The sequence below is a fragment of the Lytechinus pictus genome, chromosome 3 (genome assembly GCF_037042905.1).
Source record: "Lytechinus pictus isolate F3 Inbred chromosome 3, Lp3.0, whole genome shotgun sequence".
Taxonomy (NCBI): domain Eukaryota; kingdom Metazoa; phylum Echinodermata; class Echinoidea; order Temnopleuroida; family Toxopneustidae; genus Lytechinus; species Lytechinus pictus.
The window spans coordinates 37780986-37853074 of NC_087247.1; the positions used below are offsets into that span (position 1 = coordinate 37780986).

General features: G+C 35.4%; 1 protein-coding gene across 1 annotated transcript; it reads right to left on the reverse strand.

Annotated features, from left to right (window-relative positions):
- Positions 1-28289: 28289 nt before the first annotated feature.
- Positions 28290-53150, reverse strand: LOC129257305 (metabotropic glutamate receptor 3-like). The gene is made up of 4 exons (XM_064096971.1): positions 51655-53150; positions 50272-51344; positions 33843-34044; positions 28290-32008 (listed from the first exon to the last, which is right to left on the reverse strand). The coding sequence occupies exons 1-4, from the start codon at positions 53048-53050 to the stop codon at positions 31905-31907; spliced, it is 2775 nt and encodes a 924-aa protein (XP_063953041.1). The 5' UTR covers positions 53051-53150; the 3' UTR covers positions 28290-31904.
- Between the last annotated feature and the right edge of the window lie 18939 nt (positions 53151-72089).

The following is a 72089-nucleotide window of genomic DNA, read 5'->3' on the forward strand; positions in this document are numbered from 1 at the left end:
GAGTTTTTAATTTGTGGATAACTTAATTGGAGTCAAGACGGTTAGACGTAACTCAAGCAGCATGATTAAGTTATGTGATCACTTATTACAAATTATATATCCTAGACTAGATCTAGAATTTAGATCAAATATAGTATTCGGATTCGGGGCAACTCAGTATAAACATGGGGGTATAAAACAAACAATGCACTCATTCTTGTGCATAGAGGACCTAAATAATGAACTCTGTGCTCGACTGACCAAATGGATATACCGCACTCGGTCCTGTGGACCAGGCCTGCTGTGGACCTCGGTGGGGTATATCCATTGGCTCTTCTCACACATCGTTCATTATTTGGACCTTCATGCACGCGCTTACATGAACGTGCGTAAGGGACAGGTTAATGAATCTGACTCAAGTGCTTCCCTCTGTCCAACAAACGACGGAGTGATGCATCCTCAAGAATGACAAAGTCTTCACCTTTTTTAAATCATAACGGCCAAAATCATGAGAGACGCTCGATAAATAAACCTGAAAATTTCAAATCTTACTGTGTTTGTTTTTAGAAATACATATCATGCCAAATTTAATATATCAGGACTAAAAAAAACATACTCGATGCGTAAAAAAAGTCAAGTCATCGGCAGATGTAAGACTGTCAGATTTAATTTTACGTTTGCTTTCAGTTTGCTAGATGGCCTGGTAAGTACAGTCCACTTGTATTTCTTTCTTCTTTTGCTAGAAATTAAAATCGATTCCTTACTATTCTACATAGCTCGATATATCGAGTCAGGGGTCAGTTTCATAAAACTTGTTATAATGAAAAAAATTACAATAACAGTTAAAAGCTACTGAAATCCTTCAATCTAATTGGTTGATAGTAAATTTGTTACAGAAATTGTGCGTGCTATAACAAATCTTTATGAAATGGGACGCAGATCTCATTCCTCTATAATCATGATAATCATGGATCTATTCTTGCCTGTAATTTAACTATGAAGTCATTTGATTCATGAAGGCCTTTGCTTTCGCCTACTCCTAACTATGAAATTTGAACTTTCAATCTTTCTTGTAGCAGATCTGCTCGTATTACTTGGAAAAAATCAAGGTCTTAATAAAACAAATTAATCCTGTAATGATGTGAATTTCCACTGTCGTAGTGCATATTGGTGTTAATGAAATAGATAGACAAGATTTCATTACCTCCTCGTAATTATCTTCGTGGTTTGAAACAAATTTTAATTTACGAATTTCAGTCATGCCTTTAAAAAATATCTGTATCCATCACACTTAGATGATGATGTCACAGTCGCTCATAGACATGAATACAGTCAACACGCGTTAGATCTATAACTATGTTGGTGCTCTCATTTTTAATGCCTAGGGATTATTTTCACTCTGTCTAAAGTTCTTGGATGTTAAGGACATTTAAAAGCCAAATACAGGCCTACACTCTTGTGCCAAAATAACGATTAGACATTAACTTAACAAGTCAGAGGAATTACCCCTAAAACGCACCTGCAAATTCGTGCATGACACTGATGTTCAACGCCTGCAAAACACTCTGCCATTACTATCATATTCTCCATTAACAATAACAATATAAAAGAAATGATACCCCATCCATGCTTTAGTGACTTGTAGTTTTGTTAAACTACCAAGCCTTGCATACAGCCTACTCAGTCGTATAGGGATTTTCATTATTTGATTGTATAATGACGTTAGCCAGATCACAGGGGATGGCCATGAAAGATTATAAGTGTTGTTGAAATTTCATCCTACCGTTGCTCTATCATTTCTTGTATTACAGACCAAGGAGGTGAAAGTTTAAGTCGAGATGCCGTTGACCAGGGGAAGCTAGCAAAAAGGTTAATTCAATTGATGATGGTTTAATGTGACGGTAGATGGTGGAATAGTGTCCAAGCAATGTTTCTCACCCGCTTTGGCCTTTCTCACACCCCGGTCCGAGTGAAAATAGTAAAAGTAGCACTAAAGGATTTTAAAGGGAAATACCAACATTCCGCCATGCCATGTAGTCATTGCAAGAAAGCTATTCATTGACGTGTGTTCTATGATGATTCTTACCTTTAATGTTTCAAATATAGAAACATTACAGATTCAGGCTTTCATTATGCTTATACTTTTGAAATAACCGAGTATATATCTGTTTCAAAGAATTCAATAATTCACACGACACACCCGGCTTTACAAATCGTGATACTGATCTTTGATTTTGATCGCAATTGAATGGTTTTCAGCAATTCATATATAAAAGTAGTTTAGTTTTATGACCGTTGAAAATCGCTTAATCCCAACCGTATTTGTCTTTGGAAAACATTAATTTCGAAATTAAAAAGTGTGGATTACGAAATCACAACCCCGCAGAAGCTGCCTATTTCCCTCTTACCTTTCTTTCTCTTTCTCTCACTTTCTCTTTATCATTGGTCATCTATTTTTGTTATGCCATTCTTCATATTTAAAACGTTTCAATTAATCTTGGAACGGGATAATATGTGTATATTACTTCTATCACCAGTTGCAACCATTCTAAACTAAACCACTTAAACCGCACAAAAAGAAAAAATAAAAAATACTACTTATTCGGGACTTGTACGTATTAATATTTCAGATAATTTTTGTGTTTTGAATTCTCAATCCGTGTTGGACCGAGTTATTACAAGACGATCGATTTGTGGGAGAAATGATGTCAATGTTTTGCGTCGATGGAGGGATAGAAACAGCCAAGGTTTATTAGGTATTGATTTTATACCAACATGCTCCTTCTAATTTACAGACCCTTCGAGCTCTGAAACAATATTATATGGATATGACTGAAGCTGTATCCGGGTACATGTACGAGTTTAATGTAAGAAGTTATTTTTACAATCATGACAACTGTAATCATCTCACAGCTATGACATTAAATAAATTCAAAATAAAAATGACCCAAATTATTTTCATATTATCTATCACGTACTGTGAACCCGGAAATGTAACATGTAGTTCTGTCTGAATCGCATTAATATGGACTTTGCGCATTTATTACGGGAAAATTCTATACAACGCGCCAATTCCTTCGAAAATACAAGTCAAATCACAATGGAGAGCTGAAAGGCTTTTGTCGACAGTTCGGAACAGCATCAGAATCTCTTGACTCTGGACAACGACATATATGAAATTGTTCGTCCAGTACAAATCTTCGGATGATCTGCTGTAATAGTCCACCAACTTTCAGCAAAAGCCTCTCAGTTCTCCATTGTGATTTTAATTGCATTTTCAAAGGAATAGATGCGTTGTAGAGAGTATCCCCGCAGTAAATGCGAAAACTACCTATTCTCTTAGTTGACCTGGCTTTGCCCCAATATTCAATAAAAAATTCAGTTCCTGACAACAGTATAGATACAGTTACATTTCCCTTGAAAGAGATGTGACATAATATTGCCCAAAGCAAGTTATATCGCCTAATGTTTCGTTCGAGGGTAATAATAATAATAATAATATGTCCATTTATATAGCGCAGTTACTATGTGCATTTACTCAACTGCGCTTTTGATACTTGGCATCATATTATTACCCCGGCTGTAGCTAAGCCGCCATATTAATAGGCGCTAAAGCGTTCAAGGAAAAATCCTACCGGGTACCCATTCACCTCACCTGGGTCGAGTGCAGCACAATGTGGATAAAATTCTTGCCGAATGAAATTACGACATGGCTGGGATTCGAACCCACGACCCTCTGTTTCAAAGTCCGAAGACTAATCCACTGGGCCACAACGGGTAATGAGTATGATACATCTATGATTGCCTATCAAAAATATAAAAAAGTAGTTGCAGCTAACAATTTTTTCATGAGAAAGTCTTTTAAATCAAAGTTAATTGTCACAATATTATCATACTAGTATCTAGATCTGGTACATTAATGGAAACTCATCTTTGTAAAATCATGAAATCTTAGCCCAAAACCGATAATTCTGATGATCGCTAACACAGAAAAGTATACATGGGACAGTGTGTTGATATTGCTAGGAAAAATACCCGACATTGATTTAATGGAATTGAGTGCATATTTTGCTAATTTCTCAAGGCCTGGTCTCACTGGCCGACGGATACAAAACGTATTCATAAAGGACACAGCAGACAAGCAACATTTTGCGGGTGGCTCCGTCCGTTTTCACCCGCTCCAGAAATAGACCAAATTGGCGAAAAAAATTGCGAAAACATAACGGAAAAGAATGGACGTGAGTAGTATGTAGCGCGGATGTTAAACGGTTGCTCAGCGGAAACCTTGTGGATGAAAACGGATGGAAGTGGATGACAGCTCCGAAGGGTTTACCGGGGGTTTTGAATACTTTATTTATGAGATGCATACGCTTACATTCTTCCTATTTCCGTGCTACTAACGATGTACAGACGTCCCATGTACCTTACCTTTCCTCTCTTTTTCCGGTGTTCAGCTACAGTAGATCTGAGTTGCGAGGATGCAGAGAAGATACAGCGGACGTTAAACAGATGATAATGGACATGGAACGTTTGTTGCTCGTATATGTTGCGGATTAATTGTTTGCACGGATGAAATTACAGTGGACGGATGCTCGATGGAGTGTATGCAACACGTATGCAACACGTATGCAATGAGTACACAACGGATGCATAGCGTTTTCCAACGGATGGCAAGATTTTTTTTTTACGTTTTACATCCGCTTTGCATCCGTTAGTGCAGTGGGACCGGGCCTTCAGCAATTGCGCATTTCTCCCAGAGCCATTTGGCACACATTATTTTATTTATACATAAAAACGAGTGGGAATTTTATTTGATTCTGTTCGAGCTCATTTTGAGATCGTTACCAGTACTGGTATTTATCTGTATAGTCGATTTGACATTTTCTGAACCTAGAAATGTCCTTTCCGATGAAGTTTTTTTCTTAATTCGTGTTCCTTTGGGGTCCAAGAACAAATTCAGCTTGGTTGCCCAAAGTTGCCGGTTGGGCAATTTTGCTAATTTGCATAAATCCAAAATGGCCGCCACATGCCATCTTTAAAACCTAACTTTTGAACCCCTTGTCCCAAATGATGAGGAATAACTCATTTTATGGGTTTAAGGGTGTGTAGAATCTATTTCTAGTATTATTTTTGCAATATAAGTTCATCTTCAGGTCGAATCCAAGATGGCCGCCAGATGCCATCTTGAAAAATTGGATTTGAAACCCTTGCCCCAGAATGATGAGTAATACCTCTGTTTAGGGGTTTAGGGGTGTCTCTTTCTGCTATCTATTGTGCATTATAAGGTCATCTTCAGGTCAAATTTTCGAGAGTCGCTGTAGAGCTCCGCTCTAGAGTGGCAATCTCTAAAGCAAATTTTGTACAGATGAGGGAGGATGGCGCTGAGACAGGTTCAGATAGAGATGCTGCCCTTGCCTTTCTGTTTGGTCTTTGGCCTGCCAATGTAGCATTCCGATTATTTTCTGATGTCTTGACCCCTGTACTTAGTTGCTCTCCATAGATGGCGACTATCATCTACATATTCACAAGTGTTAGTGTTTATGCCGGCAACTTTTATGTCACATTTACAGGTGTGTTTATAACAGAGGTGTGATCTATCTAGGGACCAATCACACAGCTCACCTTACTGTACATTGGCGAATCCCTTCTAGAATTTGCCAAAGTTTCATGCGGCGAACATGAGGCACCTTTCACTAAGGAGCGAGAATAAGCTGGGGATGCCAGCATGCACGTACGCTGAAGGGCCTTATATTTTTCACCATGTCCTGCCATTTAATGTGCAGGATACGTCCGAGGCAGCTGACATGGAAGGTGTTTAGTCGCTTTACTTCATCGGCGTACGTTTTCCAGGACTTATTTCCGTTCAGGAGCTTGGCCATGGCTGTGACAGATTTTCCTATCGAGTGCGTGCTGTTGATAGAGATATCTGGAGGACAGTCGAGTGTCTTGAGTCGATCAGGATTTCTGTCTTACAAGCTGATGGGTGATCCAAACTCCTTACATCATGTACATGCAAAAAACAGGCGGCTGTATGACCTTGTAGGCCTACTTCCGCTTCTTTATCAAAGGCAGGGGCGACGTCGTTACCGTACAAGATCTCACGAATGAGAACCATCGTGACCATTGTTTTGGCACGTAGCCGGTCGATGTTGAAGAGTTTCCCATCCGCTCTGGTACGGATATTTAGATGCCTTCTGTGCATTCGCCAAGTGCATACTTGGGAAGCATGGAGAAGAAGATCCCAACTAGTGTCAGGGCCAGGTGCAGCCTAATTGCTTCACGCCACTGCTCACATGATCTGAGGGAAGCTACCAGATATTCCAGCATTGTAGAAAACTGTGCTCATGGAATGATATGACCATGGATCAGTCTTGGGGAGCCTATCTTCTACAGGCTATAAAAAGCACTCGTGCTGACCAAGTCAAAGGCTTTTGTCAGGACGAAAAGTCCAATTATAATTACAAAGGAAGGCAATAAGTTAACAAATTTTTTGAAAAATACGGATAAATCACTTTTTAATTTAAAAATAATACTTTGAAGTCCTTTCACTAGAAGAGTATGGCTGGGCATTAAAAAAAAGATGATGAGAACTCCCGAAATAGGTCATAGCCCAAACCTTGAATGGTTTCATTCTAAGGTGAGCGGTTAATGACGAAACATATTAACCATCTGACCATGTGAGACCTGACTTGGCCACTAAAAATGGAGAAATAAAAAATGAATCATTGTTACTGAAATATCCTTACATGAGCTCCTACACATAATATTAACCCTCTTTAGGACAACGTGTTTTGGGAAAGTACTTCCTCAAGGTTCAAGGTTCAATATTCTCGGGAGGTATTTTTTTATCTAATATGGCGTTTACCGGCCATCTTTGTTTTTATCTGAATGATCCTTTATTGCAAAGTTATGAACAGAAATGGAATCAACATATCAAATATCTCACGAAAAGAGGTATTATTCATGATTCTTGGACAAAGGGTTCAGAAGTAAATGGCATCATCTGGCGGCCATCTTGGATTTGACCTGAAGATGACATTATATTGCAAAAATAGATAGCAGAAAGAGATTCTACACACTCCAAAACCCCTAAACAGAGGTATTACTTGCCATTCTGAGGCAAGGGGATCAAAAGTAAAATTGTCAAGATGGCATCTAGTGGCCATCTTGGATTTGACCTAAAGTTGACCTTATATTGCAAAAATGATAATAGAAATCGATTCTACACACCCCTAAAAAGAGTCATTACTCATCATTTTGGGGCAAGGGGTTCACAATTTAAGTTTCTTAAGATGGCATCTGGCGGCCGTTTTGGATTTATGCAAATTAGCAAAATTTCCCAAACGGCAACTTTGTCCAACCAAGCTGAATTTGTTCTAGGACCCCATAGGAACACGAATCAAGAAAAACCTTTTTCAAGTCATTCTATAAGAAAAGCTGAAAAGAAACTATGACAGTCGTGAAACCGTGTACATGTTAAACCAATTACAGAAAGCCGGGTGCATTGTAACTGACGCGAAGGAATTTATTACTATATCATTTATGCATATACATACAAGGGTGTGTCATTAATTCACACTTCGATTAATTTCTCTTTTTAAAATATTTGTAACTCGAAAAATGCTTTCTCGATTCTCATAAAAGGTTGATACATAGAACGTGAAATATAGGACTATACAAACTTTGGCCCCTAGAAGCTTTAGTCACGTAAAGTGTGTCCTGAGGTATATTTTGCCAGCTTTATTTGAAGTTGTAATGAACTTATCACGTTTTCAAGGAGAGGGGAATGCAATTTTGTCCGGCGCTGAATCCAATATCGTCCTAAAGTCCTACAAATTTGTAACTAAACACATCTCTTTCTTTGAATTTTAGTTCATAGATATCACATAATTATGATCGCTTTACGTCCAGCAATATGAATGTGTTATCTATCACCTGTTTCGAATTCCATTTGCTTCTAACTTATTTAATATCTTTACATATATACCGAACAATTTATTGAAATGGTCCATTATATATTTCTTATGCAGTATATCTTAAACAAACTTAAAGACCATCGTTCTAAATGAATGAAGGTTAATTGTGTTTTTATACTTATTTCTCCTCCTTGTACATTAAGGTACTGTTTATCCTTGTTCGATACTACATTCCCCACGAACCTATATACGTATGAATATAATCAATACTTGTCTAATTTTTTCAAAATATCTTTGGCGATTGGGAAAAAAGATTATCAGCAAAATACCTTAAATGATTTTGAAAAAAAAATGATACAATGCATTAATTCTTATTTGTTGAAATATTATGTCTTCACTTTTGAAATAGACGAGATTTAGAGAATATTTTACACATTTATGTTGGCATATACTTATTTGCGTAGTTTACGTATGTTGTATAATGCAGACCTAATACACATCCATGAAGACTAACGACGTAAAGAGCCATTTTAACCAATGATACACATATACACCTCCATATATTCTGTCGATTCCCACAAAATAGATATGGCATTGGTCATCTCCCTTGCACACCTAACATTGCATACTTTGATTCAGATTTGCCCTAGTTTTCAAGGCGTTTCTTTTTCCTGTTGTTTGTACACGTGTTTCAACAAACGTTGAATCCCTTCGGGTTAGTTCTTTCCTTTCTACCAAGCAGATTCCTTGATTGTTTCTAAATATTTAGATAGATCCTAAAGCTGTACGCATATAACAATGCTTTGGGCTATTAGCAGACTTAGCTAGACATCTAAATATATTTGGCTTGGTGTTGAAAACATGACTGACCGATCCCGTACATTCAATTTGGCGCCCGATCCTACTGCTGGTGTTGGCCCATAGGTGAATAAATCATGAATGGAAAACTTTATTCAGAAATAATGGGTACCCAATCACACACCCACTCTCTTCCCATAAATGTTACTTAATTTTTCAGGATGTTGAAATAAGATAACACTGATCAGAATGCTAGTAATGATATGACAACTTTACTTCTACTTCTTGTCGAATAATACTGTTGCACATTGCCCTTGATCCTTTATCTGTTTCACAAATTCCATATTCGTATAGACTTGAATTAGGATTTTTAATGATGTAAATATCAGTACAAATGCATCATCTTATGTGCCAGAGAGAAGGAGATTAGCCTGGTAACGCTATAAATACCGTTAAGTATATGCATTGATGTACTCTGAGCAAGCATTCATTTCCGAACTCGTGGTCATTGTTTGAAGAAAAATACACCTAGCACTCCAAAAACCTGGAGGTAGACATTTTTCCACAGTGGAAGTATAAATATGTTCAAGGGGTTGCATTGTACCCGTGACACAAATTACCGGATTTCAAGGCAAATACTATTCTGTGAATCATCGTGACCTGATTTCTGGAAGTCAGTCACTATTCACAAGCTGTACGCTATTTGTCTGATTTCATCTCGAGTATTTCTTTTTCATATATGATGCTTATCTGATGTTGAGGTTCAAATATGTATCATCTTATTTCTATCTGCATTTTTATTTTATATGATTCCTTTGTATATTCGTAGAATAGCAACGCCAATTTAATTAATAAGGAGTCAAGCAAAGGGAATGATGTTACAACCTTCGTCATATGGCCGTTGATTGTATTGTGCGTGGTCTAATATTATTGTCTACGTCTAATTACGGCCTACAATACTCCTTAATAACCATCAGTCATGAGGGTGATTTTAAAAAGGGGAAACGATTCAAATATCACGATTAGAGATAAAAATTACTACGTACATTCGGATTTTCAAAATCAATTTAATTGTTTTCATTGATATTCTAGCTATTCATTACCCAGCCACTGATAACTCATTTAGTGCATTTGATATTCATTGCTGTAACTTATTTCATATTGAGGGAGACATATCGTGTACATATACATGACAAAAATAAACAATTATGATTTCATGTAATAACATATTATAAAAAAAGGTAAGTAGGGATGTGACACCATCAGTCACCTCATTTATATCCATGACGACGTGCAAATAATTATTTTCACAATATTGTAAGACTTTGAAATTTCAATAACTTCGCTATTTATATTCAGATTTTGATAAAATTTTCGCCATTTTGCTCCATAAATTTTACTCTATATTGTATAAATATTTTCAGCCCGGAGTACCCATTTAAAGCCTTTCATATCAAATATGGTCATAGTCCGCGTCATTTCCCATATACAACTTTCAAAGCGTTTGTACACTACAGTACTACACAACACGAAAAGATACCAAGATGAAGAAAACAACAGAACCGACATTGTGCCAAGAAGAGGCCAGCCCGAAATACAAGGGCAAGGACAAAGGCTGCATCGGCTGTACCGCTGAGGACCTCCTGAGCTCTCGACCGGAGAAATAGCCGTCGGCCAATACACTGGCTGACAATGCCCAGGCATCGTATGATGTTCGTAGCATTTTTTACCAATAATCGTACGATGTCCGGTTCATCGTTCGGTCATCGCTTGAGCACCGTTGGATTAATCAGGGATTAGTATCAGATTTCCGGTCGATGTCGGGCCGAAAATTCTGCTTCCCCGGCCTCCGTAAAAATTATTTGAAGACAGACGCCGTGCATTCATCGGGCGGTGTATGGGCGGCCTCCTTACGATGGCATTTGTGTCGGCGATGTGCTAAGAATAATTTGGCCGGTGAGGGCCGATGTTTAAAAAAAAATCGCTCAACCAAACGTCTACCCCCATTTTTGGCCTGATGTCCTGCCACCGGCTGGCGAATGTGACTGAGGCATTAGCAAGTGCTTTGATACTGCAAGGGACAGTGAGATGTCGACCGGATATATTGTGACGAGGTTTTCTTCGCAGTGTGGATTGACCTGTTATTTCACGATAGTGTGAAAGGCGGCCTATAATTCAGCCATCCCGCCTATATGTCTTCAATATGTCCATAGCTAACACCCACCCGTCTGGGAGCAATCAGTGATATAGATCCTTGATTACCAACACATGAAAGACCCTTTCCTGTTTCTTCCATTACATCCCTTTTACGGAATCATTACACCTTATAGGTATGGTTAGTCACCATTTACTAAAATGATCAATATTCTTAAAATCACGGTTTTATCTTTCATTCATTTCTAATCATCAATTAAATCTTTTAATACTTCATTTTTTTTACAGAATATGTTTATCCTTTGTCATAGTTTAATGTGTTAGATATTAACTTTGCACTCACTGTCTATCTTAAGCTTCGACTGATGAAGAAAGACATGATAATGAAAAATAAAAAATATCGTTTTTTTTTATAATGATAGTTAATTATTTAAGAGTTAGACTTAATAGATAAAGGGTTAAACAAAAAATACATATCTAGTTATAAAAGTATAAAAAAAGAGTCCTATATGTTTTACTCGCTGTTGCACTGTAGAAGCTGTAGTAGTATTAGGATTAACTGTGGCAGCAGCAGCAATGGCAGTGCTAGATGTCATTTGTAGTTGCTATTTATGTTGTATAAGTTGTAGTATTAATAATAATAAAGATGATAATAATGGTACAAAAAGTAGTAGAAAATAGAACGGCAGTAGTACAACAGCAAAGTATGTAAGTAAGAAAGTAAGTAAGTAAAACGTAATAGTAGTCGTATTACGAGTACATCTATCTGAGCTATGGTTGGCTTAAAAAGCTGTGATGTAAGCTAATACTATGTAGAATTATTACACGAGAATACGGCATCTCCCGTCTTCTATCCACCTATCCTACTAGTTCAGATTCTCATTCTACATTTTCAAATTTCTCTCTTCATACCCCCTTTCTCTCTCTTTACCATTTCCTTAACCCTACTCTATTTACAAAATTCTGACGATTCAGGGGGTTGACCTTGGTTTTTAATTCATCCCTTTGCAGTTTCCATTTTCTTTGTTCACTAAGAAAGATGGCAAATATATAAAAAGATGACATGTTTGCTCATCATTATTCCAATTTGGTAAATGATGAGCGCAAATAGCAGGTCGATAGTGAGTACAAATCTATTAAAAGTAAAAACAACTAGTTAATGATAGAAAATCGAGTTGACATTGAATATGAATATACTGCATATGAATAGCACCAATGTATATATTTCCAGTCATCGTGAGAAGGGGGTTCAATATGCATTCAACCATTCAACCTAACTCAAAAGGCCTGATATTTGTCATGACGACAACAAAGTCCAGCAGTATATATTTGCCCATAGCAGCGACGGTTCTCAGTCTCATCTGCAACTGAGAGACTATAACAAACAAGAGGTGGAAAAAGTCTAGCGGTACAGATGTCACACTACTTATAGTGTTTTTCATGTGCAAGTCTCTAAAAGTAGATTATTTTATTATAACTCGAAATATTGAATATATGTTTATTCCACGTGCAAACGTAATCACTGTTTTACTCCCTTGTATGACGACATTGAAACCCAATTTCGTTTCAAATTCATTGGTTTATTGCTTCTAAACTTACCATTTTCAATGTAAATAGTATATAATTCCTAATTCTCTTCGGATAAGGTCTTTAATTCTTTTAGTGATAAACCATAGTCAGTTGGATATGCATGAAAGACCGCAGCCGGGATGAGTGCTGGTCTTGCCTCCTTTCAAACATACATGTTTGACGCTGACAAGGGCAGACAAACCCTGACAATTGCATCCCTTTCAACTCTTTATTTGTCTACACATTATGTTGTACGATGAGTTCATATCTACTTGAGATTAGATTGTGGATAGCCAGACTTTGACTTATCTATAGCAAATTTTAACTATTCAAAATTGACATCTATCGAAGTTTTTGTATTGGTGTTTATGTTAACAAATTCACAGATTGATTCAAAAAAAATAAATAGTAATCAATGTGCAGTGATTAGTATTCAGATTGTATTACCAAACAAGAATATATCAAGTGTTCTCTATAAAACCACAGTCTGTATGGGATGAAGATCTACATTAATTAAGTTGATTTCTGTGGTTTCTTGGTTTCATCTATCATATACCGACAATCATGATGCGAGACCCATGCTTTTTGCATCTACTTGCGTTTGGAAATAATCTGATTAATAATATAGATTTATTTTTCCAAGGCTTATTTGCAAATCGAATAATTGAAACAATACAGGCAAAAACCTGCAATTTCTTAAAGGCATCGGTTGAGATGAATAATAAAACTCCTCGGATTGCAAGCATGCTTGATTAAAAACCTTTAAAAATCTTTCTGAGACAAGATGTTACACTGTTAAATTCACGACCAGAATTTAGCTTGATCTTTAAACTGACGTCATATCGAATCAATCCCTCCCGACACTTAAACTCGATCGGATCCTCTTGACCCCATTAGGATAAAATCAAATAGGTCTCATTATGGTGTCCCATACATGAATGTACCTCTCCAATCGACCAATCCGCAGCGCACAGCGAGCTTTTATGAATGGGAATGTATACGACAGGTGACTATTTAGTTTCATCACATATTAAAGAAGGTTCCATACCTCAGGATGGTTTTAAAGGTTTAAAAAATGGTGGAAGAGAGGGAGTGGAATAAAAATAAAGCATACAGAAATGATATGGGGAGCAAAATGATTTTGTTAGGCTATAGTACAATAATTTCATTTTTAAATCAGATAATATACAGTATAGAACTCACCTTGGGTCATCTGCCCCATCCCTCCTCGTAAAGTATCTTGGAATCACCCTTATGACAAACTATAATAAATTTGGATGGATCAGAAAGATTATATCCATAATCCATAAATCCATATTTTATTGTTCAAAATAGAGATGAAATACTCCGAAAATTTGCTTTGCCCAATTGATCGTGGGCCCGGCAGCCGCTGTGCAGCGCCAGATCGACGAGACTCTATCCCTTTAATCGTTGAACGCCAAACAGGGAAGCAGCAACTCCCATCTTTTAACGTCTTTTGGTCTGACGCGGCCGGGGATTGAACCCCCGACCTCCCGGTTGTGAGACGGACGCTCTAACAACTGAGCCAACACACCGGTGTCTATGTGTACTTGTCTTTGAGCTTGATTTTTTTTGTAGGGAAGAATGACAGAGTGTTTGTTGTAATGACAAAACATCCTGAAGGGACACGTAGGTGGACTCATCCATATCGCATAAATACGATTTAATGTGATTAAGTCTTGTTGACATCGTAGTATATAAACGTATTTGTACATTATTTTAACCCACAATCTAGGCACCGTCAGAGCCAGACACATACTCACGCATAATTTCACTCTTATTAAATCATAATCCAGAATAAGAACATGAAAAAAATACGATTTCATCACAAATATGTAGGCGTTATTTGTAACTGTTATCCTTCCTTAATTTCAAATACCAATAATCTAGCTTACTCTAACATCTCTCAATATTCAATTATCAGTTAATTTAGGTTTTAGTATGCAACAAGTATAGGCCCTAATACCACTTAATCTACTCAACAACGATCAGTTCTAACATAATTTGATATATCTTTTATTTTGATATTAATACATTGCTGGAAATTACCAATTATCTCTCCATCATGTATGTCAATACAATATCCCATTTCATCCTTGGTCACCAAGGCAAATCGGAGATTGTAGATTAGTACTCTCTGTTATCACCCCTCTTTTTCTCAAAGTACTTTGTAGGAATAATTTGTCGATTAATTTCGATGACGCAATAAATAATAAATATGCTGGTTTTCGTATAATTTCACTTATTTTTGTGATGAAAGACAAATGACGTGTAAACAATGCTGAAATCTTACATTCGGTATTAAATATTTGGTTTCCGGTTTTGGGCATTGACAGTCAAAAAATGTATAAGGAACGCCATTTAAGATAGGATTTGGATTAATTACATTCAAGGAAATGGTGCTCTATCTCTCTCTCTCTCACACACACACACCCACACACTCACCCATGATCTATATCTCTCTTTCCCTTTTCTGAAGATTTCTTAATCCTTATCCCCGTGAATACACAAATTAGTCTTAAACTAGATATTTTAATATATCGTAAAACTCAGCAAGACCATACCGTCGGACTTTTATTCAACCGATTTTTCTTCAAAACTAATTAATTGTTATGTGGCAAGGAACTACGTATTGGATTGAAATGATCATTGTGGTTTCAGACCGCAAACTCCATTGGCATAATATGCATCGCTTTCACTTTCCATCATCGATATGACAAGCGGACAAACACACCACATCCACTTGTAAAAACACGTTCTATTCACCAAATACAAAATACATGTATTGTAAAATTCAACTCCTTATGAAATTTTATATGTACACTCTTGAAATAGTTAAGCAAAATATGCCCAACTTTTAACCAACCCTGTGCAACATACTGTCCACAAGACTATTGGTTAAAATCTGCCCAATTTGGGTAATAAGAACTAATAATTGGGTAATAAATTTGCTCAATTGAATAATAATAGCCCAGGATATATATATGTATTTTTTTTTACCAACAAACATTACCCAACACAGTGGACAATATGTTGCCCAACATTTTAAGTGTGCATGGAAGCGAGAAACCATGATTATAAATCTTACTGGCGAAACTCGTGATTAATTTCCCTCCTGATGTTTGATAAGAATAAAGTCGAATCACCTTCTCAAGTTTGCCAACAAGTTGTAATGCTTTGATATGTTGCTCAAAGTCATATACCTTGCTTCAAGGTAATTCTATCTTCAAATACTTATCGATTCAGGTTTATGATAAATCGCGGTGTATCATATAAGTCTGACGATAGACGTAGTTGGTGATGAGGAGTTTATTGGAGACCGTATTCTGGGTTGTTGTTTTTTTCTTACATTCCGTCTTCCTAGGGCAAGCTATATAGAGAATAATTTAATTAGGCTCGACATCACTCGGGATTATTTTTATTTTGCAGACGGATGGAGCGACCAACAAGCAGGCATCGCCTGTAGTAATCAGAGGTAAGGGTTGATTCACCTATGCCCGCCTTTTCACCGCGAACAGACGGTATAAGGTGAAAAGGGATTGAACGAAATATTTATCTGAATCCATTGATAATTATTGTAAAAATCATCAGTTTACCTTTAAGGAATCTTTGTTCAAAATGCCACCAAATGAGGCTCTATCATGTTGCCCACGTAAGCTATGAGGTTTCTAATTCAAGTTTCAGAGTTATACCATGACATTTTATTTCATTTTATTTATTTATTTATTTATTGATATATTCATATTCCACAAATCATCAAAGTACATTTCGTAATAAATCATTTTTACAATGAAAAGATGCATCAACTGCATAACACATGCAGGATTGAAACGTACCAATGAAATGAAAAAAAGTGGAGGGGACTACTAAAAAAGCAAAGCTTGTAAAATGTACACCCCCTACGTGAAAGTATCCACCCAACATCACTTCAAAATGTCCAATTATAATCATGTGTATATCATTACAATCCAATACTTTTCCATCAAATAATATTTGGTCATGGTGCGATCTGAGTTTTATAACAAAGAGCTTCGCAAATGATCGTGAGGCTGATTTCTCCAATTATTAGTTGCATTATGATAAATCGTAAAGATTATCCACATGATCGATCGGTCAAGCTTTATGTTACCGGGATCAGGATCTGATTAATTACTTTCGACAATAAAGTGCCACTTTTAGAGAAAAGAAGTGCACTTTATATTTGTTTGTTTGTTTTATTTTTATTTCTGCGTGAAATACTAACAGCCAAATATGTGCGATGACTTTATCTTTATGTGATTAATATAACACCAAAATGAACCTAGGTGTAATTTGAAATGAAATTGCATAATCCTTGCACGATTTGAGACACTAAATATACACTTTAATACAAACCAGTCAAAAGTGATTTTTATTCGAGTCAGCTTGGTGCAACTAATATTCTCGTAATATTTGACTATTTTTTGTCGTATTTTACTAGAACAGAGTTATTTTCTGACTAGAATATACGTCAGAAATGTGAGTAGATGTATCGGTTGATCCCAGCTAACTAATGATCTAGTCAGTTTGACTGCTTTGTATTGAGAGTGTATATCTTCTTTGCTTGCGGAGCGAAATTATACCTAGTATCAACGTATTCATGCATAATAAAAAAAATCAAAACATTCATCAAACTAAACAATACACTGTCAAAACTATTGTTTGAAATTTTTTAACAAGTTGTTTAAAAAGTACGAAAAAGTTGAAACAACTTGTTGTTAGAGTGAAATGCTTAAATAATGTGTTATTTTCCTACTGTGTATTACTAGGTTTTTATCTTGCTGACTTGACAATAGATTTGCCGTGGATTTAGCTAGGACTCACAGTATAATCATTCTTATTTAAAATCCGAGTTTAATGATATATTCTGCTTTTATTTTTCGTTATTTATTAAAATCACCTTGGTGGATGGAATTGGCATTTAAACAAAGACAGATTATAAATACCTGAAGAGTTCACTTTATGGTAAGTTTTATTAAATATCCTCATATGTTGCGAGCCTCCGTCTTCTAATGGTGTATAACATTTATATAAAATGTATAATTTTGTATCACTTTTAGTTAATGTGATAAGTTATTTGTTGATATACATACCTATAGTTTTTAAAATAATAACATAAAAAAGAGGTCTTGTCGTGCAATTGTGCCCTGTCTGCCTTTTCCTAGTAGCTGATTTCGTCATGAATCACATATTAATTTTCAAATTGTTGGTATGTTTCCAGTGCTATGTGTGGAGGGGTAGTGATGGTGTTGAGTATATGTGTGCGTATGTGTGTGTGTATAGACATGTGTGTGTGTGTGTGTGAGATTGTGTGTATGGCATTAGGTTGTGGTTTGAAGGTGAGCTGATATGAGGATGTGGGTGTGAGTGCGCGTGTGTGCATTCAGGTAAATATGTGTTCGTTTTTGCTTTGGGTTCTCTTCGTGTTTCAATTTGAGAATTGCAGATGGCAATGACTCCTCGGAGCGAGTCCAACAGGCACTTTTTAATTTGACACGGGTCTATTGATCAGTACTATGCCATCCTATCGGTTCAAATATGTAGTCATATCCTCTCGACATTACGATTGCTAGAATCGCTTACAGTCTTTCCTTTTCATTACAAAACCTGTGTAATTCAACTCCATGATTTCACGATTTTGTCTGATCTAAAGTGCTAGATTTCTAGTTACCAGCATGGCCCTGGAAGCGGGGGTGCTGCGTGGAATATTCACCATAGGTAGCACCCCTGGAAATCGGGTAGTTATTCCACATTTAACCAAAATCACCTTCATTTTGTAGCGGAATCCCCCTTTTGTTGCTTGTCATTTTTTTCCTTGACCAAAATGACCAACAATTTTGTAGTAACTCCCCCCTCTTTTTTTGGGCTTGTTGAATATCGTTCTCAATGCCCTGGTACGACTTTTAATGAAACTTACTCGACATAGGGATTACAAACTTATGACCTTCGCCACCTAAAAACTTAAATTAAGATTCGGGTATATATATTTTGTTTCATGTACATCCAAGGGAGCAATAGTCGCCGGAGCAAATGTCACGGTAAACCTATTTACTCGCCTTTTGAAATGAAAATTCTTTGAGACTGCAACTGAGTCTAGATATTGCGTAGAGAATGACATGAAATCGTTATCGCATCAGATAATTGCATCGACTTGCCAGATAATTCCCAGCCACATATCTGTCCGTATCGCTCTCGTTTTTCCCAATCTCGTTTCTGCCGACAATAAGATCCATATAGGGTGTGGGGAATGGGAGAAATGGGCAGTAGCCGAAGTAGAAGAGGGGTAGGAATAGGTATAGGTTAACCCATTCTTTACTTGAACCAAGTGGACCCTGCTCAAACGCAAAGAGGTTCATTTAGCTTCAAGGCAACGTCATGGATCGTAGGTCTACACGAGGCACTTAAGAAAGTACTTTAAAAATGTTAACTTATTTTTCTTCGAAAGGCACATTAGAAATTCAATATTTATTTTAGACTTATTAACTAAATAACTTATAAATCATTGTGTATGGTATTATTATTGATATTAATTCTATATGGATTATATGGATGGAAAAAATGGCTGGTTTTAATATTCTAGTAAATATTACTAAATTCTTGGGAGTAATTTTCGATAACCATCTATTCTGGAATTGTCACATGAATTACATGTACTGTAAAACTTTAAGAACAATCTGTGAATCAGTATAGAATAAGTGCAATCGTACCAGATAGTATTCTTTTAAAAATTCTAAACCTCCAGACAGATGAGCATTCGTATTTATGAAACCTATTTTACACAAGATTTCGCGTCATCAGATGGGCGGTCTTGATATCTGTGTATGGATGATACTTATTCTTTGTTCAAGTACCTCCTTGAAATAAAATGCTCACCTTGTAATTAATGACCATAGTGCCACTACATTAAAGACCCGGTCACATTCTGAAGACCAACGATACCGTCAGCCTCTTACAATAATTTTGTCAGATCGTGTACACGACAGCCAATTGCATAAGTTTGACAATGCCGGAGCCGTCTATTTATTACGAGATACTATACGTATTAGCCGGCTGAAGAACGCATGAAAGTGTCAAAATTATAATTCAGCACTTTCGTTTCTTGGATGGTATCGTAATACGGCAATATGTGACAGCCTCACAGGACTTTAAAGGTTGATTATTCAAAGATCACCAGAACACGAAGCAGGGAATAACTACTCTAATAACATACAAGATTGTTTTTAATAGCTCATTTATGTCGACATGCAGCTTTTATTAGTAAGGATTGAGAGGTTGAAAGTGGATAATTTCTATATAATTGGTATTAATTATTTCTATCCCTGCCTTACAAAATATAATATTTGTAGAGTGCTACACAATGTCATATTGCTCATTTCAAAATAATTGTTGATTTGGTATAACCAAAACCATCTCTTTCTGGACAACGTTGTTTGATTTGCTGTCGTTCAATATATCTTCATATTCTAAATCAATACTCCTTTTTTGTCACATCGGAGCAAACATGTTTTACAAAAACATTATTACCTAATTAGATATGAAACATAACATTTGGTCGTGATTTTTTTCACAAGTATACCAAAATACAAAGAAACAGATGTACTATTTATTTATTCATTGTGTTCCGAATTTTCATAATATAAAAACTCATTCCCAAATTACATTGCATTGGTCCACAGCGTAAAAGTCTTTCTTACGTTTTGGCAAATCCAACCATAGGCTTTGTTTGTAACTGTTCCAGTTCTTTTACTACAGTAAACACACGAACGTGTATGTCCTAAAATGGTTATGGTTATGGTAATGAATAAATCTAATTGGTCGATTCCGACCCCCATAAAAAATGAAATACGTAAATATAGATAAATACATGAATAAATTAAATAATAACATATAAATATATACAATGGATAATTAAATGAAAAAGCAAATTAAAAGTAAGTAGATACATAAATTAATAAAGAACACGAGAGAATAAATAAATAAATTAATTAATAAACGAAATTCCGCATTTCCCCTTTTTATACAAAAACACTTATTTAAGCATGGAATGTGCTTACTCATTATTGGACCACTGCTATTCTAATCGACATTGCTACAAATGTTGACAGCGAGAGGGCGCTAAGCACTTTCAACATTTAGGGTTAAATGGCACTTGAAATTTTCGAGTATGGCATCTTTAGTTTTCATTTTACAATTATAATATGGCAATTTTTGCTCTGGTGGACATGACGATAATTTTAAAAGAACAACTATAGGCGAAACGCTAAAGCTCTGAGCATATTATTATAATTAGTTGGAGAAAAGGTTCCTCACTGAAAAAAAACTACGTACAATTATTTGTATCACTTACATACGCTATCACACACAAATCGCAGTCGCATGCTCGCCCATGCTGATATGCGTAATTATGCTTTTGTTAACATTCACTCTGTTGTACTAATTCGATTATACACGTATATGACTTACATGTAAACCGTCTACTATAATGACTATTGTAAAAAAAAATAATGAAGGTCTTTCATCTATATACACATTACATAGACGTGAGTGATCACCGATAATACTCCATTTCATTTGACTTTAACATTTCGGCTTTTAAACAACACGATCCCTACAGAATCGATGACTATACTATCAGCAACTAGTGCACAGATGGGGCTTGGGCTCCCCAAAAGTTGCACCATCAAAAACAAAAGAAAGAAAATGATAGGAAAAATGGGTAAGATTTAAAATCAATTTCTAAATATATTTCATTAGAAAGGTCACAATTGTTTCTCGCTCGTTTCGCTCACTCGCGACTTCAAAAATGTTGTCTCATAGATGATGGTTGGCCTCCTCAAAATTTTGGCTCATTACGCTAGTGCTATCAGCGCATTTTGCCCACAAAATTCGATCTCAGAACTGTACCTTAAAGCGCTACATATAGAACAAAATAACTCTCTTTCCAATTCGCAAAACTTCACTCTAGATATTGCCGCGGCTATACGATGCTCGTCAAAAGTCTTTATGATCCTATGAAATAGTAGGACTACCATCACAGGTTGTACCCGTGTGGATGCCAGGCGAAGATACGTTGAACTTACAGGCTCGTAGTACAAATGTATGTTTTATTATTTATATACAGATGCTTATCTGAAGTATTAATGTTTGTAAGATTAAAGAATACCTGATAAAACTGTGACATCACAACGCTAGCAAATTGACCAACTCAGTCGTCCTTTCCTTCCACAGCATCGTAAAGGCTTTCAGTACGAGTCAGCATTTATTTGACAGTCGATATAGTAGTCTGCACTTGACTTTACGCTTGATAAGCCAGAACAATAACGATTGCACTGGCTTGATAACTCTTCTGTACGTGCTTATCAAATACCTGCGCGCAATCAAAGAATGCTGAATTGCCCTTAACATGATTCAAAACACCAATGTTCGTATTGAAAGATTGAAAGCACCGTTTGCGTCGCTCTCAGACGCACAAATTTATCGTATATCCATACGAGGTATGAATATACTAAAATGTGAATATTTATTAAGACGAAACGGCCCGTAATGTGATAACTGATCGCGGGGGAGCATTCAGACTCAAATGCCCGCTGATTGTCTCTTACTGAAACGACTCATCCATTCAGATGCGAAAACTGTTGTATACATACTCTCGTCTAAAAATGGGACTAGTTTTATTGCATAAAATTAATGTATTTTAGGTAGACAACGCTTAGAAAAGGCTTGTTAGATATAGCTTCTAGATTCCAAGTATCACTTTTATTCATTACGAACAGTTAAAAAGGGAAACCCCTTACTTTGGTCTTAAAATAAAACATCCATGAATTGAACGTTTGAGTAAACATGCCTATTGAAGTATACCTAAGAAAAGAAAATTCCTGCGCTGACGAAGCAATGCACGTGACCCATTGCGTAATCCACCGTTCGTTGTTCTTAGCCCGATCGAGCCCGATACCCCCACCAACACTGACCTTCGATCACCAAATAGAGATCTACAATAATCCATAAAGATAAATCCAACTTAACAGCACTGTGACCAAAGGCGGCTATAAACCTGGACGCTTCCAAAGTATGAGAACATTAAAAAATGGTTAAGCAATATTCATTAAACCGGATGTGTCGCTATGCCAGTGCATAGTATATTCAATTAGACATATCCTTGAAACCCCCATTTAAAAATAACATTACAAAACACCATTTGTACTTAGCTTTTCTGAACAAAGATCTTCACAGTTCTAGCTAAACGAGTTTGCATCTGTAGATGTCAATCTTCTTAATGAATTACATTTCTATACTAACTTTATGTAATTCATCAATTGAAAATATGAAATCATTCAGACAACTCACGGCAAATTTATTTTTAGACAACTCCATATCGATATGTCAGATTTCATCAGAATAGAGTTTCGTTGCCAAACTTACTGACGAGATTTGAATTGTATAATGGAAGTAACACTCTACATATTTGCGGTTAACAGTAATTGTAATTTTTTGATGTCTAGCTAAAAGTGTTATGCCAAATGTGGAAACAAAAAAACTTTTATCATTATTACTTTTTGACCTGTGAATGAACCAAATCTCGGACCTGTGAATTATTTTGTTAATTTTACCAGAGACAGCAAAGTGTTTCCAGACGTCCCAGACTAGATAATCCATACGAAGTGATCCATGAAAATTGTGAAAAGCGCCTCCTAGTGTCCTTGACATATAAAACCCATCGATTCCTAAATCAGGCCGCTCGATGTTAGCATTTTTTACGAAAAATATATCGATAAGATTAAAAAGACATTCAGCTATTCAACGTGAATTTGATGGAATAGAACGGTCGTTTGTTATCAAACAAGCTGTTATTTTTCGGTTTCTTTGTATTTCTATCTTATTTCCCCCAAAGACCTTGATTGTGTATTTCATATGAAATTAAAAGCATTGGCAAAAGAAACGCTAAATTACGAGAACTCGAAGGAGACTCAGGCCTATAAAACAAATGTGACGTCGTTTCCCGCCAACGCAGATTATTGATTTTGGCAAGGTGTAAATAGAGCATCAAACCCGTGCCTGATTCTCTCTCTTTTAATATATTTGTATTTTAAGCGTGTTCGATGTGTGTGTTTTTTTTTTTAATAAATATATATATACAGTGCGTATCAAAAAAAAGTTTACACTTTGAAAAAGCCCTGGGAATTAAAAATATACAACATGAGGGTATTTTTTTCACATATATGCTATCCAATGAAAGTAAAAGTGTGGACAGAATGTTACAATTGAGTGAGCACCGTCCATTTTTGTAAAGCTCGCAGAAATCTGTTTGCGCAGAAATGCTTGTTTTCACGCTGTGTCAAGGGGTAAAGGCGAAATCAAACTCACCCTGCGAAACATTTCTCATACATTTCCCTTGCACTTTTAGTCAATTGAAGTAAAACGGCTACATTCAAGCATTTTGTAACAATTTTGCCACCCAAACTAAAATTTTAACACTTAGTAAGCACAACCTTAACCCTTTTTGTGCCAGCTGGATCTGAGGACATAACTGAATCTAAACAAAAGTTTACTTCAGAAATCTCCAGCATTATTTTACAAAGTTTTTATCATTTAAAATGGGTTTACATTTCATTTTTCATTTAATACTTGTTTCTCCACACTTTTCCCAAGCTTGAAAATGATTAACAAAATGAAAATCACACCTAAGCCATTTCATGTAAATCACAGCTCAGTGTAAAGCAAATATCGTTACGATGGCCTCGGTGTGTGGGGAAGTGGGGTGGGGCGCAATGGCACTCTTCGAAGGGTTTTGGGCAAGGGAACAAGTCTAAAAAGGTAAGAGATATCTTCAAATCAATTTTACTAGCTAAGTTCCATGTGTTCTTCATGATTAAGGTCTACTTTTATTCGCATAACTATTTCAAATGTCTGCGCAAATCATTTTTCACTAACTTTTCAAAAGTAAGTGGTGCTCACTCAAGCGGAAATATTTTTCGACGGTTATATTGTCATTTGCTTAAATGGATCTGTACCAATGTTAAAATGTGGAAAAATCTTCAGGATATTACAAATGTATAATTTTACAGGATTGTGCAACTTTTAAACGGAATAATCGTGATATATAATATTTCGTAGGTGGTTTTCTTCACTCATTACAAAACTCCTGAGGAAAAATTAGATTGATTGGTTGAGTCATGCATGAGTAATCAAAGATTGAATAAAAAAAATGACAATTTTCAAAGTTACAAGAGTCGTTTTTCAGATTGTGTAAAAATACAAGCTTGGACGAAGATTGTTTTTGGTGAATTTTATGGTGCTAATGCTGTTGTAATATCCATCATTAAGCCACTCCACGAAAACAATTGATAACGTATATGTTCATGGTTGAGTGAGCACAATTTTTTTTTGGTGGCGTATTATCACAGGGGTTTATGGTATTATCCTCTATAGCTTACAAATAGCTGTTTAAAATTGGCAAACGTTAGTGGCTCCCCTCCCCCAATTTCTCGCCCCCTACCCATTTTCAAATCCACCACTGATCTGTCCATGAATTATCAGGAAAAGAATGCATTTATGAAATATAAAGAGCATTCATTCCTAAGTTTTCAATAGTGCTCGCTCAACCATGAAAGAGTAAAAAGTTCGGAAAGTCTGTGGTGGTAAAAATGATGATCATAAAAACAACAGCAATTAAATCTCATTTGAAACTGATTTGCCCCCATTATTCACATTAAAGCCCCTTTAAAATGAGTCTGTGACATTGAAAATGCCAGTTTTCTCCTTTGATGCGTGCTTACTCATCCATAAATAAACAAATCGATTTCATTTTTGCACAGAATTCTGCCCATATTGAATGTTCATTGAACCGTGAAATGATGAAGATATTCTTCCTAAAATTAACTGTCACCATATTCGATCAGTTTTATCGATAGAAATGGGTAAAAAATCTAATTATAGCAAATTTTGACTTGTGTTTATTCAACCGTGAAATTTCGCAAAGAAAGTTGTATCGTCTTTTAGAAAGAACCTTTTACAAGCCTTCTGACGATTTTCATGATGAGAATGTAAAATGAGTTCCAATAAAATGGAATCAAAGTCATGATATTTGGCTTGTGACTTTTAAAAAGTGACAATTTTGCCTTCTGGCGGTGCTCACTGAATCATGACATAAAATACATCCGTAACATTCACTCAGAGGGTAGCTTATAAAATTACCTACACGCTCATGTAAAAAATATATTAAAAACTCGCAGTGGTTTGGAAATTATGGTTGTTCGTTTAAGGGGGACTTACTTTTTTGTTGTGTATATATATAAATACATAGATAAACATATGCTTACATGTAAACATGCTTGAAAAAAATCATTTATTCATTTCCTGTAGGTCTATACTGATTATACTTTATAGGAATACTGTAATACCTTTAAAAAGAAATTTGATAATATTTTCGAGTCTCAAAGGTGTGAATATTTCTCTGATTGTATTTTAAGCATTGTTAGGCACCAATTCAATTTTTTCGATGGTGCTATGATCAGTATATTGGAATCGGGTTTTCATGGTTTGAATAGTAAAGCTATTATGCTTATAATTTCCCGGCAACTTCAAACAGCACGATGAGTTCGAACGGGTTGAATGTAAATTATAGTGATTTGTTAAACTTTTGGTTACCCATAGATCACCTAAGTACAAAAACTTTGATGCTGATTGAACATCAGCTTGGTATTTATACCTAATCACACCAGAGATATGTGGAATTTGGAACAATACCAGTCAGGTTTGGACTAACATCTCATATGTGTAATTGAAATGTTTCAGCATTGACGTGACAATTCTAATGAAACCATTGTTTTATTGTTGACTTGAAATATTCGTCACTGATTTTTCATACTGTAACTATCAGAGAAACAGCAGTTATATTGTTCATGTTGACAAAGATTAAAAAACTGATACCAAAGCCCTTTAAAAAAGCCTTGCGATTAAAGCCAACGGATCTTTCAGCTCGATCAAGTCCAATCCAGGTAGTTTCCTCCAGTTCTAGTTTGGCAAGGTGATCACCTAGACGTACGTGTAGCTAGACCACCTTGGCCGTTGATAAATGGCTTGATTGAGTTAAACATCTTGACAACGGGAGCCTCATATTACTCTCTGCGTATAGTTACGTATGTATCTAAAGTCTTATTCTGATACCTTTCTTCAACCTGAGTAAATCAACCGTGTAATATGCGCAAAAAAAATCGAAAGTGTGGGGGTGTGAAGATTCAGGAAGGAAGACAGTCGGCTGAGAGTTTCAGCTAATCTGCTCTTTGAACAGTTGAAAAAGACGAAAAGAGGTAGAAAACGAATAAAAATAGAAAAGGGGTGAAAAAATATGCATAAAATATATTTAACCTTATAAAAAAATCGCGTTAAAAATGAAATCAAGATGTATTGTTAATTTTACCAACAGAGGTTAGGAATGTTTTCTAATCCTGAGGTATTATGGAAATATACTTAATGCGTTGGACAAAGAGTACACAGAGAGCGCCAACTGGCGGACTGTTCTTGGCAGTGAATTCTCTCATTTCATCTTTCAATCCGCCAATACTCTATCTTTCTTTCCCTTTCCATCTATTTTTCTTGCTCTCTCTTTATCTCTATGTACCTCTCTCATCTTTATCTCCTCCCTTTATACCCACTTCCCGTATTCTAGTTGCTCTTTCGGTTCCATGACGTTTGCTCGGATGGAAAATCTGCACGCTAGGCAAAACATAACACATAACCTCCTAAACTAAATGAACACTAACCCTTGTCTTTACATTATTCCGAACCAAAAACAATATTACAAACTTAACTCAATTCCTATGCCCTCTGAGATATTAAGACCTGAGCAAATGTCGTGTTACCGCTCTATCATCTTTCTTCTCATCTTAATCTATTGTCTCCTTCGCTCTTACACCTTATGATTTAATTTTACTCTCTATTCTTTCATGTTTATGCATGTGTTGCATGATTGCAGGGTGGAGAAGGTGGAAATATAGGCAATAATCGTCCTCGCAAAACACATTTTGCTCTTTTTTATATTTTCACCCCGGCAACGTGATGTCTAGGACAAACTATGATTTCATATATTTTGGTACGATGTATCCATACTACCGGTAGGCTTATCAAAATGGCGTGAATTATTACGATTTTATTCAAAATTCAATAGAAATAGAGTCTTAAACTACATTACACTAATATATTGACTATATTTAAAGCGATGTTATCATAGTGAACCTATTCCGCATACAACCGTTATTCCGAAGCTTCGTAATTCCGAAGGTTCGGATATTCCGAAGGTTCGTATTTCCGAAGGTTCGTATTTCCGAAGGTTCGTAATTCCGAAGGTTCGTAAGTCCGCAAACGAGATGAGGTTCATAATTCCGAAGGTTCGTTAGTCCGAAAACAAAGTGAGGTTCGTAATTCCGAAGGTTCGTTAATCCGAAAACCAAATGAGGTTCGTAATTCCGAAGGTTCGTTAGTCCGAAAACGTAATGATTAACGAACCTTATTTCTTTTTCGGACTAACGAACCTTCGGAACAACGAACCTTATTTCGTTTTCGGATTAAAGAACCTTCGGAACATCGAACCTTATTTCGTTTTCGGATTATCGAACCTTCGGAATAACGCCACAGATGTTCGGATTAACGAACCCTTTTACGTTTTCGGATTAACGAACATCGAGGTATAGGCAATTTACGTGTTTCGGAATTACGAACCTTCGGAATAAAGAACCTTCGGAATTACGAACCTTCGGAATTACGAAGTGTAACCATATTATTCACCTGATGAATCAGCATATAAGACTTAGCATATAAGAATCAGCATATAAGACTTTCATGACGCTTACATTCTTTATTTTCTTCATTTAGATACAATCATACGAATTAACAAAATATACAAATTTTCAATCCTTCCTATAACATCTAAACCATCTCTTTCTTTTTTGCATTAAATATCTGTAATTATATTTATAGTTTGCATTTCTATCAGAATTTTACTTTCATTATGAATATAAATATTTACATGAATGATAATTATATTTTCTCTTTTATCATCCGCAAAATATCTGAAAAACCCAGGCCCGTTACTTTTAATAAGATAATCTGTACAAAATAAAGTGTAGTGCATAGTTTGACTTCACCAAATTATTACCGTTGTCCCTATTCCATAACAATTTGAAAAAATATATATCATAAACAGTTAGAAATGCAGCAACACGAAGTGACATAACGTTAAAGGGGGAAGGATATTTATCATGGAAATTAATTTGTAATGGTGAAAAGGAAAAGACACAAGAATGAGTCTATGTGTACAAAGGAAATCCCGATGGAACTTGCAATACAGTAATAATAACAAGAATGAAATGATTAAGTGTTATTGAAATAAATATTTAACGTATTGAAAGTGAAGCAAATAAATACTCAAACGATCGTTTTACATTGGTAATGAACAAAATGAAATAGAATCATCGACTGACAGCATAATCATAAACAGAGGAGTATGTCATCAACATTTAACCTCCTACAAATCGTCACGTTTGACAATTTTCCTTGTTTTTTTTTCTTCATTGTCTGAGAAGCACTGTCACTATGGTTATTGTCGGATATAACAGGCTTTGTCGGCTCAAACATCCGAAAATCCTTCAATGAAAAGCTCCCCCAATCCATTGGACAACTCCTATTTAAGTCTTAATTGACGTAATGAGAGCAAAAATAAATAAGTAACATATATTTACATGTACATCATGATAATAAAAACCTAATATCAATTACTGTACAATTTACCACAAAGTATTCGGTGAAGTGGTTATAAATCAGGACTATTCATAAAAAGAGAAGCCATTGGTTAGGGTTTGTTAATCAAGCTTTTCTGGATGAAAAAAAAAGTTATAACATCGAGTTTAAACTGTTTGTAAACATCGTGTCATCGAAAAGGGACTTTTTTAATTCTTCAGTTGGTGTTTAAGCTGGAGAGCTCTATCTCAGACCAAAGTGAATGCTTCAGGAATCATTCTAAATTTGGTGAATATGTTTAAAAGGCGAGATATCGTGATGATTAATTTACGTCAATACGGGCACTTTTGAAATTTCCATCCCCCCCGAAAAATATTACCAAAATAGCAAATAATCGCTTCATGTAATGCGATAAATTATAACCTCCGAGGCGATCTTGATCAAAGATATGCCTTGCTTTCATACCCATATAACCAAGAAAGTTAGAGAATAGTATTTCTCTACACCATAACCAAACCAGAAAACAACCAGAAAAGAAATATGACTGTTCACTTTATAGGTATATGCACAAAATAGAAACGTACCGAAGAATGTCTTCTGTGCTAAAATTAATTTCACTGACATTTCAATGTTAACTAAATTATGTGTCTCAAGCACTCTTAATTTACACATCCCAAAGAGGGGTTTGCGAAAAATATGCATCTGGGTTACATGAATGTGGAGTATAACACAATGAGGAACTTCAGATAACCTATTTGGCATATATTCCTGCATGACGTACAGTTTGCTTGTCATTACAAAAAAACAATCTTCTTTTTTTATTCGAAACTCTCTTATCTTTATCATTGGACGATTTTGTTAGTAACTATTGAAAATAATAACACCTTAAAAAAATCATAAAAGTCACTGATCTCGTTTGTTAAGTTATTTTCTCCTAAACTAATTCAGAAAAAAAATAGATGTTTCCATGTTCCACCGTACATCTTTAACAGATATTTATGTTCAACATGACAACTTCCCATCTACCCTAGATCCATTGATTTCCGCTTACAGGTGCATCCTTACTTTGTATCCCCAAATACTACAGCTGCACTGCCAAAGATGCCTTACACACAATAAATCACGTCTAACTGGTTACTTGTTTTTGTATTTCCAAAGATTTGCCACACATATCAGCTCCATAACATGGCAAGAATCACCCCCAGATGAAGGTAAGTGATACCCCCAGCAGACATCCCGCGATTCGGCACAACCAATCAAATTATGTTTACTCACAAATTCTCACTGCACATTCATTTTATCTTTCAATCACTTGCGTATCCATGATGCGCTTATTTTACTGCAACTATTCAGATTTGATTTCCCCGTGGTATAGCAATTTGGGAAAAGAAATAGTTGAAAGATTCAACCTCAGCACATCCCGTTGATGTCACAACTCGCTGCGGGGATGACAAGCGATCATTGTCGGAAATAAAAACTTGATCTGTGCCAAAGGATGATTGTCTATCAATTCCTCACGATTGCGTCAACTGTATAGCTTCAAGCTCATTACGTGCTCATGTGGTTCAATAGATTTGGATCGAGTTTGCTTTTCGCCGACATTCAAATCTTAATAGAAAAATCTTATCTACAATCACATTTTGATGATAGAAAGTGAGATTTGATCATTGTTCCTGGCTGCATCCACCAAATAGTCCAAAACCAGATGTGCGTTTTAGAAGTTTTCATGTGCAGTCCCTTTCACAAATAAGATTTGATTGAGTACATTATTCATTGTTTTCTCAGTGGCTAGCATCAAAACCTACAATTGCTATGGACAAACCACAACCATCGGTAGATGCACAAATCAATGATCACTTCATCCGTCAATGCTTATTTCATTCCAAGGTTCTTCATACGACCACGCAAGAATTAGCCTTTGATTCTATCACACCTTAGGTGATTGGTCATTGATGGATAAGAGTGATGATAACATGAAGTAAGAATGATTGATTGCGTGTGAAGGTTGCGTCCTTTCGCAAGATGGTCCCAAGGACGCGGGAAAAACCAGGCGGTGCTTAGTGGTGACACAATGACCTGACCTACGATGGGCAAAGCATCAAGTCGATTCGATGTTGTTTACGGTGATAAACATCCATGGTAGAATAACAAGTTTCCACTCCAGAACACGAAAAGACAATATACTGCAGTTTGTTGGCATACCGCTTGGTTCATGTCCAAGGCAACGTGAGACAAGTCAGCCAGACAGTCGCTGTCGTAACATCATTGTCTAATCAAAATGAAGAAATAAAGTGATATGCATCACGTGATGAAAATAGTTATGTTTCTTTATGATACGTTGCTGGTCATCAACTTAGGCCTGACAAAAAAGTCTCAGACGAACTTTCAGATGTTAAACAGTCTATAATCTGATGCACAGTATTGAGTCAGATTTCGGTTTTCCGTATGAGGGTCAGGCCGGTCAGCTCATTTTCAAAATTTATGTTGATGGACCGAAATATTCATCGAAACGGATATTCCTAATAAAAGAAGAATTAAAGAAAAATAACATGGTGATGATCCTTATGATGCAACGATTAAGTCATTTTCAATTTCATATCGGAAGTATTGTCGAATTCCTCCTTCCGATGTAAAGGTGTAGAACACCGTGTCACTGTCTGGCTATCAAGTGGGCATGTGCATGTCGCGTTGCACTGTGGGTAGGTGTGTAAGATTATGTTACAGATAGGCCTGACTGGTTTCTCCGTCTGTATCTTGACTATCATAATGTGTTGCATGAGGTGTTAGTTTGATACCATGTTGTCGAGGCTTTTGGACGGAAACTGTAAAGTGGAAAGAAAAATGAAAATACAAGCACTGAAAAGCGAAGATTCTTTTTATTTTTTGCAAAGTGAAAGTTCATTTAAGATTTAAAAACAAATTAATTTTAGCACAATCCATGCTGAGATAATTAAGTAATAATATATATATGATTAAGGGCTCCGTAATACAAATGTCGAGGATTAAGGGCTTATTTAAACGAACATTTCTGATTGGTTCCTATCAGTCTACTGAGCAAAATGCGCATGTAACGATAATCTTGATACTGGGCCATTTCATTTAGCGATTAATCGCTAACATTGGGTCCTGATTAGCACTATTATATTTATAGGGTATATGATTCGCATACTTTAAAATATGTTGAATAAGAATGAACGTTTGCATATATGGAAGGCTGTTTTCAGTTAAATTTCAATTAAGAAAGAAAACAATTAACAATGACCCCTTTTCCAATTTCAAAGGAAAAGGGTCACGGTGCGACTAACATTCAGACAAATTTAGAATAATCCAAATTAGATAACACTTAAAATTTCTGAGACAAATTTCATCGATCATGTTATAATGATTTCAGGAGTATCTTTTTGATTGAAACGACGCCATGGTTGACTGAGAATTAATGTAAATGGAAATACCATGTAATGAACAGAAGAGATGGTAAATGCGACAAGTTTTAATTCACTTTATTTTTCACATGAATTACATTACAATTTCGTAAATATTGAATGTCAATAATGACTGGATCAAAGCACAAATAAATAATGTCTTTAAGAATAATTACAACATTAATGTTTTTAGATTAACTTCTTTGCCACTGTTATTCTACCAATAGTTGTATAACCCTCTAACGTTCAATGAAAATACACAAATATTAAGTTAAGCAAGCAGAAGTTCATTTTGTATTACAAACATATGCAACAAAACAGAAAATAATGATGTTCCTACTGGTTATACATTTTTACACACCAGCCGTGGGAATAATCGTTTACCCGTACAATACGTGCTGTGTAAAATTACACGTTGTCGTATACATGTAGGTGGCGGTGCATTCCTTTTTGGTCAAGTTTCAAGTTCCTTACTATCGTCTTCTAGTTCCGAGTTTCGACTCATCTTTTTTCCGAGTATCGTGTTATACTTCAAGAGTTTCGAAGTAGATTTTTCGAGTTGAATTTTTGCGATATTAGAATGGCACATTGCGACTCGAAAACTCCATGTATAACTTAAAACTCGAAGCCGGAAATAAATAACTCGAAGCTCGAAACAAATATATACAGCAAGCTCAAAGTGGAATATGTATCTAAAAAAGAATCAGTGGGAACAACGCTCTCTTTTGAAAGACAGAAAAAAAACATTGAAGAATGAGATGGATGCTATCATATGAGTACATGCATGCAAAGCTTGCCAGTGCAAAGATTTAAAAAATAGCAAAAATAGTATGCATACATAAGGTGCAATTTAATATTGGAATGGAGAGTAGGAGACAAAGTATTTGAAAGTAGAACAAACGGATTTATCAATGTATTCAAGGACAAAATTTTATCACCGTCAACGGGGTACTGATTTTTTTTTTAAGATAAGGATGTATTTTTTCGGGAAACTTTCTTTATAGAGAGGAAATACGATATATCTGTTAGATGAATGAAAAAAAGGAAATTATACAGTGCAATGTTCAGGGTGGGTTTTGTATGACTCTCAATGTGATGTATTTGCTTTCAGAGGTAAACAAACCGTGAAGAAGTATGCCTGAACTGAAATATTTTGCAATTTTTTTTTTGGGAAAGCGTTTTAAAACAAAATACCCTCCAAATGCATCCACCTGCTGCTAGGTTTGGGACTAACCGCTGTTGTACAGAGTGTGATTGTTCACCTCATCCCGGAATCGTGTTCCGTCGTATTGTGACCGTCGAGACGAATGGGAACTGAGTCTACGAACGTTCTTGTGAGGCTGGAAGACGATGATGTAAACTTTGGGCGCAAAGAGACAGGCGAGCGCCACCGATGCACAAATGCTCACGGAAACACACAGTGTTGTCGTCTGAAGCTGCATGTTTTAAGTTAATGAAAGAAAAGAAAGAACAAAACACTTAATGAGAAAATATAGATCTGACAAAGTAAATACATCTGTTAAAACAAAAGATAGCATTTTAGTGCGCATAATCATTTGAAAAAGGAAAGACTAACATAACGAAGTTAAAGAACATTGCGAGATACTGATAAAATTTGATTCAAATTAATTATCAACCGGGCATTTACATATAAGTGAAAATGTATTAACGTCAAATTGGATCTCAGCAATTATGCCTCTTCACATTTATTTTCCCCCAAAAAATCTAACAACAAAACATTGTTTGTTTACAGGAGGTACTTTACCCTGAGGTTTTAAAAGGACATAATTTGAGACAAAATTATTAACGAAGATTTTTGAAAATCTATTAGAAAAAACGGTCATACATAACTTTTGGAGTTTTCATTTTGTGACGTGACATCAAACACATTGAAACATACACCAAAATATTTTTGGTGGTGGTATATGATATATCGAATGCATATTTATCATATCTTTTCTGAGAAGATGTAAAGTTTATTTGATTTATAATATATGGCACAACATAGGGGATGCTCCTCACATGTAACATTACAAAACATAACCTTTACAAATTGTTAAATTTGTTATTCTTTAATGGAAACTAACTCTCATTAACAAATTTCCCACTTTTCTGCTTTTGATAAAAGGAACTGTAAGTCACGATGGACTTCCTCTATAATCAAAAAGTCTCTTACAGTCATTTAAAGTTCACGTTTTTTTTACGAAATGCTTTACAAGAAGATTATAACTTACAAGAATAATCAGGGAAATGCTAAACCTCTTCAAACCTACAACATAGGTGATTAAAGTAAAAGCAGGCACTTCACTTATTATCTGTTAAGTGTCAGAATACTTTCTTGGCTTTCCTTTTAGAATGTTGACAGGAAGATTTTAAGAAGAATGCTTTTAAAACAAATTACCAGTTAAAGCTTTCCCTGCATATTTCTAAAAAGTCATTGTATGCATAATTGTTATTTTTTTCTTTTCTTACTCACTCAATTTTCTAGTGTAGGATTGACAAATTCAAGGAATGGTTATCAATATTACCATAACATTTTTTTAGGAACCAAAAGTATTGCTCGCTCATTTTTAACCTTAGCAGCATGCCAATATTTTTTTTTGGGGGGGGGGGTTCTGGGGGGTATTTTTAGGAATTCGAAACCAACTATCAGCCCTTTCACACGGTAAAAAGCAATCGTAATTTGAATGATGATTCCAGTGAAAAATAAGGCTAATGATGAATATTAAGCACGTGTGATACCAAACTAGAACATGAGAACCCCGAACGATAATCACAGTCACGATTACAATAGCAATCATCATTACAATAATGATTCAAGAGTCACGTGTGAAAAGGCCCTAAGTTTCTTTCGTTCAATCTGATTTATATGATCTGCGATGTTTATTTCATGCTATCATGGCGTGGGAAGGGGGGTTGTATTGTACGTGACAGGTGTAAGACAAATAAAAACAGGGCTTTCAATGAAGACTCAAGAGTCACAAATCATGTATACCTATCACTTATAAATCAATTAGACTAGAAGAATGTCTACACGATTTTCATATAACGAAGTTTGTCTCAAAGAAGTTGGCAAAACAGTTTTTCTTATTATTATATCGATGTGAGGTTGAATTGTCTATATAAAAGTGCTTCGTTGTGAATCACAGATGTATTTATCAAACATACAATGTAGCAATATAAAAACGGTTGACTGATTGTAAAATGCGAACTGGCACCTGTCCCATGGTTGGTTGGAAATCGAGAACTCCTTCGCCAAGTTCAATGTCAGGGTGTAGTGTGTAAATCAGATTTACGCTCATTCGATAAATCACACGCAGAGGCATAATTTACTGTGGCCTTGCTTTTCTTGATTAATCTCCTTGGTACAGCGGATCATGCTGTGCTGTGATTTGACAAACGACACGAATAGGAATAACGAAGAAACGCTTGAGGCAAATTTAGTTTTATTTACACGTATTTCATATAAACGATATAACTGTACTATGGTAGTGTAAGCAGGGCATTATTTTTTGTGAGCTTTTCGTTATTCCATGGGCATAGTACATCTAGCACAATGAAATGATTTGATGTTGAAATCTATATCACTAGCACTAAAGGTTGCAACACGGACAATGCAAAATGAAGCTGAAACTTACTTTGATCAAACTTTTTTTTTCTTCACAAGCGAAGTAATGAAGACAATGTATTACCCCCAAAATATTTCGCCTTATGAAATACTTTATTGGTGAAAAACTATGAATTGAAATTGAAAAAAGTTCGATAAATGGTACATGTAGAATTCAGTGAGATACTTGTTATCTATCCACCTTCTTCCTTTGCCAGTGTCTCAGTTTCTTCCACCCCCCCCCTCCCTCCCCTCTCTCTCTATATATAGCCTCCACTCTGTTTCTCTCCCTCGCTTCCTCCCCTCACGTGCAGATAAAACTGTGTCAAAATGGATCTGAATTGAAAATCGGATCAGGCTATGACCCAGCATTCGCAATACCACAGTCACATTAGGAAAATAGATAGACCAAGTTTGTTATCTTATTTCAGAGGATATAGACCTGTCGGTTTGGAGTCCGTTGTCTTAGTGTGACTGTTGCATCAGTGTGCTATTCATATCGTTATACCGGTTTCACTTCAAAGGAAATCCATAGTTTATATGATAACAAAGCGCCAACAGCTGCATATTGATTTCAGCAAACATGTCTGTCACATTTAAAAGATATTTGAGAGGTAGATATCGTTTTATTAATATGTTTATATTCCGCTATCTTCGGGGCATAATTATCATGCTGTAATGATTGAGAATTTTAACATGTTTATATCTGCTCAATGGAAAGCCTTGGGTAGATGAAATAAAACCACAACAGAACAATGATCAGGTAAACGAACCTTCCACCACTCTGCTGACTCTTCCACACCCTCACATCCCTTCATACATGTTCGACCATAGCAGTGCACATTTTAAAAGTAGATACCTTTACTTAAAGTTTAGTTATATCATAATGTGCATGAATGATCAAAGAATCTGACTCGCACATCCTCACTCACCCCATCTCTGTCTCAAAATTATCCTCAGTCTTTCAATGGCTTTTATTTTTCCTGCTGATTGTTCATTTTTTCCCATACAACCCTCTCTTCCTCTTTCACAGTTCAGCACGGACACCTCCCAACTATCATCCCAAACGTCACATAATACTCTCCTATCAAGTGATTGATGCGGCGAACATCCGACATATACCCTTTCTGCGGGTGGTTTAAGCGGCACATTCTGGAACGTCCCGGGAAACTCTCGCTGGGATGCACACATACTTTCTTAACAGATTTGGTATATGAGTCGGGACAATTCTCGCAGTGCATTTGAATAAAACACAAGAAAAGATGGGATGAGATTTTCTTTTTTTTCTTCTGTAACATACTGTCTCGCATTCATTCATTCTCTCTATCATTCTTCACGGAGTGTTCGACTCGTAGTCCATTGCACCTGCGGCCGATTGAATTAGGAAAAATCTCAAGGCATCACACATCGCCTGCTTGCACATCGTAGCGACAGCCCAGAGTACTATGTCTCAATCCTCTCAACGATCCTCCTACTCAAGACTCCCCCTCCCTCCACACCCACTCATAATACACGCATGCACCCACATATACACCCACACGCACTCTCATGTGCACACCCAATTGCCAATGCGAAATTTAAATAACGATTCTCCTACTCAAGACTATACCCCTCCCTCCAAACCCACTCATGATATACACACATGCGCCCAATTTTACACCCACACACACTCTCGTGCGCACACCCTCTTGCCAATGCGATATTTAAATAGGGATATGTGTCTTATTTTCTCTCTCTCTTTGTCTCTTCTCTGTGTCTCAGACTGTATCTCAATTTGTGTGTGTGTGCGTGTGTTTGTGTCTCATTCTCCTCTTTTTCTCACGTTTTATGTGTATATTCGTTTCATAAGTATTTATCTCCCTATTCTCTGTATCTATTTATTTGAATTTGAAATTCATAAGCTGTCTCTACATTTCTCTAACTGTGACGTATCTCTCCATACCTCCTTCATTTAATTGTCCAATAATGTCTGACATTCGAACATCCTCGAAGTCGATTTGACGTGAATAGATTCTGATCCTTTATTCACCCTTTATCAAACTTACAGCAAAACGACACAATGTCAATTCAGTATTGGATAGTAGCCAATACCCATTGTGACGTAATAATACACCTTGGTGATGAATACCAAGGCCGCAATCCGTATTTGTCAATAGAAGTTTAGTTATTTGTTTTATCTTGCTCCAGTCATACTATGATCTTGATTACTAAACTTACATTCGCATAAAGATAACATTTTGTGTTCTTCAATGTCATCCGTTCAATTCATTTCATGATTACTTTTCGTCCGGAAAATATAAAATATTGATGAGCATCGATCTCTCTTCCTCATCGAAAGGGAGAATCATATTAACCACGCGAAAAAGTCTCCTCGAATGCCTTCTTCAAAGAAGGACAAGTGAATTTATATCTTTCCAAACTCTGCTGCTAATGTACCTACTACCACTTGCAACAGTGACAGGGGAAGCTAAATATGAAGCTTTACATCCTAGCTGATAGGCAATGTATCAGGGGTTTGGGAATGCCATGCACTGCACCGTGAAATCGGAAAGGCTTCTCTCAATAAATAAGAGATTTCTATTCTTAGGCACGGTATTTTGCAACAGATTTAAAACATAATTATCACGTAACATCAACATAACCCCCAATTGCGATATGATACTCGTTATTTATCCGCAATGTATAGACAGATACGTAATGTTGAGATAACTAACGTTAGGTCCAAATAGTATTGAAATGTATTATCAATGGACCGAAATCGCCATGGATTCAAGAGAGAGTGAAAAATATAACGGTTTATCTCAAATCGACCCCTGATCCAAAATAGGTCATTACCCCCCTACGTCCCATTTATTGTACAAAACATTCACTATCTTGTTGCCCTGTGACAAAATACAAAACTTGAAAGAGTGCTAGATCAAAAAGACAAAAAAGTTCATGTTTTGCCATCAACCGTAGGTGAGATCTGTTATTTCATGGCATACACAAGGGTGGCGTTGCCAGGAGCGAAGAGTTTCGTTACAGTTCCTACAAGGATTGAAGATATTGAAGAGAAAGTCAAAACTAGGTATCGGGTGACTGGAATCAACAGGTCTAGATATCCAAATCTTTTTATCATGTTTATAGCTTACGATACTTGAGGGCTATAGGTGTTATGATAAAACTTTATCGGGAGATTTTCTTCCTAGAAACTAGGTTTCGTAATTAAAGAAAAAAATAGGTACAGTTTTTCTGTTCAAGCTTTCATGGTATTCCCACAGAATACAATTCATCCTTTCCAAATTGAATAAAAATTCTTCACAATATTGCCATCTTCTTTCGTCGTCAAGAAATGGAATACGGGAACACGATAATGAAAATAGTGTTAGTGTTATTGCTTTCACCAATATTTTTTCCTGACGGATTGCTTTGATTTATTCATTTACCCAACCTATGGGATTAACCAATATTTTATTAAATTTGATCAGGATACACAGAAGAAAGAATCCTGCGAACGAGACTACACGTTCCATTTTGTATCTTTGTAAATTACCATGAACTCTTTGTAAGTGCAAAGAACATAAGCAAAATGTACAAAACCTGAAAAGTTTTCTCTGCAATTCCATGGAATCCATGGATCCAAACCGTGCGAAAGGCTACAGATCTTAAAGATAATACATATACACATTACCCATGTATATACATGTATATTGTGTTTATATACCTGTGACAATGTTGGGTCCAGTGGAATAAGAAGATCAGTAGGGGAAGGCGGGGTAAGTTGTGACACTTTTTGCTTTTTGCATGTTAGAATTGATATGATTAATAATCTTGTAGAAATAAGTACCTTGCCTTAAAATTTAATTCTTCTGAAATATTTGTCACCTATATATAACTTTTTATCCCACACTAAAAGTCATTGTCACCTTTGAAAAAAGAGATGTCAAATGGCTCAACTTGCCCCATCTATGGGGTAAGTTGAGCCACCTTTTGGGGTAAGTTTAGCCACAAAAATTATGTACAAAATGTATGGGGGAAGAACCAGCATGTCAATTTTTTATTTAAAGTCTTTTCACTTGCTAATTCTCTATAAATACTAACATCCTCTAAAAGGAAAGAACAGTCATGTAAATTTTTTCCTTTCTGCCTGCATATCGATGGCTTTTAAGGTTTTTTTTATATATATATACATGTACATTACCATAAGAATTACCATGGCTCAACTTGTCCCATGTTGCCTGGCTCAACTTACCCCAGTCCGAACTCAATGCGATAATTTCGCATCCACACATTTCTTATGCATCCATCATGTAAAAGACTATGACAAGAATTAAGATCCATACCTAGACTAACAATGTTGTTCTTATGCCTATTATATTTAAAGACATGTGTGTGTAAAAAGCACTTATCTATTTCACACCATATTTGACTTTTTTGGCTGAAATTTGTATTTTTCGCTCTAAAAAAGTACTTTTTGTTTCAAAGTTGAAAACGATGTGGTGGGGTTAGGGGTTATGCAATGGGTCATCAATACATGACACCACCACAACGGTCTGACTCATTCATTATTGGCCTGGGGGTGGTGGCTCAACTTGCCCCTATGCTCAACTTACCCCGCCTTCCCCTACTGTTAAAACCGATCATTAAGTGGTCTGTGTTATGTTCTTTATTTTTATGTTTATTTTATAGCATGATGCAAGGAAAGTATCTTGCTGGCTGCAGTGCACTCTAAAAGATATTGGCTAAAAATGCTCAATGAGGGTAATTATGTGTCCAACCATCCATGGTCCAACCAACATTGGGCTTTTCTTTGGGCATTTTTATTTATCAAGTGTGAAGAAAATTTTGCCCATTCTAAAGTAATTGCTGCTTATTTTTTAACCTTACTGGACACTATGCTTCCCGCATTGGGTAAAATGCTGCCCAAAATTGATTGGACACATAACTACCCTCGTGATGGTTAAAATTTCATCCAATATATTTTACAGTGAGGAAGATTGATGTTCATTCTCTCTAATGAAAAGCATTTGAACATTTCTTTTTTTTCATTCTAAATTTTCCATCAGCAATCACGTGAAGATGGCCAAAACTTAAATCAGGGCTCGTCTGCAGAGATCGACTAATCCCTTCTACATCGTTCTGCTTATTTTGATGTGCTTTACTGCAATCCAAACAAGCCTATAAGATAAACCAACCCTTAATGCGAGTGACTATGGATGTGCGCTAGGGTGACGTCACCTCCAAAAGCCTCTGGATGATGGAATTGATCGGTCATTCATCGTGAGGTATAAACACAGGAATTCTTCAGCAAAACTCATGCAGAAATCAGTCATCACAGGAGTTCACCTTGACATCTTTTTGAAGAATGAAACGAATTGCAATCCCTGATCACCTGTCACGTGATAAAGGCTGTATTAAAATGGCGACATCCATCCTTTATCGTCGTTGGCAAGTGTGGAGATACCTCACATTATGACACGTGCGCCTCTCCAGTTTAGACCGTAATCAAGTCCACAAAGATCCATAGATGATTCCTAAGTGCATGATTCGTTTGTCATATGAGAAGGTGTTCACCTCCATTTTCTCAAACCAAAGCACTTAATGCACTCATTCGTAAACATAATCAGCATCCCACGTGTAAATGCTGGCTTTGATATTTTAGGTATTTCCCCTGGAGGAAAGCAAACGAAATGGAAAGTACACGTGCTCTGGCAGCAAAATGATCAGTATATCAGAGTAACCATTCTACTCATTTAATGGTATAGCAGTGAACATCAAATTGCCATACGATATCCCAACCTGATAGAATTCATGATAACATTCAATGATGGAAATAAATTTCACAACTTGTTTTAAAGTATTTTTAACAAATTTGAACCTAACTATATACAAGTTTATAATATGTATTATATTTTTTAGCATTATAAACTCTTATAATAATTCAATTCATTATGAATTGAATTGGATTATTTTAAGAGATTATAATGCTCAAAATTGTTCTTTCCAAAAATCAAAGATGTGCAGTAAAGAGAACCCAAATGCCCAATTTGATGATGAGAGATACAAATATAATTTCTAATCATTTCCTATTCATATATTTAAGAATGAATACTTTTATTTGACCTATGCCCTACAATCAAACAAATCTTTTTTTTTAAACTCATCTTCAAGTTAACTTTAAGTGTTCCCATTTTCTGAAACACCCAATTATTATATATTTTACAATGACGGACTTCATATTCCCTTGTCAAGAGACTATGTTCTCATTCAGTATACCTTATTACGTTCCGATCACGTCTCCTCTCCCAAGAGTTTACCCTCGGTTCCTTGTTGTCACAATGTTGACTCGACTTCTCGACAAAGACTGATATTTTATAGAAATCTTGAAACCCAGTCACATTTTACAAGGTAACGTCAGCAAGGAAGGCAGCGTTCGGCATGTCAACGTAAAGGGAACGCCGGTGCACATAGTAATATCTTCATTGAAATAGCGATGAAAATGCCGGGGGAGGGATTCCAAGGTTATGGATACCTTTTTACTATATACAAATAATTGGACGGTGTGGATGGTGAGGTCGGGTGAATAGTTTTTCGTTATGAAGTGCCTTATTCCACCTAGTTCTATTTAAACCATTTCTCCCATTATTATATTTTCTTCTTCTCCTCCTTCTTCTTATTTCTCTTGTTGTTCTCAGTGTTGTTGTTGGTGTTCTTCTTCTTCTTCTTCCTCTTCTCCTTCTTCATCTTGATCTTCTTTTCTTCTTCTTTTTCTCCATCTTCTTCTTTTTCTCTTACTTCTTCTTCTTCTTGCTAGTTTATTCCGATTTTACAATAGGGGAATTCCATAAAATGACCAACCTTTTTGTACGTCCGACCCCCATTTTTCTCAAGTCTTACTTCACTTTATAAACTGACCAAGACATGGTCCTTTGAAAACATTACAAACGGTCAAAAGAACAAGAAATCATGAAGGTCCCACGTATAGGTGGTCGGACGTACATATTTTATGGAATTGCCCAACAATAATTTTTTTTTTATTTACATATTATTGAAAATGTATTTTGCTCAACTTTGATTTAATAATGCTTGGTTTTATCTTTGTGCTGGATCAGTAATTTATATCCTCTAGCTATTTTCCATTCTTACAACAATTTTGTTTTATATTACGTTAATATTCATGTCTTTCACTGTTAAGCGCAGAGAGAGAGATTTTTCTATAATGCCCTTAATAAATCAATCTCTATTATTATTATTATTGTTGTTACATAATTATCATCATCATCATTATTATTATTCTTTTTCTTCAACTCCTCCTCTTCATCTTTTTCTTCTCTTTCTTTTTCTTCTTTTTTTACCTTTTTCTTCTCCTTCTTCTCCTCCTCCTCTTTTACATCCCCTATTCTTTTTATGTTCCTTCTTCCTCCTCCTCTTCTTCTTATTCTTTTTCACATTTTCTTTCTTCTTCTTTTTCTTCTCATTTTCCTACTAATATTACTTATTCTTATTCGTCTACATGTACTTTCGCTTTTACTTTACTTACTTATCTAGAGGAACAAGATATATATTCTTGTATCTATTTTTTCTTTAAAAGTGAATCCGACGAGAGCTCTAAATTTACTGATAAGCCGTATGGCGTGAAAAAAAAATGAATAAGAGAGGAGCGAGCAGTCGTGTACAAAGCAACCATTAAATTCGTATCTTCGGCTCATCGTCCTGTTTAAAGCACTTTATTAAATATTGATAATACTTGCAGAGGGCGTGCAGTCTTGACAGCGTATATGACAGGCTATACACATACACAAACACCCTCACACACAATTTTACATTGTGTCTCCATCATAGCTACAGAAATTACGGTCCACGTTTTATTTATCTCTTTATTAATTTAATTACTTTTATTTCAATCATTCAGTTATTTTTTTATCCTTATTTTATTCATTCATTCATTTTATTTTATTTATTTACTTTTTTTTGGGGGGAGGGGGTGATTTATCTTCGGACAGATATTTATTAGAACTATTATTCTTGAAAGGAGCATCAAAATACAACTGCCTGAAGCTTTACCCTGGATTCTGCACCCTGTGCCCATATCACCATTGACAATTGAATCTCCAAGGGCTTTGGCAAACATGTCTCATTTCATTGACATAAATTTGAATATCTGAATGCTCTTATTCTGCTCTATTATCTTATTCCTCGGTTCGTTCTTGTAACTTTCCAGACTTTAGAAATATCAGCTTTTATTTCTTAAACAGAGTCACCACAGTATTTCGCCTCGGACAGACGGCATCTCACGGATTTAAATCAAGTAGACTCACTCAAGAGCGGTATCGACTTTTCGTAGTCAAATTGACAAGATTCAACCTTTGTCAATAGTCAAATCTCTAAGTGGCGCTACTTCTCATTTTGTTTCTACTTGGAAACAGCCATCCCCACTCTTGACGAGCTAGTGTTTGGTTGGCATATCAAATGATTGTATGTCAAACAGTAGGGTATGGAACATGACTCTGAATTAGAACCATCTTTGAGTGAATCAACAGGGAAACTCATCAGCCGATCGCCTGTTTAAAGTTGGTTCTGATACTTCGGAGAGAAAAAAAGTGAAGAAACAGAAAATACAAAGACGAAACCACCTAAGTTTATTTAAAAAAACTGCAAACCGTGGATCAAAGATCATGAATCCTATTGTGATATTTTTTGATAAAGCAGACAGAATGAGATCTAAAACATTGTACGTTTCACTCTGCTGTAATGAAATACTGAACTTATTCTTATTGATGGTCAGACAAAGCAGTAAAAGGGGAACTCAAATTCCATTTTTACCTTCATGATTATATAGGCTTAATTGGTTTAATCTAGGCCAAAGTCTTTAAAATGTAATTAATACTACAGTCAAACTCGTCAGTTCCTCACACTCTTCTGCTTTTTTGTACTAGATCTCTTTTTATTTATTTATTTTCTTTCTCTGTTTCTGTTATATTCTTTCCAGTTTTATTTACCTCACATTGGCTGGTATGTCATCACTGGCAATTCACTTATTAAAGGTTCATTCTGACGGTTTTGAATAGGGAGAGAGAAATGGCAAATCTATAAAGTAGAATATTAAATAATAACTCGTTTATTAAAGATAAAACGAATTATTTCATACATTATCCCTGTGCTATGCTTTTGTTTATCGTTTGTTGGATAGTGTTGTAGCATATATTTGGATATTTATGTGCATTCCTTGATCAAATGTATTATAGTTGATAAATAAATAATGAGATACACCTCAATAGTAAAACAAAGTTTATCATAGTATTATGAATAGTAATGACAATAAATTGCGTCGTTTTTCACCTTAATCAGACATTTTCTTTTTTCTTCATATCAACACATCTCTATACAGGCATTACAGAGAAAAATATTCCGAACAAATTATTTGTGTCAGGAAGTGTTTTGAATTCGACCCATTGCCAAATTCCACTGATTCTAGACTTATCCTGTCCTTTCCATCTTTACATTGATTTGAACTCACTAAAACGAGTTCCGGTAGTCTGTTAATATTCAGGTATGAAATATAACTAAGGAGGTGGAATTTTTTAGTGGTTGTCGAAAATAAAAGTGCCACTTTCCAAATACTATTTCACATGATGTACTGTCAGTTCTTTGAAGGACCATTCAAATAAATTCTAATACCAGTGACATCGTGTGATTTTTTATTTCATAAATACATTTTAACTAATGTATAGCATGTTGAGAATTGATGTCCACAGGGGTTTACTGGTCTTGTTGATTTAGGAGCGATTGCAGCCCAATGGGCTTACATTCAAAGGAAATTGAGTACATGTAATCTCTTTTCCAAAAGGCAACTTCTTCACAAGCCACACACAAATTCAATGCCTGTGCCCTGATTTATAACAAGCGAGGCATGGAAAGTAAAAACGTGTTAACTGGAACGTGAAATTCTGAAGTATGTGAAATAGATTGCCACCAAGACGATAGGTATTTTCACCTAACTTCGTAACCCGACCGGATATGTTTCCATTTTTCACCCATATGATTTTATATAGATACAGTACTGCCATTAATAATCTATCATTTTACATTTATTTAAGATCCTATTAGACATGTAATCAAAAGAGGTAATCTAACCATTCCATTAAAGATGATTATGATGGCACAGAATATTTGCTCAATTATGTTCAGAAATCGACTGTCGGCCCCCCCCAAAAAAAATAACTAAAAAAACCCAAAAAGAAATGCTGAATTTTTAAATTCATTTATTAGTATTTATTTATTTACTTATTTATTTCTGCTTTCCACATTTTTACACGACTCTCTCTTTCATACTCTCTTTTGTTCTACTCAAAAGTTAGTGAACCCCTTTCCAAAATGTACTTCTTCATGTAGAGTGTTGAAAGTAGACAATAAGTTCAGCGAGCCCAGAGAAACAAACTTTATTTAATGTAATATTCTATCACATAACTTCACAATTAAAAATGTAAAACATGGGAGAACTAACTATATAGTTCATTTTTGGTGGGGTCCATTATTTAAGCACCACTGTATACATTTGTGTATGTATATGGGGGTATTCGGGGAGGGAGGGGGTGGGTAATCATTCATATCCTTCTGCTACTATGACAAGAGTAACGCTTTCCCTATGACATAATTATGGTAAATATGACTGCTTGGAAAGATCAGCGTTAAGATTTTCAGGTATTATTTGAAGGGGGAGTTTACATTTACGCTCTACATAGTTCTATCCAGAAAACTTTGCTTTGTGATATTTCACAGTAAAAAAAAGTATAAAGACAATTGAACTTTCGTGGATGGAAAAGGCCATGCACCCATGAACATCTCCGTTGAATTCATTTTCATGGGGTGAAATGTGACAGTTTACCACAAGTTTATTAGATGCTGTAACCTTTATCGGTTAAAGTTACATAAAACATTGAAAAGGCGAAGAAAATTCATGAGGTAGGAAGGCAAACTGGGATTTGGTTACAAATTCGCCATGAATGGCTCATTATACATCGATGCGTGTATTACGTGATGAAATCAAATTTGTGATTAGGACGATGGGCCTGCAATACTCTGTGCTATTACGTCAGTGTTACCCGGGTTGGTATCTTGAGCACTGGTCCTAAGGGACATATCATCATAACGTGATACTCGTGACGGTTTGCTGAAATTACTTACTCTCTCTCTCTTTCTCTGTCTCACTTTGGAGTTGGCCAGGACCCCGTAGCACAAGGTTGAGCAATTGATCCTGGGGCTCATTAATACGATTGATTGCATTGATTGTTGTGCATGATCAGTAGTAAAAATCTGCCCCGTAATCAATCACTAAGATTTAGGTTGCGGGTTCATAACTCTTGAGGAAATATACTGGCTGATGTTCATCAATGCTCATGTTCATCTCAAACCCAAATAAAAAGAATATTGTATTTTTAAAAAATACAATGGTTTAAAATTATCTTGATGTCTTTTCTGTTATGTTTTGTTATATATTAACCAACATTTATGATATTCCCAGCTAGGTAATGACACAATATCTGACTACCACGCTGTAGAAAGAACATAGATGGATCAGTGGTTGATGTTGGATGTCTTCACCCATTGCCAAACCTACCGTAACGGCACGCAGACAAATATTATTGCATTATGAAATCCATATTGCATACGCAGAACATAAACAATACTTCATAGGTGTGTATATGTGTTGCGGGTCGAGTGCAAGGTTGATGATGATGATGATGATGATGATGTGAGGGTGTGTGTGTGTGTGTTTGTGAACGGAGTTGTTCATTTGTTTTTGGTGTGTGTGGGTGGACTTATGTGGGGTTTTGTGCATGTGCTTATACTATGTCTTTATTTATTATCGATAAAAGAAAACTTCATTCGCCGCAATACTTACACCTCCCCAAAAATATGTATTTACCATATATGAATCCAAACAAGTTGATAAAACTTGTATTATTATTATTATTAGTTTTGTGTGAATTGGTAAAACTTGATATAAAAAAGTAATGTATGAATTGGAAGGCACTGCAAATACAGTTTGTGTCATATTAGAGTCTTAATTTTAAGTGAATTTTATTTTTTGAAATTGTTTGACCACATTCTCTAGAGACTGCATGCATGAAACCATATGATAACCTAACAAAATTGCGCTTACCAAAGCACGAAATCTAACAATGATAGTTGTTGAGCAATATGGAAATATGGCTCATTATGCGAGAAACACAAACAAATTTGTAATAACCTTGTTTTGTTCATCATCAGATTTCTTGGAGATTATAATCCACTTTCTGCTGAAAAGAATTGGTGAGGCAAAATTTCATTGCATTCTCTCATGAATAATTACTTTTATTGTCTTCACTATGGTAACAAGAAAGCCATATGAGGACTCACTCACCATGCTCACGTATGTCTCTTCAGTCAAAACAGTACAAATGCTTACTTAAAAAAAACAAGTACAGTATGTGATATTGGACCGCTCGAGGTATTATTACACGCGAAGATGCTTGGAGGGAAGATTTAGATAATGAAGTAAAATGTCAATAGAACTTTTAATTTTATAATTTTGACGGCCAAAATGTTGTTAGAAATTTAAATTCTAACTCTTGGAAAAATATAGGTATGAAACGTACGAATTGCTTCGATAACTATAGTATGGTAACAAACATTCACTCAAAGTCTGGATGAAAGAATGTTAAAAAGAAAGAAAAAAACACCATGTACATCGAATCTAATTACTTTTTTGTTAATTTTTCTGAATCAAGTATTTCATAGACTAATTCCAAATCTGATGAAAGTGACAACGAATCAATTCTATATAACATCATTAAATTTGTTTATGTGTAAGCTGTTGCATGGTGTCGTGAAGGGAATTGGTTTGCTTTATATTATTAGAAAAAAACATATAGGTTTAGAATGTTCTTCCTTCCTCTACTCGCATTTGAGATCATGAGATATATTATTTCTTCAATTTGGGGACATTTTGATTCGAACCTAAAGCAAATTAAAAGTCGGCTGCGCACAAGCTTTATATCTACCGAGACCTCAAACTCCTCCATCCAATGACTAAAACCAATTGTCGAGAACCAATTTCATTTTCGCTGATTTCCATTCCCTATTCTACGAAAAGACCTCTCATTTCCTGCTTCACCTCTTGAGAGTATGTGGAGCAGGGAAAATGCTTTTGATTTGAAAATGAACAACCACTCAATTCCTCGTTTCGAATAGAACACTAAAGATAAAGTCTCGAACGTGCTCTGCGAGAAAGATGCTTTCTACCCAAGATGTAGATTTTATTCGGTTTGAGAAGTGGCGCCGGCGGAGGTGATAGTCACGTTGTTACCACCCACTGCCTTCTATGCCTCCAAGAGTAGACGAGAAAGATGACACCCTTTCAAAGCAACCCATTGGTAATGGCAATATCGTGTTACATTTTCGATATAGTTGTGTAATTACGTTTACTCTTTACTTTCTCCTGCAGTAGGGTATTAAGAAGCATAATCATCACCAACGCCCCAATTCCATGCTGTTGACAAAGGCAACAACTTTAAGTCGTTCCAAGTACTAAGTTTTTATTCTATTTTACCTCACTTAATACTGTTTATCGAGACTGTTCTGTGATGGAAATATTGCTAGGCTAGTGCTTTAAATGAATTTTCTAAAAGGAATTTGAAACGTAAATTTGATAATCTACACATCGAACAAGTAGAATTGCCAGGAATTAAGAATTTAAAATAAAATTCACATGTAGATGAAATGGAATTAAGTACATATGAAGGAAGAAGAATCCAGAGAAAATATTTTCCTTCTTTTCAATTGGCTCTATTTTCCGTTTCAACATGTTTAATGCAATATGCTGTATCTTGTAAATTTATGGAGATTGTGGATGTATGTATAGGACTAATTTTAAGATTATCGTAAACTTTCTCAGTACGAATGTAAGGATGTAACTTTTTCCATCTGCATGGAAATTCAACAGGTAGATGTAAATTAAAAAAAAATATTCGACTCATATTGTACAAATATTATATTTAAACTATATAAATAGAAAATAAAATGGATGTATACTCACTCTGAAGTCATCTTTGGTAACGAAATAAACCGGAACAAAGGCAAACCACACGATGCAGGTAGTGTACATTGTAAAACTAATAAACTTGGCTTCGTTGAAGTTTTCAGGAATCTTCCTTGTCTTGAAAGCATAAACTGTACACATTGCTATTAAAAACATATCATAGACAAGCGATAAAACTAAGCTTATCTCAGTTATTCCACATTTTAGAATGGCTTCTGATTTATCATCCGAGAAACGGGTGACCGTTGAGGGCGGGTCAACTGCCAACCAAACTAATTCCCCGAAGATCTGAACACTGATGAGACCTAGGCATATGACGAGTTGGGAACACGGACTGATATACTTTGGCCGTTGGGCAGATCTTGAGGCGCTATCGAAAATTCTTGCAATGCGGCTAGTCTTTGTTAGCATGGCGGCATAGCAGATGCAAAATGATAACCCTAGACCTAGTCTCTGGATAGAACAAACGATGACCGACGGTTTGGTGACTATAGGAATAGTCATGCTGTAGCACATAAGAATTCCACCAAGGAGTAGAAAGCTAAGCTCACGGCTAGATGCCTTGACCAAAGGTGTGTCCTGATACTGAAAGAAAATGACAATAACTCCACATGTAACGATGATCCCTATCAGAGAAAAACATATCGGAACGATGGTGTACACTGAAACCCATTGCATGTGCTGCTTTGCTAATTTGTAGCAATGTGTGAGGTCTTCGGTCGGCCAGTAGCCAATATCGCAAGGTTTACAGGTATATTCGTTCTCCAGAAATTCCCAAGGCTGACACTTGATACACATCCAACAACATATCTTATCATCTTGGATGAGTTTAACTTCACCATGGCCACATGGTTTGCTGCATTGCGAGTATGGTACGTTCTGAGGGTTATAATCCTCTAGTCCAGGGTGAAAATGGAGTGCCGATGGGTCCATGGAAAGGATGTTAGCCCACTCACCAACCTGGACATAACGGTAGTCATCGGAACCTTCTATAGGTCTATAGTTCATGATGTCGTAACGTCCTAATCCATCACCTTGAGCATCGAAGCGAACTTCAGTGTTTGCAAGATCTGTAACATTAAATGGAAATAGGTATGAAGTGAAGATATGAACTGATAATTATCTTAATAAAATCCAAAGAATTGCCCTTCCTCGTAAACATCATCCTACTTTAGTGCAACGATTGCAATTTCCTGTAATTGGCAACGGTTCCAAAGTAAAAATATTCCTTTTAAAAAGCTAGTTTCATACAAAGTAAAAATATTAAATTGTATTAGCATTTCAATGGCTGTCATTTTTCATCGATGAAATATATTTTTTGTTTTGTTCCATCTTCAATTGAAAAAAAAAACTATTGCTTGACTTCATAGCAAAACTTACCTAAAAATGTTGTATTAAGAATATATTCCTTGAAGAGCCTCCTTCCATCTATTGGCAGCATATTATCACAAAGGTCCTCCGTATTTGGGCACAGATCTGCTTGCATTGAATGTAGAGCATGTGCCAAGGCAAACACAGCATCCACAACAAACTGTGTTTTCTTTTCTTGGGCATGATTTTCTTCGTCAAGAACATTTTCCGCACATGGCGTCGATACATTTACACTTTCTTTAGGTTCGAGTAGGCACTTAAATTTTTGCTCCCAGAAATCTTTGAACCATGGATTTCGCGTGTTAGTCCTTGGATTTATATCTCGAAAATATTGGTCAAAACCTTTGATCTTCTTTGTTTGGAGTTCGATCGTGATTGCTCCTTCGGCAACAATTTCTCTACCATTTACAGGCATATCTTGAACACCCCATCCATCGCTAGCTACCCATATGAATTTCTCTGAAGCGTTAACGCGAAGTGCAGCTTCCAGCAAGTCCCGTGCATCCACATCGCGGGTGAACAGAACAACAACCTTTGCCGCATTTTTCTTGAGTAACCGACCGATGATATCGTCATAAGTCATGGCATCGGGGGCGTAAGGGATTTTCTCAGAAGCAGCGATGCAAATGTTCCTATGCAACCGTTCCTTTTCAAACTGATCCATTCCTGATTCCCCATACTCCCCAGAAGACCAGACTGTTGAAACGTAAGTCCAGTTGAAATGTGCTAAGATATCTGCAATTGCTTTGGCTTGAAGTGTATCCGGTGGAACTGTCCTAGCAAAAAACTCAAATCGAGATTTGTCTGACAGACGAGCGCTTGTGGATGCGTAGCTAATTTGGGGTATCTCAAACAATCTTAATAAATTTGCAACTTGCATAGATACGGTAGAATATGATCCACCTATGACACCAGCTACACTTTCCGCAGATGTTGGTGCGATAACGGTGCTCTCATTTAGGCAATCTAAAGAGTTTGGAGATGTCAATGAACTCCGAACAAATTCAAGAGACTGTTCTAAAGCAAAAGTGTCTATTGAACAAGTGTCTCTCAGACTTGCACCTAATGAGATACCAGGCAGGATCTTAGAATCATTGTTTATCTTGTCTATGGCAAACAGCATAGCTTCAACGCGCTGGATCCCCCTGTCTTCGTTAATAAGTCCACACCTCTCATCGTCCAATGATCCAGCGTTCTGTGAACCCTTCTCATGAATTGGAAACAATCCTCCAATCATAAGGTCTCCAATGACCTCTGCAGTAATTGTTGACTTTACACTTGATCCTAGCTTTGCACATGTAGCAAGGCATAGTAATAAAGTCAATAGCAAGAGCATTGTGTGGGCGCTTGAAACCATTTTCCTACTAGAATAGTCTGGTGAGCGGTTGAAGGTGATAGGTCCCATAGAAAATCCGAACGAGGTTCTTTGTTGAATTATTATGAATTGAATAGTTCTTGTTCTTTAAGTTCCTCGAGTTCACTTAAGAGTCACACGAAATGATAACTGTGGATATGGAAAAGAAAGAAAAAGGCACATCTCTTTAATAGTGATAGTAAGCATTCTCTCTATTTAACCTTCAAGCCACTAAAAGTATTAATTATTGACGTAGGGACAGAAGAATTGAGTAAGTTATTTGAAACATATTCCACCTCAATCGATTTTTTTTTTCTCTCTCTCTACATATCTACTGAAAGGTTACAAACCATTTTTACAAACTCGATACTTTCGACAACTGAAGTGTAAGGTCAGCACACCCACTAGGATTTGTTACATATCTGAAATATTAATGATCTATCTTAATAGTGTTGACTCGCATCAGACTCCGATCACAGTGTATCCATTAGTATTATGACGCCAAAGTACCACGTCTGTAGGTCAGAGTTCAGTTTGGGACGATTTGGCGCATCAACGGAAAACATCATGAAACAGCGGTATATTTCATTCAAAAGTAAAGAAAATAAAAAAAAACATGAATGAATTTTAGTTCTGCAATTAGTGCTGATAATTGAATAAATAAAATCAAAAAAAGAAAGATCTACAATATATCAACGGTGGGTATTTAGACAAATAACTGTATCATTAGTTAAATAACAGACTTTGAAAGGACTTCGAGCCCTTAACTTTACAAACTCCACACAAATTATTATTGGCTCTCATTCCAGTCTTAAGTATCTTGTCACAAGTCCAACACAAGTTTCAGATCATTTGGTCATTTTGCAAGTCAGGTCGCAAGTAAGCAAAAAAGCGACTCGAGACATAACTCGAGTCCAAGTCACACGACTTGCGTCAATAACTGCGGTACTTTCTGGTCAAATACCGAATAACTATAGGGGGAAATGAAAAGCCATTTGCTCTTACTTAAAAAAAAAAGTTTGATAGAGGTAAATTTGTAATATTTATGACCCTAATTCGAATTGATCTAATTAATGTAATCAGGGTTGTTGCTAAGTGAGTCTAAGATGAAGATAACCATGGTAACTATGAATTATTCATGAATCGTCAGTTGTTCTATACTTTATCAGGATTTTAGTGATATGTGATGTTAGTTCAAGAATGATAAATCTACCAACTGTCATGACTGTTGCATAATCGAAAAAAAAGTATATAGAGAGAGCTTCATTGAAACCTTGAGATAAAATAAAGATGAAGAAAATACAGGATACATGCAATTTATTAAACAAATGGATGTATATCCCTTTTTATTTGCGTTCCTACTAACTATCGATAATGAGACTATAATAATATTATTATAGTATTAACATGACAAATGGTTTGAAAGATATTCCCCTTTATACGAGAGGGTTGGTGCTAAGTAACGTTTAATATGAATTCAACAAGAAGCACAAATGGAATAAGTGACCAACAACTTTTTTTCAGAAGCAAAGAGTCAAATAGACGCTTTGGCATTGTTTGAAATTTAAGTCAGACAACATTCATATTCGTCTCAGGATTCAAATAAATCATATTGATATTGGCGAAATGACAAAAGATGGATCGAATGAAAGAAATATTATCCTTATTTCCTTTTATTTTGACATTTTAGATACCACTAAGAGCATTGAAAATAGCTTTTTACGAGTAGATGTTCCTTTCACAAGGATACTGCCCTTTCAGTTATTGATACAGAATGGCAATTATTATCTTCAAAAGATTTAAGACCACAATAATGTTTGTATCTACCATGAGAGTAAACAGATTTTTAACAAGAAGAAGAAGAAACGATAAACATAGTATCGGTCTAATGGTCAAACAATTCAACAATAAATTGGTCAATTCATACAAATGTTCCGACTGATTACATTTGGACTGTCTTGTTCAGTGCTTTAATATTGTCTTTCCATTCATTTGATTAACCTTTTCCTTTACCCCTTACCTGTATGTTTGATATCTCTGAAATGCTGTTTAAAAAATATTACTGCAATGTTAAAAAACTTGAAAACATCTCCCACACATTTATTTCTCATTGGGTCTCGTGTTGAAAATAGAGTACTTATATCCAAGTCTTTGCCACTGGTTATAATAAACTCGGTTTTAGATTTAGAAATTTAGAGTTAGAAATAATGAAATGAGCTTGGAATAGTCGGGGCAAAAGACATCACTTATGAATCAAATCATGTCTGAGACCTGTCTGAATATCACAGAGGCCAAAAAGGGGCTGAGAAAATAAGCATGTAGGATGCGGAAGGGTATTTTCGTTTTAAATTAATTCTGCTTGCATGATTTTAAAATTTGTTTCATTCGCCCCCAACAAAGATTAAGAATAATCAAATTTATTGAAACATAAAAAACGAAATATTGGGTAATGTTCATAGGTTCATACCTTTCGTTTGTCAGATCCACCTAAATAAAATGTTCGAGTCAGGGTGTCTAGACAATCTGGTTGATTAAAAAAATGATATTAAAATTTGATAATGAGGGTAAAAAAAATATGTCCACTCATGTGTTAAGTCGTTTTACTGAACGATGAAAGAAAAATGATTTTAACAACGCATAAACGTCAGCTACACGGACCAACACGTCAGCAACACGGACCAACCCGTCAGCTATATTGACCAGCACGGCAAATGAAAATCTGCTCATAAAAATGAGCTGATTTTTGTTTTACTTATTTCATTCATTTTCTCATCCTTGTCGCAACATCGTAATTGTTTTTTGAGTGAATTACAAAAAAGAAATATATATCTATATACTACTCAAAACTTCCTTAACCAGTAAAAACGCTGTTTTATTTTTTAAACAACACAGTTTACTGTTTTTTCACAGTAGTTGTTAAGTTCTTGAAATCTTAAACAACAAATTCAATTTTGAATATTTAATCTTAAATAAATTAAGCATATGTTAATGTCAACTGTTTAGCAACTACTGAAAAGCTCATAAAGTAAACAGTGTTGTATAACATTGATGGGAAAAAAAACACGGACTGCTAAATGTACTCCAGGCAGCTACACGGACCTACACGACAACTACACGGACCTACACGTCAGCAACACGGACCAACACGTCAGCTACACGGACCAACACGTGTAGCTGCCTGGAGTACATTTATAGCAGTCCGTGTTTTTTTCCCATCAATGTTATACAACACTGTTTACTTTATGAGCTTTTCAGTAGTTGCTAAACAGTTGACATTAACATATGCTTAATTTATTTAAGATTGAATATTCAAAATTGAATTTGTTGTTTAAGATTTCAAGAACTACTGTAAAAACAGTAAATTGTGTTGTATAAAATATAAAACAGCGTTTTTACTGCTTAAGGAAGTTTTTAGTTTTATATATATATATATATTTGCAATCCACTCAGAAAACAATTACGATGATGCGACAAGGATGAGAAAATGAATGAAATAAATAAAACAAAAATCAGCTCATTTTTATGAGCAGATTTTCATTTGCCGTGCTGGTCAATATAGCTGACGTGTTGGTCCGTGTTGCTGACGTGTTGGTCCGTGTAGCTGACGTGTTGGTCCGTGTAGCTGACGTGTTGGTCCGTATTGCTGATGTATTGGTCCGTGTTGCTGACGTGTAGGTCCGTGTTGCTGACGTGTTGGTCCGTGTAGATCCTTGTGAAGATGCCGTGTGTGCTATCATCAATGCTCGTCGAGACTTAATCCGGGGCAAAACGATCCCGGACCTCCCCGGATCATGCCGGCATTGCCGTGTTGATCCGTGAGGATCTGTGTCTATATGTGACTGGGGCTTTAAAGAAACTATAGTAGAAAATCGCCCCCTACTATCTTCGCTCTCATTTTTTAGATTGTTTAATTGGTTTAAGGTTCTTAAATTTCGCCTCTCAGTGTTTAGCGCACGACTGCGTAATGGCGCCGAAACCAAACACCGAAAATATTTTACTGTATGTCAACAGTCGCGATGTAAGCTAGTATTTGGATGAAAGAGAGCAAGTGTTTAGCTCAGAGAAGACAGAATATTGAATAGTTTCTCATAATTTTCTTCATGGAATAAGTGTATTTGGATCACCATTCTAATCTAAACTCGTAAGACCTTTCACGTTTGTTTGATTGGATCTTTATTTCCAACTACCCTTTTCAGAGTTTACGTGTATACTTATATCGCTGAAGAGTCACTAGCAAAGATCTTTTACCATTTGCCCAACATACGGAAGGATATACCTCTTAGCAAATGACAATGATCGATGCACGGAAAGGCAAATTTCAATACTCAACCTATTCAATCCATTAGCACCTAGGTAATAGGTGTTTGCGTCTCCTGAATAGAGGAAAATCAACCTATTAAAACAATTGATATTAATAACGAATGGAACCTGTACCGATTTATTGAGTGAAGCGCTTAAATTGATTACATTTGATTAGTAAAATGCCTATAGTTTCATTATCCTACATAGGTTGGACCAATATAGATTTGGCAATGAAATATTTCTAACATCATACCTTTGTGTCTTTCCCATACAATCCTGCCCAAATTACAAACTATATTATGTGTGAATTAAAGGTTTGTTGTCATGTATATGCACGATCATCTGCGTTGGGCGTTGTTTAATCACAGCAGACAGCCTGAATGATTGATGAAAAAACACCGACGCCAGATTTGACGCTCTGCATGTGTCGATTTATACTCATTCTAGGATTGAGATTAGAGTGCATGGGTAATGCTGGTGAAGCTACATGTCTGCTAAATCAAGCATTTCTTTTCCAATAGATATTTCTTGTGAGTTCTCCGAGATATTGTCGAATATGAATAGACCTAGTCTTATCTTGTCTTGTATCGACCCACTGTTATGTACGGCGAATCAGCCGCAGCCGCACTGGACAGACCAGCACCACGCACAATTACAAAATTTATATAAAGTTTAGTCTACTTGTTTATGAAATCTAGATAATACCAATATGAACTGGATCTAGTTGATGTAGTACATCATCAAAGATCAGAAGATTGTTGGAAACTAGTCCAAAATTTTACCATGATTTATTCACGAGAGAACAAAAATACAATTATTGACAGGAATATTGTTTCCTTAATGATGATATTGACTTAAATCAAATAATACGTCAAGCTCCGAGGGAAGTTACTTGTCACAAAATCCCCGAGGGATGAAAAAATCATCACCAAAGATGGGTAATTTCCACTCTTTATAACAGATTCGACTGGTTGTAAAAATGATTTCTGGATTCTCAATCAATAGGCAGAACCTTTACAACGATCCCTGGAGACTATAAAGAGTCTAAACAAATTTTGTTATGGTTTTAAGTGCCCCAACGGTCACAACGTCCAAAGAAATCCCATGACCACTACTGAACGAATGATGAAGAACACAGACAGTAAACACGTCGTGCATATTCAATATGACGACATAAACATTTTTCATACATGACTTGTATGTAAAGTCTGGATATTTTAATACCATTCTTGTTCATCGTGTGATCAAGACCCACATCGAATTATCCAAACTTTTTCTCAATTTTTTCTCTTATGTTTATGTTGGGCTAATTTGTTCATGAAATAATAGGTTTGGGATTTTGAAATTATCGCTATTTATGGCGTCCATGATAACAATATAAGATAAATTTGGATTTTTTTTCTCTTTCTTTTTCAGTTTCTCTAAGGTGACGATGAACACTTACCTTAATGTCACTGCTTATTCTGCAAGTTTCAGCGACTTTGTGTGGGTGGTACAGTGTGATTGCGTGTGTGGGATAACAAAAACTTAGCCACCCAGATCAGTCAATAGAACTATTTTCACAGTGCCACTTCAACTCCATGCTTTTATTGATGAATAAATCACCAGTAATAAGTGTCTTTTAATGTAGCAGTTCTCCATGACATTTATATTTTCACACTCTATCAATTTGCCTATGCTGCCCACATTTGTTATTTATCGCGTAATTATTGTTGGAATTTTGATCTTCCTTTGAGAACAATGCTTTGTGATTGTGCGTGCGTTTTGCGACAGTTGGTATGGAACCTAATATCGTAACTGATATAAATGACAGGACTGTTACATTTATGTAACATCTCAACATAATTCTTTCGGGTTAATTTTTTCGCATGTCTATAATTTCATCAGGCTAATTTTTTCGTAATCACGTAATAATGAATGATCATCTTGTACAAGTATACCTTTGGGAGGAGGTTCTAGGACAATTAACCCCCGGACATTTACCCCCCCCCGGACAATTACCCCCTAGACTATATACATACATAGAAACACACACACACGTATATATATATATATATATATATATGTATGAATATATGTATATATATATATATATATATATGTATATACAGTATATATATGTATGTATATGGAAGCGTCGTGGTGTAGTTGTTCTGACTCTCGCCTTGTAATCAGAGGGTCGGATGTTCGAATCCCACCATGGCCTAGCGTCCTTTCGCAAGGCGTCAATCCACACTTTGCCACTCTCACCCGGGTGCTAATTCGGTACCGGTAGGAAACAACCGTCATTGTGGTTGGTTTAGCAAGTGTGCGCCTAACAGGCTGCTTGAAATGCTATGAATCCAGTGACCGGGTAATAATAATTGTGAAGCGCTTTGAGCAGTCGTAGATTGATAAAGCGTTATATAAATGCCAATTATTACGTATATATATATATATATATATATATATATATATATATGTGTGTGTGTGTGTGTGTGTGTGTGTATATGTATTTATGTATATAAATAAACAAAGTGGAAATGTTCTGCTCGGAGTTGGTCCAATAAACAATTTAAAAAATGAAAAGTATTTCACGAATTTCAAATCACTTGACAAAGTAATAAATTAAAATGGGTAACGCTACAAGAAAACAGAAGTGACAACATTGCTATAATGATGTTTAAGATAATGACAGGACAGGCACCGACATATTTAATTGAAAGATTTTCATTTTATAGGCATACATTTAATTATCGGTCAGGTCCACTAACTTTAAATATCCCCCAAGCAAAAACCGGAACTGACTACCAATTCAAATGCAACAATATAATACCACTACGAGTTTCAAAATGGCTTTAGCTAATTTAAGGAAATGAATTACAAAGGGATAGCTTGGTGGGGGTATGTCGCCTTTTTTTTTTTCTTTTTTTTTTACATGATTTTTACCCACTATGCCTGTATGCGTTATATCATAGGGATGAGACTTAATGATGGCGGGTGTTTGAAAGGGTGTATGGTGTGCATCTGTTTGTGTGTAAGGATGAGTGTGCAGTAATGTTAGAGATTTTTCTCAATAATTCAAATTAATCCATTTATAATTATGTATCTGAGTTATATTTTCTGTATTATGCATTCATATTGAAAATATTCTGTATATTTCCAACTTATCATTTGATTACAATTCGTAATTATTTGTATAAACTTAACTTTTTTTGTATTATCACTTTTTATGTATTATTCATGTACATGTATACTAAGATTGTGTGCCTTTTACTTTATACATTTTATTCATGGCACGGCCCCAATGCAAATCAGACTCTGTATCTGTTTGGGTTTTTTACCGTGTGAAAATAAAATCTATCTGTGGGCGAAAATTCGTGAAATACTTTTCATTACGGAGTTTTTATTTCTTTTTGAATATATATGTATATATGTATATATGCATAAATATTTATGTTTATATGTATATATATATATGTTTATATCCCTCTCATGAATATTCATGATTATTCTAGATAAACGATTGGTCAATTCGTGTGATTCATGTGATAAAGATTAATAATGTAAGTAATGAGAACTGCATGTGTTATTTGACTAGAACAAATCCAGAACTGTACCGTTTATCCGCAAAAAATATACAAGCGCATGTAGTTCCAGACCGACCTCTGATAAGTAATTCCAACTATGTACACTCTCAAAGCCTGATATATTTCTGAAATATATATATACCTCTGTTTTCCTATACATGTATAGGAAAACATATATATATTATATATACATATTTGTATATTTGTGTGACAGAGAGATTGGATGATGCATGTATGGGGGTTGAATGCGTGTTTATCCTGTTTTTTAGAAGGGAATTTCGACGCCAATCAAGTCTGAATAATAACAAATAAGAATACAGAGCATTCTAGTTATGTGAATTTTTTTGGTCTATCAGTTTAAGTTGAATCTTGAAAAATATGGCGCATGTAATTGGGGTGTTAGCTGCTACCTTAATTGCAGCTCCCTTTTATGTACATGTTCAATCATGATCTATACGGAAGATGTGAAAGTGTCACAATAACAAAGAGTTTCCTATGACACACGATTCCAACAACCAAATAACAATAGATTGCCAAGCTGACATGTACGAATCGATTGAAACAACGTCAAACGTTCAACATTATGGCCAGCAAGGGGTGAAGAGGAATACGAAAAACCCAGGGCAAAAATGGCTCATTGTAAAGAATCTGAACCCATGTTTTCCATGAAACCCCCGGGAGTGATATGGGTGTTTTTGTAGCCCACAATTCTCTCATTGTTTAATGTCGGTCGCATTAATTCGAAAATGAGTGGGTAGAACAGGGTTCAAAACAGATCAAGCTATTAATTTATCATTAGAGCAAATCAGGGTTTATAAAAATCAATAAAAAATGACAACCATCCAGTAGAACCAAATTACATGTAATGTCAAAGATCACATCTACATTTAACAAGTGGAGCGCCTCTGGCAGTCTCGCCTGCATTACGCGATTCAATATAGCAGCATTGCTGACCTTGTAAACAACTATCAAATAATAAAAAAAAAGAAAATCATATAAATAATAAAATTCTACGTGCATTGACCCCAAATTACATTTGTCATTGATCGTGTGACCTAAGAATTTTGCAAGATGATCGGTGATACTTGATCACCCCTTTGCACACACTTCATGAACTATATCCATAAACTTCCAAAGAATTGATGGCAAATCAACAATTACCCCCAACCTGGCCAAAGTTAATCGACCTTAAACGACCTTTGACCTTCTTCGTATGATCTAAAACTCGGGATATTCAGTGATACTTGATTACTCTTACGTCCAAGTTTTATATACTAGATGCGTAAACTTTAAAAGTTACAAAGGTAATTCAACAAATACCCCCAACATGGCCAAAGCTCATTGACTCTAAATGACATTTGACCTTGATCATGTGATCTGAAACTCGCATGTGATGTTTAGTGATACTTGATTACTCTTATGTCACAGTTTTTTTTAAGTAAGATCCATAAAATTTCAAAGTTACGATGGTAATTTAACAAATACCCCAACATGGCCCAAGTTCATTGACCCTTAAATGACCTTTGACCTTCGTCATGTGACCTGAAACTCGGGCAGGATGTTTAGAAGTACTTCATTAGGCCTACCCTTATGTCCAAATTTTATGAACTATGTTCATATACTTCCTAAGTTATGATGAAATTTCAAAAACTTAACCTTAGGTTAAGATTCGGGCGTTGATTCCCATCATGATCTATAAGTTCATTGACCCTGAATGAAATTTGACCTTGGTCATGTGACCTCAAAATCAGGCAGGATCTTCATTAATACTTGATTACCCTTATGTTTATTTTCATGAATTAGGTCTATATAAGTTATGATGTAATTTCAAAAACCTAACACCTTATGTTAAGATTTCAATGTTGATGCCACCGTTGGAAAACGGCACCTATAGTCTCGCTCTGCTATGTAAGCGAGAAAAAAATATATTGTAGATAGAATGCAAATTCTTCCATGTTGAGTATTTTCTATGAAGTTATGAAGTAAGTCAAGATTCCCTAATTCAAAGTTCTCAACAACTTACGAGCATTATGATGCATTAATTCTTGATTGTAGTAGTAAGTGATGGTCGTCTACTTTTTTATCACACTTGTGCGATTTTTTTTCTAGTGAGAATTGGTGTGGAAGAAATAAATGCAATTTGGCTTTTGATTAGAAAGGCGTGTGATAGAAAATATAATAAACCTCGAGTAGGGAAACATGCACCACATGCAAAGGAGGTATGGACTTCCGGATATAATCATTGACGAAGAGATAGCAGACTCTATAATCTGCTTAACGAGACTGCGAAGTTTAAAATTACCCTGAAATGACATCGCATCGAGGTTCCATAATCAGTGCTGTAACTGATTGAATGCGATGCTTAAATAATGTGCTCAAGTAGGGCGGAACAAAATGAAATAGGGTCAGACTAGAAGGTTCTGAAGCTAATCACCCTAGACATCATTTCACAAACAAATTTCCTGAAAGAAAAAAATGGCTTAATAAGCGTTTACTATACATACACACCGTAATTTAAAGGCCATGAAGGAATGTCTCGTGAATCGTCTCATGGGGCGAGTTCCAAGGAGAGATGGAGTTCCAAGGAGAGATGCGTTTAAACGCAATTATTAAGAAAAATAAATAAAAAGCGAAAATCTCATATACGCACACTTCACTGGTTGAAAATCAAATTGTGCTTGAATTGTGGAGTTGCGTTTGATTGCAACTCCTTCTACAACGGGCCCTGGCGAGCAATTCAAGGGCTTTATAGATTTATATAGTAAGTTTGATTTTAATGTACCTCACAAGCGTGCAGACACCCATACCCTTACACACTTGCTTGAAACTGAAAGGTATATTACTGATCGGAGAATATATTTCCATTACATATAACACAGTGATTAATGGTGTCTCTTAAAGTAATATTTTTTTTTAATCTTCACAATTTTTCAACCACCTGTTGGTGAAAGTCAAATAATATCATAATAAATTCAATTTTCGAACGAATTACGAATAGTTTCATTCCATATGAAAAATGATATAGGCATATCATTTTTCAAAAGATTAACAGCCAATTTGAAGGAAAACAATTACTTGTGGTAAAAGCTGCTTAAAACAATAGGTTTTAATCATGTCGAATTATTTTACAAAATATCGTAGCTAATAAAATAATAAGGTTTCCACGTTTCATGTTTAAAAAATTGTGGTACATGATATCTTTTTAAAATAATTGTATTGATGTTACAAAAAGGAGAAAACGCACACTACATGTATTTATCATAGCTAAACAATGAGGGCATGGTGTGTCACACAAAAAAACCTCAAAAAATGTTACTGAGTTTATTTGTTTTATTTTCTTTAACTATATAATATGTTTAAAAAAAAAAAACTATGGTCCATCTACATCCGCTAAAGATTAACCTAGCTGAACCTTGCAATGGTGATTACCCCTGATTATAACTTATTGATTGCTTCTAAATCTGCGAATCTACTTAAATGGATCTGATGGCGATACAGTTTTGACGATAATGATCAGTGCAGTGAGTTTTAAGAGAGGATAAATGGGAATGTTATAACATTCTTTCCATCAATATGTGAAATATTAAGATCGAATGTTTTATTGATAGAAATGTGAAGGAAGCATCTGCGCTCTGCTGGAATATCAACACTGGTGGGACTCATTACACTGATATTACCGTCATTGGTATGGGAACATCTGCCAACATAGTTGACGTTTATACCATCCAGCACCCCAATCGCCATTTTATCTCATTTTATATCATTTAATGGAAGGAAGCCCCCCCCCCCCCCTCACCCCCAACAGGAAACTAGTTTTAAATAGACAAGAAAACGGAAAGATGACTTACAATGAGAGATGAGGGAGGAATTAAACAGAGGGGTCATAAATATAAAAGCGGTTGTAGAAAATTACTGGGTATAAAGTTAGGAAGGGTAAAGAGAAACGAAATAAATAATGGACGGCCAGGATAAGACAGGGACAGAGATATATCAATAACAGAAATCGAGTGGTGCAAAGAAAGAGATTCAGAGATTCTTTTAAGGACAGGTTCACCCAACAAAAGCTGATTTGAATAGAAAGAGAAAATTGAAACAAGCATAACACTGAAAATTTTATCAAAATCGGATGTAAAATAAGAATAATAATATCTTACAGTTTCGCTTAATTTAAAAAAACAGTTACATGCACATCCTGTTTGGTATGCAAATGAGGGGACCGATGACATCAGCGTCTCACTATTTCTTTTGTATTTTATTCTATGAAATATTTTTTTATTTTCTCGTCATTGTCATGTGAAACGAATTTCATTCCTCCCTGAAGACGTGGAATTCAATTTTTTTATCATCTTGTGGTTCAGGCAAGGAAGTCATAATTGTCAAATTCGTAAAAATTGAAATATTGTATAATTCAAACTATAAAAATAAAAAGAAATAGTGAGTGAGTGACATCATCGACTCTTTCATTTGCATATCACTGAGTTGAGCATAGAACTGTTCTGTGAAAAATAAGCGAAACTTTAGAATGTCATAATTTTCTTATTTTACATCCGATTTTGATAAAGTTTTCAGCGTTATTCATGTTTGATTTTTCTCTATTTATTTAATCAACTGTTTTCTGGGGTGGACTCTGGTGGAAACAAATCACGTTATGCTATTATGGGCGATAATAGGAACCTACTTCTGGATATGAATAAGAATTAAGAGGAACTGGCGGCTCTAGGGAATCTAGAAAGGCCATCACATATCCCCTTAACTTTTCTTCCCTCCTCCATGCTCAGTGATCATAATGTGATTTTGCGCATGGTATAAAAGACTAAGATATTAACAGAATAAAGCATTTTATACTATACATTCATTTTTATTATTGGTTCGTCCGATTCCCTTATATACTGTAAATAATTGTATAGTAATCATTGTGTGTATTTTGACGTTTTTACACAGTTGTCTGTGCACGATCGATTATTTTACGATATTCCTGCGTGTAATCCGAAGCATAGCAAGCAATTTATCAGAGTGGATTGTTCTAAGGATATCCGTTGATGCACATGATTCGAATCCTTTCGCAAATGTATATTCTCTACTTTTACATAGTTGTTTATTTTTCTCCGACTTAAACCCCCAAAACAAGACGCATTCGGGGCATGATTTCATTTTTAAATGTAAATATTGTATTATACAGGTGTTGTCGTGGTGTCCAATGTTAAACAGGAATTGTTTAATATTATATTTATATATATCTAAACAAAGAAAAACAAAGATGTCGTTCCTATCAGAAGTGATAACTGACAGTGACGTCATGAAGAGTGCCTTGTCAAAAATACCTGCCAGTGTAAATATTCTACTGATATCGCATGTTTCATTATTTCACATTATGTAAATGGAATGATGGATAACTGCTTGCACTGTGTCATTTTTTCGAAAGATATCATCTTAAGGCCGTTAGGATACTTGAATTCGACAAGAGAGAGAAAACACAATGATTATGTTTAAGGATTTCTTCCCTTCTGTATTGGAGATCGAAGAAATGATAATCGTCGTGCAATTAAGCGGAATCATAAGGGATGGAAGATATTGACAGTTCAAGCATGAGAACCAAACGGCGATTGTTAATATTGAAACATATGCAACATACATTGATTGAGGGACTGTATTAAGACACTCTGAGGAATCCACTATAGCGAAAATTACCAAGGGCGTCTTCCATAGAACTAATCTCAATGATTACTCTTTTCTACCGGAAAGGACGAAATGATTACAAAATCCATAGAACAAATTAATTCCTGATTATTTCCACATCAAGGGGTTGTTTGTATCCTTATCAAGCAATCCATCCAAACTGCAGGCATATTAGGAACACGATGATATTCGCGGACCCTAAAAATAGATTGCCATCGATATAACGCTTTACAGTAAATAAAGAAACTTCTTATTTGTCTGCACTGACGAAAACACACGATGAAAAATTTTCTTACGACATCAAATTAAAGATTAATTTTAAAGCATTTTAGATAGGGCCTACATATTTTCAGGAGATAACTATACATGTATAGTAATCAAGGAATAGTGTATTTGTTTTATCATCACTAGCTCATATAATAAAACTATTTAAATGGTGTAGCGTGAATTTGAATGCTTCTCTGCTGGTGTCCCGTTTGCGAAATTATTTTTCCAAGAGTAGTTCCGGACCCCAAGATGAATATTCATGACTTTCGTCTTCGAAATAAGAGTACGCATGTGGTCGTCGCGTTGCATGCCATGAATTGCCAGTACCCTTCTAGTGGGTCTTCTAGACCTTGGGCAGAGCCGTCACTAAAGGGAAGGGGGTGGGGGTGCGACACCCCCCCCCCCACTAATTTGGATATCGTCGGTAAATCAGCGCTGCCGTTGGGGGGGAGAAAAAAAAGCAAGAAGGGGGGAAAAATGGAAAGATGGAAAGATAACTGTCATTAAACTTTTGAAAATTCCAAAATTTGTATATCTATTCAGTATCATCCCAAATCCGCCAAAACAGTTTTTTCATTCTCTTCAAAGTAAACTTTTTCAATTTATTTGGAATAATAAGAAAGAACGTATAAAAAAAGAAGTGTTATATAATAATATCTGTGACGGTGGTTTAAAAATGATTCATGTAGAAACCTTTTGTCAGTCACTGAAAATAGCATGGGTTAAAAAGATTTTAGATAAAGATAATGAAGGTAACTGGAACATGAATAAATTAGGCGGTGATTATGTTTAACAATGTAACTTTACAAGTAAAGACCTGGATAAATACATGCATGATTTTTGGAAAAAATTCAATCTCTTAGTCTCATTACAGAATACAGATACCTCAAGCCAGTTAAATATTACGATATATTAAATTCATCACTATGGAATACCACGTATATCAAAATAGATGGCTAAACGATATATTTTAACAATGGTTTAAAGCAGGTATTTTATATGTAAACAAATATGATAAAGATCATTCGAATGTTTAAAACAGATAGATTTCTGACTATTTATTGGGTAAATTTAGATTTAAAAATTAGAATCTTTCGATATAAGTTTATCCATCTTCGTATTTCAGCAAATGAATATTTATGCAAGATAGGTGTAAAGAATTTTCCATTGTGTAATTTTTGTAAGACTGAACCCCAAACTTTCATGCATTTATTTTGTTTATGCCCTATTTTATCTAGATTTTTGGACAGATAAGTTCCCACAAATTAACAAATATTGATATATGTTTTTTTCAAGTAAGCAACAACATTTTTCAAATTCAATAATTCTACTTGCAAAATATTTTATTTTAAGAACAAAATGTCAAGAAGGAAAACTTTCGTTAACTTTATTTTTAAATGAGTTGAAGTTTGTTGAAAGAGTAGAAAATTTTATCGCACTTACACTGGAAAAATATTGGGTAAATTTTTTACCACCACGAGGGTAATTATGTGTCCAACCAATTTTGGGCAGTACTTTACTTTACCCAACGCGGGAAGCATATTGTCCGTAAGGTAAAAAAAAATAGGCAGCAATTAATTTAGAATGGGCAAAATTTTCATCACACTAGATATGCCCAAAAGAAATGCCCAATGTTGGTTGGACACATAATTACCCCCATGGAACAATTTCATTCAATACTTTTTGTAGTGTAAAATAAGAAATGGAGACTTTTTTAACCTATTTACAATTTTTAAACTAAATTGAGACTTGATTTTAGTTATTTATGTATTTTACAAATTATCCATCTTCATGTTGCTAATTATTTTGTATGTATTTTGATGTGTCTTGATATACACGATTGATATTCTTATATAATTTTTTAAGCAATAAAGATTTTCAAAAAATAATATGATTTGAGCAAGAAAGAAGTATCTAATGATTGTGCATCAAAAGGCCCTGCTTACATACAAATGCCTCTTTTTCCTCGTAATGGGGAGTTAACCCTTTATTGTTTTTAACACAAGATTACAGTCTTCAATATATTTGTAACAATTTTTCTTCATTTCAAAACATGATTGGGTAATGGAATAAGGATAAGCGACACGTTAAATATCAATATTCTCATCTTAAGATGAGTTGAACCTAAACAAAAATAAAAAATAGAAAAACAAATGCGGCAGTTAACTTCTGCATTGAATATAGAAGAGCAAGCTTGTTTGAAAAATACAAAAGAGATTCGTTTATACACTTCTTTGAAAAAAAATGAATGTTTCAGACTCTGGCAATAAAATACCAGCAAACTTCTCCAGTGTGTTGCTGTAGGAGGAAGAGAATCATCATCAGTAGCAGTAGCAGCAGTAGGTGTAGCAGTTGAAGAATATAAATTGTAGAAGTTATGCGCAAACGCATAAGTGTACGAGAAGAATGGATATCGTACTTAGTTATATAAGTAGTATATGTGGTAGTAGTAGTAGAGTAGTAGTGGTGGTGTTACGTGTAGCAGTGGTGATGGTAGTAGTAGTAGTAGTAGTAGTATAGTAGTAGTAGTAGTAGTAGTAGTAGTAGAAGTAGTTGTTGTAGTAGTAGCATTATTAATCGACAATTATGTAGAATTAGAAGCATTGGGGCGTAAGTAGGTAGCGAAAATGGTGAAGGCAATCTCAATGAGCAATTTAGTTAGCTCAAGGCTAAATTGCCCCAACTAAGTAACATCTAAGCACACAAATAATAGCAGATTTATTCCTAGACGAATTACAACTAAGACTATCGTACCAGGGGAAAGTCCATTAAGCTTGAATATTCCAATCAGAATGTCGTACTACATGCAAATGTGCTTAATACGGTTTCGATGGTGGCTGAATGCTGGAATGAATTCGAAAGCATGTCAATGAATAATGAATGGAATTAGACAGAGGCAATTTACCAACACGGCAAGTATGATGAGTGCTATTTGTAGACTCTTGTTGGTGTTGATGTAGAAATCATAGTCGCGAGTGTGGCCAAGGTGTCGTGAAGGATTTCAGTCAGCAGGCTTTTTATTCTATAGTCCGTGCTTAATGAATCGTTGGGTAAGCACGCTCTTTATTCAATTGCTGCCAAACTTAATGATATGCATCCATCATTCAGTCTTCGTCCTCATTCCCTTTAATGTTTTGAAACTATGAAAACCATGGGAACATCGTTAATGATGACCCCCCTCCCTTCTTTCCTTCTGTGTCAGCCCTCTTTTTTTTTCTTTCACTGCCTTTATCTTGGTTCAATCTTTATTCCCCTAACAGTATCCATGGTGCATGTTGTTGCTATGGTAATTTGTGCAGCAAAATTAATGAAAGGAGTGAGACGATGCAAAAGGGTTCTCAGAATGGAAACTATGAACAAACAAAAGATATTCATGACTACGATGTACATGTATTCGTTTAATAAGGAATTACAATATCAATGATCAATAATTAAAAATACGAGAGGAATCTGTTTCGCTCGATGTGTCGACTTGCGCAGTAAAATAAGTAAGCTTTTAGAATTGTCACTACACATTGAACACATACGTCTCATCAATAACTTAAGCCTTTACTGAATCATTGATTTGAAATCAGCGATTTTATTTGGGTTAGCAAAATGTAAAACCGTTTTTATCAATGGACGTTTAATTTGTCAACAGTTTTTGTATAAAAACAAAATTGGCAAAGAAAAACTGTCTAGGAATAAGAACTATTTTATTCACTAAAGCATGACACTAAGAATTGATATCATGGATACATCGTAATTTAAAACAACGTTTTTTTTTTTTTTTACCTATGCAATTTTTTTAAATGGTAAGAGTGTTTTTCAGCTGAGTAGCTCTATATGTTCATTACTTCATAATCAAGAAATAACTTAGTTACTGCAGTGGTAGATTTTATCAAATTTAGACAAACGCGACAATTCATTTTACCAAGATAATGTCGTATTTGGATCACAGAAATATCGATAGCCTAGTAAATATGGCATCTAGATAGACCCAACCATTTATGGATGTAGTATAACAGACAATGATCGGCGTCGGCACTCTGAAGATAGAAAATAATCCTAACTGATGCCTTTCTTCCTTTTCAATAAAAACAAATGTCATCTTTCATTACTACCAAGAACAAGAAAAAAAAAATATTAAATCAAAGCTTTCATGGGTATGAAAGGAAATTAAAGTGCAGAAGACAGGCAATTACACTTGTATATTACCATTATCATCAGAATAATTGCATCAAATAAAATATATGAATGTTTTCTGACTGATACAAAATAAAAGAAAGTTGGTAAGGGGGTTTATCATGAAATGGCAATTTTAAGTCATAATTTATTTTTCGCTTACGACATCATACTATAAGGGCACCGGTAAAAAAAAATTGCAATGGGTGGTGCTTTGTCAGGGACTGAAATCATGACAAAATATATTTTCCTTCATTCTTACAATTTAAAAATATTTTCAGAGAAATGATATTTTGAAATATTCCGAGCTTAACTATACAGAAACCTTCAGCTCTACGTACCGTATTTTTAACGCTCGTTTCTTTTGTATGATTTATAGGCGCGTATTCTGAAGTCAGGTTTAACTTAGACCATGGTATAACTCTGTGCTAAAATTATGGAAAGCAAAAATGTCATAATTGTTTTTTTACATTGGATATTTCTTATGATTATTGTGCTCTTTTCTAACTCGTCATGGTGAAGAAAATTATCTTATTTATCCTTCCGAAACAGTTAAGAATGATTTTAGAGAAAAATGAGCTGATACATTGAAGTCATACTGTGTGAAGTCATACTGTTATAGATTTATGACACTATTGGCTATCCATACTTAAACCACAATTTTAAACCTGAGTTTGAATTAAACTCGACTTCAGAATACGGACCATAATGTTTTAGATTGTTATGGAAATAAATGGTTTGATCTAATGTGATTCATAAGTCCATGACCGATATGTCAGACAACGTTGTTGCATATGACCTGAATGCAGAAAGAATTAAAAACAAACCTTTGCTAATTAAGCAGCAGTAGAAAGCTGGTAAAAAAGTTTTGGATCTGTGGACTTCATTAAATTAAGCAAGGAATTTTTTTGTAAGTCACTGTGCAGATTGTTTTTATAAAAATTTCTACTTTGTGATTGGGAAAACAAGAAAATAATGAATCTTAATTTTATTCCCATATAATACCATCTTATTACCCAGGCCGTCGATAATATCTGCGTCAAAATTCTAAGAGGTAACTTATTAATTAAATTTGCGTTCTGAATGAATAGTACAACAGAAAGAAAATGTAC

What these genes read in the sequence shown, in the direction of transcription:
- LOC129257305 (XM_064096971.1), bottom strand. Translation starts at nt 53,050, where the DNA reads ATGGGACCTATCACCTTCAACCGCTCACCAGACTATTCTAGTAGGAAA. An exon ending in TTACCAAAGATGACTTCAGA is followed by an intron (nt 34,045 to 50,271) that starts GTGAGTATACAT and finishes TAAAACATGCAG; the next exon opens with CTTCAGACGACAACACTGTG. An exon ending in TCACACTCTGTACAACAGCG is followed by an intron (nt 32,009 to 33,842) that starts GTTAGTCCCAAA and finishes TCCACTTTACAG; the next exon opens with TTTCCGTCCAAAAGCCTCGA.